General features: G+C 40.6%; 1 protein-coding gene and 1 long non-coding RNA gene across 2 annotated transcripts; one reads left to right on the plus strand and one right to left on the minus strand.

The window, feature by feature from the left end:
* Window positions 1-17,041: 17,041 nt before the first annotated feature.
* LOC133121830 (uncharacterized) lies at window positions 17,042-25,385 on the plus strand. The gene is made up of 3 exons (XR_009708047.1): window positions 17,042-17,174; window positions 23,920-23,978; window positions 25,084-25,385. It is a non-coding gene; the product is annotated as an uncharacterized LOC133121830 (long non-coding RNA).
* A 14-nt stretch (window positions 25,386-25,399) lies between these two features.
* On the minus strand, window positions 25,400-35,846 carry LOC133142296 (uncharacterized; the record flags this gene model as incomplete). Its single annotated transcript, XM_061263440.1, has 2 exons — window positions 25,400-25,778; window positions 34,720-35,846. Coding segments are annotated over 2 exons (1,506 nt in total), but the record flags the coding sequence as incomplete, so codon positions are not given.
* Window positions 35,847-72,089: the final 36,243 nt, after the last annotated feature.

Raw genomic sequence — 72,089 nt, forward strand, 5'->3', positions numbered from 1 at the left:
TTGACCACGTCCTCGCCCACCGTTTTGTACTTTTGCTTCACTGATTGTTTCATGGTTTCGACTCCCGCTTCGCCCACAACTACGCCTCTGCCTGCCGTCCGCCTGTTCATCTGCCCCGCTGACAGCTCTCCTGCTACCGGACCTCCCTGCACGTCTACCGACTACGAGTTTGCCTCTTCCCTCGGCACCGTGCTTTTTGTGTGTTTACTATTTGTTTGGCTGGATCTACGTGTATGGACTTTGCTTGTTTTGACTACGCTCCTGGGATTCATCCCGAATAAAGCCCTGAAGGGTCTTTATATAACTATTGTTTCTGAGTCGTGCATTTTGGGTCCAACCCCCACGCACCCGTCTCATATAGCTAAATATTGTGCTGAGCACTTGTTAGGATCTCAGTAAGGTGAAGCATAGTTAGAGCTACAGTCTTCTGGTGAAGGAAATTGCTTTTGTTCACCAGTGATTGGCTCAATAAAATCAATTATCAAATTTAAATTCAATAGGCTAAGCTCATTAAAATGTTTTTTTTCCAACATTTTTGCATTTAGTCATTTAGCAGACACTTTTAATCCAAGTTTAAATCTTTCATTCCAAATGCCAGTGATGATCAACTGTAATTTCTTGGTGTGTTGACTTGGGGAAAAAAAAATTGACTTGCTGAAACAAAATTGGTTCAGCTGCTTGATCTACTTTTGAAGATGTACAAATCACACTTTCATATTCAAACCAAAATAATGCTTCATCATCATTGTGATCAATAGCTAAAATAAGACTGGTCCTGGTGGCGTGCTGTGTGAGGCACCCGCACATTGCTATCACTTCCCAGAGGAGGTGTCAACAGCTTCTCTCCCAATCACGCCAATAGCGCTGACATCGACAATATGAACCCGTCTCCTCGGCCTGACACCGATGGCTAGCAATCCATAATGACACTTTTGAGGCAGCTGTGAATCAAGTCACACAGCTGAATGAATGGTGCCAGCTGCTATTACTGTCAGTCAGAAAGACCCTGCCGATATAGGCTAACTTTCCTCTTTTTCCATCCCTGGAGCCTGGCCTTGCATTAGCCCTCACCACCATGTGCGTTCTGGGTCCGTATGCTGCTCACTGACTTTGCGTTTTCCCTGGAGGCTGCCCTCGAGTTCAACAAACATTGCCTACCCTGTTAACCTTGGAGATCCCATTCCTGGACATTAAACTGACTGCATAGTATTTGTAGTTTCAACTTGAATCCATTAAATTCAAATATAAATCCAACACAGGATTTATGGATGGATGAAATTAAAGATTTAAAAAATGTATCAAAAAGTTTATGCAGTAATGCATGCAATTAAACAGCCTTGTGTGTGGATACTACTGTCGTTTTGACCTTGAAATATTTGGCTAAAAAATCTTTCACATCTTAAAATCCCCCCTTGAAGTAAAGTTTGCCCTTGGAAACTCGGATTCCCATTAAGAACGTGTTTTAATAGAAGCTAATTGGATGATTTTTCCTAGTCGCTAGTAGCATTGATCAGAATTTTCACTGTCAGGAAGCCAGGTTTCACATCTACACTGAGCTATACAGCGCTTAGCCTCCATGGGTGATAACAGGACATTAAGATGACCAATTGTTCCCAATTGTTGCGCAAGTTGAAACACATTATACACAACCAATCTTTGGATGAATACTACATCAATCACATTATTGTCAGAAAGGTTTATCATGAGTTGAAGCGTGGCTTATACATACAGTATATGTTGGCAATTGTGAATTCCTCAAGGAAAAGTCACTGAAACACCACATTCCCAAATGCCTGCTGACATATTTTTGTGAATACAGAAAAACTGGAGAAAAAAAAGGTGAAAAATAATCAAATTCCAAATTAGACAGATCTGAGTGATAGAACCAGCTTGAATAATGTTCTGAGGGTTCAGGTTTCAACATTTTGCATATAGGGACTGTATATTAACAAGGGCACATCCGGCATGATCTGTGTTACACATATACTGTATATGGCTTCTGTGGGAGCATTGTAGTGCAACTCCAGGTGTCACTGTTGGTCTTTGGTCCCCAACATTTACTTCCAACAATTTGCGAATGCTGGATGGGATATGTGGCATTAACAACAAATGCACAGTTGCAAGTCCAGGAGATGCTGCTGCTTTTCCTAACAGTGGAAAAACATTCATTATTAATAAAGGCCATTTTAGTCCCACAAAGCTGCCTTCATTCTTTAACAGATAGGAGACCCTCACTTACTTCAGTAACTGAAATTATATGAAATATAATTAATACTGAATACACTATTTACTAAAATGAAATGCCTATTTCACAGCTCGATACCGTGACTGCATTTCAAAGCAAAATCAACATTAATTAAAATGTGACAGGTGCCTGAAGGTTGTTTTTGGCATGACGGCCATGCCAAGGAGAATAAAATGACATTTGGATTATTATTACATTTGATGGATTTGTTACTAGCTTAAAATAATGATTGTCATTGCAGTATCCAGGAAATCAGAGCATACTGCAAGATATAAGGACTCCTCTCGGGGACTAAGTCAGATAGCAGTAATCCCATGTATTTCTCTGAAATAATTTAGGACATCATCCTTTCTTTACAGCCATAAGCGTATCCTGAAACTGCCGGCTGATGTGGTGCACAAAATGGTGTCAGTTTTACACAAAGCATTTCTCTCCTGATTTGTTTATGCTTTCATTGTTTGATCCAGGCAGTACAGATACAAACAATGGTTCTTTCACTCAGAGGTGGTCTCTCATTGATTTGTAAGTGGAACATTTACGTAATCTTTGTTTTTATATGTAGTATATCATACATGTGCATAATACACATGAAAGAGACAAATTATCAAATTTCAAATGATCAAATGATTAAATTTGGTCTTAATTTGAATTTCATAATCATTCACAATTTGCATGATAAATGAAGCTATTTCACTTTGAATGCATATGACTGGTCAGTTCAATGGAAAGCTAACATAGTGGATTTTCAATTTGAAATGTGTGGAGATAATTATTTTATGCTCTGCTTGGCTTTCTGTAGTAATTGAGGATATCATCAGAATGAAAGCAACACTCATCTATTAGCTTTTCCCAAGATCTCTCATAAAATGGTCTCATATAAAACTACATTAATCAACTTATTAAGTATTTATGGCCCTCTTTGGAAATAGATCTGGAATGAGGAGATAACAGATTCCATAAATTGTACTTTAACCGGTTCAGAGTTCAAACAAGATTAGTGTGATTTCAGATCAACCGGGCACAAAGCAATTACTCTACAGGGACACGGGGACGGGGCTCATTCCTCTAAAAGACAAAAGTGTCTGTAGAATTAGAAAAATAGAGCTAGTCTGAAACAGATTATCAGCGGTATTACTGCTAATAGCAGAGCCATCCAGTCGTGTATCGTCAGCTGTCACTCCACAAAACGCCAGCAGAGCAGCATAGCTATTGCGCTGGTGGTTAGCATAAATCGCACTGTTGTTCCAGGCAGGCAGGAGGCACCAGACTGACAAGCCGAGTTCCTGTTGTAAGACTGGAAGGAGAATTCTGTGCTAAAATCAAAATAACCCAACTTATCCCTGCCTAAAACCCTGATCCAGGCTCCCAGGGTGGCACTACAGCGAAATGCATATCATCCTGCACAGCTTCTAGCCATTGTCTGCGCTGGAATGGTCTGCACAATTCTGTGGGGTGCATCAAAACAAAATAGAACTCGGGTTTCTGCCAGATGCACCAAATGGGATCCTATAAATGGTGTAGAAATGTAATGTCTTAGTTATTACTTTTTCTGTTTTATTCATTTATATCTCCTCCTGGAAATATTGTACAAATGGGGGAAAAAAACAGTTTTGCGTCAAATTATGAGACTCATTTATTGTTTATTGGCTGAAACTCTTCCAGTTTAATCAATAGATATTTGCCACTATTCATTGTTCAACACCAGCATACCATATTGTTGGGGTGGGTGAGGGGGAGGCATCAGAAGAATATCTGATATTCTTTCACGTTTCCTTTCACATATCAAGGTTATGGCTTGGATGTCCTTGACTTTGCCAAACAATTACATCAAAGAATATATGTCCTTTGCAAACACAAGTTTGAGAATCACTCAAACGAACACAGGGGTCTGCCTGTAGCATAGTGGTTAAGATACATGACTGGGATCCACAGCCCCCAGTTCACAAACCGTGATAATCTGTGCAGCTATGGGGCCCTCAACCCCACCGAGTCCCCCCTAAACTGGATGTTGCTTTGGATAAAAAGCTTTGGAAATGCCTACATTTCCTTGTATTTAAATTTGATTGAATAAGGGCTGCTTGTTCTTTCACCATTTAATAGACAATAGTCAGACATATCATAAGTGAAAAGTATGAAATATAATGCCACTGCACATATTTAGGTTGTCATGCTTTTGTCTCAGTCCTAATCTCCGTACTAGGATCTGCTGACCCTCCTCACTGAACTAAAATAAAATGTAACCCGGCTTTTGTTATAAAACCATACCATGCATAATATACAGTATTTTGTGCACAATAGTATATATATAATCTTGCTAGGAATTCTGTTAATTTACAATATACACTCAGTGATCATTTTATTAGGTAGACCTGGACACCAGCTTGTTAATGCAAATATTTAATCAGCCAATCATGTGGCAGCAACTAAATGCGTAAAAACATGCAGACGTGGTCAAGAGTCAACTATGACCATGGATTGATTGTTGGTGCCAGACAGGGTGGTTTGAGTATCTCAGAAACTGCTGATCTCCTGGGATTGAACACACAACGCATCAAACCTCTTAGTAGATAGGCTACAGCAGCAGAAGTCTAAATAAATCAAATATATAACTAAAATAAATACCTAATAAAGTGCTCACTGAGTGCATATCAGATTCAGTAAAATGACAAAGAAACTATTTCAAAGACACTACAACCAAAGACATACTACCTTGCTATCTTTCTAAAAATCTGAGGACAACAAAAACAACCTCATTCAGAAGAACATTAAACAAAACAACCAGTAATATGCTAATACTGCAGTACAGCCTACATTATATGGTACTTTAGAACCCATCACCACTTGACAAAAAAAGTGCTGATGCTGGCACGCAGTCTCAAAGTCTCAGTTCAATTATACAGATTCAGGGCATATTTCCACCGGAGAACCCCAGGGACGGTCCAAGTACAGCAAGTGTGCTTTTACTATACTACGGGAAGTGGGGTGTGACTCTCACACACTGGGAGTGGTTTTCAACTCATTGAGAATTTCTGGCTCTGAGTTATAATGAGTTGTGGAAGGGGCATTCAGCTGGCCAGAACGTCACATGCTTACAGTACAGTGAGGAATTATAGTCCATATGTACGCAAGGTGCTTTGTTATCAGACTGAAGGGAGTTGCAAGGTCAAGCCAAGAGACTACCATGACAGTCTGAACAACTAAATAGGTCATTTTGGGATACAGTACATAAGGATAAGGACTTGCCCTATTGCCTGAGAGACCAAAAATGCCAATAATTTGGTAAGGTCAAATGGAATTGGCCTAATTCTAATGTTTATGACATCAAGGCCATTATAATTACATTCAAACCAAATGCTCTCATTATGAACTTTGCTAGCCTACAAGTGAGCTTCAAAACACATCATTACCACTGAGACACAGGGATTCAAGTTCCCTGCTGCTGTGAATATGGTATTGACTTCCATTTTTCATTTGAATGTTGTTTACTCAATTGTGGTAACAAGTGGCTTTCACGTCAACATTTTACCCGAGCTCATCTTTCCGTGCTAGTCAGGCTAAGCCCGTGGCATTGAGATTGTAAAAAGAGATATGAAAGAGTGAAATAAACAAACCAGGCACTGCCCAGGGGTCGGCACAACCCCCACACACTCTCCATTCGCCTCTCCTTCTGCTCCATCAAGCCCAGCAGGCATCTTAATCTTCCAGGGGAATAACTTGAATCAGGGTTTGTCTGAGCCACCAGACAACAGTGGCTCTTAGATGTGTCCTTCTCAAGGAGCACCTTCAGGCGGGTGCCTGCCCCCCAGGAGAGTTTATCTCCTGTGAAATGCATTTTTTCTCAGCCAAAAACAACATCAAAGCCTCTTAGCACTTCCGTACATGCTGTTTTTTGATACAAAACGATGTGAACAAAATGAAAAACACAAAAAAAAGTGCCATAACAGTGAGTTACTTGTATCCTTCCTTTTTCTTTTACAGTGAGGTCTGTAGCTATTTGGACACTGACACAATTTCAGGGCTGTAATTCCTACACAGTGGACTCCATATGGATGCACATACCCTGAGAGTATCATTTAGTTTGAGGATATTTACATCAAGTGAATCATGTAGGAATTACACCCTTTAAAATGAGGCCACTGTCTAAATACTTACATGCCTCACCACATTTACAACTGGACAGATATGAAGGCAGTGATTTACAAATGAAATAATACAAAACACATCAAAATACACTTACAAAATACACTATAAATGCTCAGAGGGAAAACTATACTATAAACTATATACTATATACTATAAACTGATAGCTAGCTATTCCCTTTTGCTTCATCTTAAACAATTAGCCCTTGGAGACGCATAACACACAGTTTGTTTTCCCCACCAAGTGATATGATGTACACAATTTGAAATCGGGCCAGAAATAACACAAATAACTAACACGAAAGAAACACGATTTAACGAAATCATTTAGAGGTATACTTCTCATATAAACTGCAAAATTGATTGCACTCTAATTAGTTTAATTAAATAATTAATGTTGTGGGCAAGTTTCTGACAGGCAGATAATGACATAGAAGTATGCTAAAAATAGAAAATATCTATTTCTTTAGCAACAGGTGACTACAACTGTGTAAGTTAAATAAATATAAATAAATAATCGTGCTAGTTATGTGATAATCAATTTACAGGATTTAATTCTCTCTGAATTTATTATTGCAATGGCACTTAGAGAACAGAAATGTTAAAATAGATTGAATAAGCACGTCTACAGTTTATTACAAAGAAAAACACTCTCCTGAGCTAAACCATTCTCACATAAGAATAACTTAATTAACTGAAAAATGAAGAAGAAATAAAATTGAGTGTGCAATATAATTAACATAATTTATCAATATTACTTCATAATATTTTCATATTGAATACTAAAAAGTATTTTGTTCAGTTTACAAACTGCCAAATTTAAAATGTAGGCCACACATGAGACCATTTTACCTGAGATATACTCTGTTGTTAACTTTGAATTGTTGCCAGGAGACCCACAGCCTAATATATAACTGGAGCTAGCATTGGTCAGGGAAAGGACGGTTTCAGTTGGAATAACAGTGCTCATCACACATAGTGACCCCTGCTGGGTTGAGATGCACATTACATGCTTTTCCTCCTACTCATGTGTGGGTGAAAACTTGAAGAATGAAGAAGTTTGCACAGGTGTGGTCCAGTCTGCATTTTGACCAGTGCCAAATGATGATTTCTTAATCAGCATTTCATACATTAGCACCAACTACCACAACTGTTTGCAAGATCCATGTCAGCAAACCAGATTATAATGCTAGCTAAGATATCAACATTTTGAATCAATATTGAGATACTAGGTTGCTGACCTAACCAGATGATGCACCAGTTAATATTCTTATTGATAATTATGGTATGGATTCATTCTGAAGGAGCATTTTGTCAGCTAAAGAATAACTAGTTTGCTATTGGATAACAATCAATACATCGTTGCTTTCACACCAACCCCAATCTAGCCCATGAGCTAGCATGCTGGAAGTACCTAAGCTCATCAAACTGTGACTAATTATGCACCGATTAGCAGACGCCGTTATCCAGAGTCAATTAACTACAATGCAAGCGACACACCAGCGAGCTTATCTTAACCATTGTTCAACGGCTAAATGTAAGTTAATTTATGCAATAATACAAATACAGTATTAATAAGAACACATTATGCATCTGGTTTGATTGAAGTGCACATGCCCTTAAACTGGCATTAATTGAATGCACTTAGAGAGAGACAGGTGTGTAATATGACATAACTTCTTTACTAAATTTTCTCATTCTGATGCTGGCAGATTACAAACTGTTGTGAATTATACTGTTTGTTATGAACTTTAAGAAGGTAATGTTTTCTATTTTCTGTAACACATCTAATGTCTGTGTTTTCAGCATAAGTACAAGCTGTGAAGATAATAATGAATGACTTGACATTGTCTCGTGTTTCCCTGTGCTAAATGCTAAGTTTAACCTTAATGTGTAAGATCTTGCAAGTGTTCTTTGAGCTGAATGTAGGCGCAGTCAAGACAGGTGAGGCTTCAGAATGAGATTGCCCCATTTAATCATTTTAAATCCTCAACCAGCACACTCATTTATCCCGAAGCTCAATGCTCAATGAATCAGTCCGATCCATTAAGAGTTCCTTTTTATTACTAAAGGACATCACAGAGGGCTCAACAGATTCTGTTTAAATGAGTAAATAATGAAAGCTGATGAGAGTAATGTTTTTAATTTAAATTTACATTAACAACTTTAGAAATAATGATAAAACACAATCATCTAACTTTATATGCTTTTTGGATAGCTGTAATGCAAAGCAGGGCAATTAATCAGAGATGTTGTGTCAGACAGAGTGCATCTGCTGGAGCACTATTTTACTTTCATAATCACTGCCCCTTGAATAACTGCCATTCCTAATAAAAGCTGCAGTTAATCAGATGCAAAATAAATTCTGCTTGCTGCCATATCATTGCTATTATCTGGATGTAGTGGCTAACATTCTAAACAGCACGAAAAGTAGCTAACTTTTCTAACTTTGTCATAAGAGCCACTGTATCTATATAATATTAACATAGCTACAGTATATGGCTAGCAACAGCAAACTATTACTGCATCACCTCTTTCTTTCCAGCTAACCAGGTGCAAACCTGCCTTTTAGTGCATCTTGGTCCATTTAAATTTAGAAACGAAATAGCATTTGTTGCTATTTTTGCTATTATATGCTACAGCTAACAAGAAAATGGAACCCAACTGAAAGTCAATTAATGAGGTGTTCAGTCGGCAGTACAGGTTGTATACATCGCAACATGGAATCTAATAGCGTATGCAATTCTGGAGGAACAGGACACCTCACAAAGACTGTGTACACTTCTCTGTGTACACGACAACCCTGGGTGAATTACATATATGTAATTGTTTTGGATTCACATTTTACTCAGCTTTTCTGCCGAAATGCTCTCAAAACGCACAAGCCCCACCTTACGGTTCTCTTGGTTGGTACAATTGCACCAGTCATGATTAATTGAGCACAGAAAAGTATTTGAATCTAAAACAGTTAACAGTTATGTAAGTGTAGGAAGCTTGTTTTTATTTATCATGCAGCCAGACCCTTCCATCTAAATGTGCTTATTTGCCACACACCATTATGGAGTCACCAGAAATGGTCAATTTTGGAAACACTTGTGTTTCTATTTTGGCCACTTCCAGTTTGTAGCCCTGTTACTTAGTACTTTAATGAATCTGACTAGACCTACAGTCTGAAGGCACAGTAGCTTATGCTTTAAATATGTGTGAAGATAATTGCACCTCAGGCACAAAACACTAACTCTAACAAACTCTAACTCCCAATTATTCCCTTCATTAGAGGCCGCTCAAATAATGAGGGTTTTTAAAATAAGTAAGTGCCACAGTGACAACCAATACACTATGTCCTGTAATTACAACAAGACAGTGTACATGAGTAAAGAAGGCAGTAGATGCCGAACACTGGCTTAACATTCAGACGGCGGACAGACAGGTCTATAGTAAGAGTGTATTAACACGGTTTAAATCTCATATTCCTGAAAAATATCTAATTGTGCAATTTAATGTAGCTTTGACTGCTTTAGCAAAACACTAGATTGGTATCATCTAATGCAGGGGTCTCCAATCTTATCCTAAAAGGGCCGGCGTGGGTGCAGGTTTTTGTTTTAACCCAGCAGTAACACACCTGATTATACTAATGAACTAATCGTGGTCTTTAATCAAGACCTAGATGAGTAGAATCAGCTGTCTTAGTCCTGTGCTAAAACAACAACCTGCACACACACCGGCCCTTTCTGGATAAGATTGGAGACCCCTGATCTAATGGAATTTGACCCCCCTAGACTATAGAGATCTTTATAGCAGTGTTTCTTTAAATACTTTTCTTCATCCCTATTTTCTTAAAGACGTTCATTTATCTGCATCGGTCTTAGAACTCTTAGAGTAATGCATTAAATAGGCCTATGCTACTTTATTAATGCAGTCTTAATGTTTTAATGATGATGTAAAACTCTCAGTAAAAAAAGGTAAAAGGTACAAACCCTCTGTCTTTGCCACACAGCCTTTTGTAGGGCCACAAAATGAGAAATTATGTGAACAGGTCTCTAGTTTACACTCACTGTAAAATACTTCCTAAGGAAAGGCCTTTCTTATGATTATTATCATGTAACTCACTACTTCGGCAGTTCCCATTTGTTCTTCCTCTTTTCAAATCACATAACCTTGATACTTTCACTTTTTAGGCCTATTTCATTGACCATTTATGACCAGTGTTTTTTTTTTTTAGATGGTTCAGTCCTTCTTTGATTTGGATCAGCTTGTCAGCCTGTTGCACTGCCCTTGGCAGAGTAGAATGATGTGGCATTGGATACTGAATCTAATGAGGTCTCTGTAGTTCTGTTAGACCTGAGAACTAACTGCAAAACCTGCTCACACCAGTGATCGATCTATTTTCAATCTTCAACCAGAGAATATGGATGGGTTTTAGACAGGATAATCTCCTACTGTATCTGTCCAGGAAAAAAGTCTGCAGTCGGAGTTTGAATATATGGTATGTCCTTCATATCATATATTCCACTATCTGTAGAGTCCCTCAGGGATATATTTGAGGACCAACCTATTTTTAAAAATTGTGCCATTCCATGGTCATATAATTCACATGGCTTCCTCATTACTCTGTTATTCATAAAGCACATGAATGTGTGTTTTGATATAGTTAGTTTCGTTTAGGTTACTAGCTATGTAAGTATGGTATTCATTTTAGATGAATGTGTCTTTAATATTAAGTGCTGTGGATATCCAGAAATTCTCTTCAGCTTAATACATTTAACCCTTGTGTTGTCTTAAGGGTCAAAAATGACCCACCATTATGTTTAACAGCAGAGAAAACCAAGTGACAGGTTTTTTCTTCATGCAAAATAGATTTGAAAAACAGAAATTCAATTAAGCTGCGTTATTTTAGAGGTTTAGTGAAGGTGGGTAATTTTTTTTTTAGGACACGGGAAGTATACAGAATGTTAAGACTGCACAAGCTAAGACATTCGTTCATTCATTATCCAAACCTGCTTATCCTGAACTGGGTCGCTGAAGCCTATCCCAGCATACATTGGGTGAAAGGCAGGAATACACCCTGGACAGGTCGCCAGTCCATTGCAGGGCACACACACCATTCACTCACACACTCATACCTACAGGCAATTTAGACTCTCCAATCAGCCTAACTTGCATGTCTTGGACTGTGGGAGGAAACCCACGCAAACACGGGGAGAACATGCAAACTCCACACAGAGGCCCCAGCCAACCGGGATTCGAACCCAGGACCTCCTTGCTGAGAGACGGCAGTGCTACCCACCGCAGCATCCATGCCGCCCTGAGTTAAGGCATGTTACTATTTAAATGAACACAAAACCTCATCGAATTCAATCTCATATAGATAGCCTACTCCCTGATAAAAAAAAATCAGAGGCGAGAACTAAGATAGATGTTATCTAAATTAATGGCTTTTTCATTAGGATTGCACAAAATGCCCCAGCTAATCCAGAACGCAGACTTGAATCCAGAATGAAGTCTGTTTTGTCATTCAAGGACACTGAAAAAGTCATGAATGCTTTTATCTCCTCCAGTCTCAACTACTCCAGTGCATTTTTCCCATGTCAAATTAGCCATGCTTTATCTCACTTTCAACCAGAACAAAATACCATTTCATTTTTTATCAGAACAGAAAGAAAAACATGCATATTTCCGGCCTGCATTGCTGACTTCTATTTGCTTGGTTTAGGGTAGATTTTTAGGGTAGATTTGAAAGATTCACAGTTATGCCAAACCATGCTCTGACCTGATCACACCTCTCCTGAGTACGCAATTCACTCCATTTTCACATCCATTTCAAATCCAATGTGTTGGAGTAGCATGCCAAAACAGCAGAAATTGTGTCACTATCCAAATATTACGGATAGCAAAGGTTGCGTGTGCCTCCAAAAACCACAGGCCAGCAACTTACTCTCACTGAGCACTTTATTAGGTACTTATTTCTTTACTTATTGGTCTTCTGCTGCTGTAGCCTATCCACTTAGAGCTTTGACACGCTTTGTGTTCAGAGATACTCTTCTGCATACCACTATTGTAATATGTGGTGTTACAAATCCCTCTATGCTGAGAAATGTACTGACCAAATTAAGCCTATAGTGTGCTGGCCCGAGACGTAATGCCCCTAATTAGACTTTATTATCAAGAGATTGTTAACCTCAGATGTGCGCTGTGGGCCTAATGGAAAAAAGGAAAAACAAAAGGGCACGGGACACATCCACCATTTTCACAGGTGACTCACCTTGGTTGGATGATGACCCCCCTATCCTCGCCTCAAAAGAAAATCCGATAGGCTATTAAGTCAGCGTCCTACTATCTGCGGCCATTTCCTGAGTGGTACCTAGCAACGACGTGTGGCAAGCATTAACTGTTCTCCCCTAAGCAGTCGGTCTGACTGTCTTCACCATACCCAAATCTCAGCGTTTTTGCATTCACCCTCCCCGCCATCAATTAGGAGGTCAACCTAAATCACCTGTGGGACAGAGGAGTGTCCCACTGCCTGACGTCACAGCAGCAAGTGCAAGTTTGGCTGGCTCTCGTGGAGCGGCATAATTGGCTCGCTGCTCCAGAGGGAGGGACTTGGCAGGGTTAGTGGATCGCTGTGCACAACAGCACCCCGGGCTCCTCGGAATTACGGTCATGAGCATGAGACGGGACAACTTGAAGAAGGTGTGTTGTTCTCCTTCGGGCCGCCAAGGGACAGAGTGTGGGCAGTGTATCCCCCAGCTAACACCAATTTGATTAGATAGGGTACAATTGGCTACCAAATTGGGAGAAAAAGGGAAAAATCGGAAATAATCGATTAATAATAATAATTATTAATAATAATTAATAATTAATTGTTTTTTGCACCATTCTCTGCATACTCTAGAGACTGTTGTGCATGAAAATCCACGGAGATATGCAGTTTCTGAGATACTCAAACCACCTGGTCTGGCACCAACAATCATTCCATAGTCAAAGTCATTTAGATCACATTTCATCCCCATTCGGACATTTAGTCTGAAAAACAGCTGAACCTCTTGACCATGTCTGCATGCTTGTATGCATTTAGTTGCTGCCCCATGATTTACTGATTAAATATTTGCATTAACAAGCTGGTGTACAGGTTTACCTAATAAAGTGATCACTGAGTGTAGGGTCTTCTGTGTGTCACTTTGATTAAATATAATTGGCGATGTACGTTTTTTCCAGATTATATGCCAATATACTGTACTTCAATACACACAGATTCAAATCTCTAAAGGTATTGTATTGTTGTTCAGCCAGTTTATTGTTCTATGTATTTATGTGTGTGTGCATGTGTGCACGTCCGATCACTCTTCCTAAGGAACATTATAAGTCCAGAATCTCAACCACTGCCCGGAAATCAATTTCTGTAGTCTGTCCCTACTTTAGACAGCAGATGTGAGATAATGGCTATTGATTTAGCATTGATACATTCCTGTAAATGTCTGTTAATTCAATGTCTCAAAGCATATCTCTGCAAACAGCAGACAAAAGAAGAAGTTGTACAGTTCAAATGGATTTGCATTTGGGAATGAAAAATGCCTTGAAAGGCAGAACTGTACCACTAGTTTACAGTGCATTTAATGATAATTTGATGATAATAACATGTTTTTTTTCTGGACAATTCCTAGCAATAGATTTTGGCTATTTTTTGGCTAAGTATTGCAAAAAAAGTGCTGTATGGCTGTAATTTGCTTTAACATTATTTCATATTCCTAGTTCAGTCACTTGCAATGAAACTTCATATTTTTCTGAAGCTGGTTTCATGCAGCATGATTCTTAGACAAAATGGGATTAAATATCTCTTGCAAGTTTCATGAAAAATATAAGTATATCAGTATTCAGCTCCATCAGTTAATATATTTATGATCAGGGCAATGGATTTAAATAACATAAACTCACCGTGTTCCGAACATCAAGTTAGCTCACCTTGTTGTGTGTGTGTGTGTGTGTGTGTGTAAAGTATAATTCCTTCCATTTTCATAAAAACTTGGTACGGGTCACATACGCGATCCATTTCAGCACGCAGTACGGTGGCTTTCGGACCATCCTGAGCTAACGCTATCTTCCAAACACAGGGTGCAGCTATTTGTCATTTTCTCTATAATTATTGGTCCAATTCACATCAATCAAAGTGTTTTAGTGTCTGAGATAGTCAATAAGCAACCATAATCATAAACCACATTCCTCAGGAGAAAAACTACCATTAAGCGGACATTAACTTCTGGTGGAAGCGGCCGCTTCCTCGTGTTCAGTCCGGAACATGGTGAGTTTACGTTAAATCAATTCTCGAGGAGAGATGATGTCGGCACGGAACACGACGGTGTTAACAAAATGCCAACATGGGGCATGCTTTGGACTGATGTCTGTACAGTATTCATTTGAGATGCAAGGCTAAACAGGTGAGCGATGGCCAACGTGACACGTTCCAGAATAACATGTTCTACATTGTTGGGGGGAGGGCCATGGGGGCTTGACAGGGGGACGATAGGGGCTGGGGGCGGGGGGGTTGGGGTGATGAGCCAGGTCAGGACCTGTCTATGTGAACAATCTTTTCCCTTCCTGAGTGTTCCCCATGAGCAGCTCCACCCTGCCCCCAGGTCACTCCAGCCGCGCTCTAGATCATTCTGCATGCCTCACATGAGCACCAGGAATATGGGCAGACAGCATCGATTCACTGGGTGAAGCTATCCCAGGGCCTGAGTTGGAGTCCCTCATGCGGGAGTCCTTGGAAAAAACCGCTCATTATTTAATAGTGCAGAGGTCAGCACTGCAGTGTGTCTCACTTAGTGACAGCAGAATCACAGCGCATGCCCTATTAAAACCTGCCTCCATTGCACAGGGTTAGCAATTCCTGTCTCTGCCAGATGTGTTTTCATAATTAGTTGTGACTTGAATGAAAGTAGTGGCATTTAGCACACATGCCATTTCGTATTTCCTCCATAAAGCAATGCTGAGCATAGCAAATCAGTCTGTAAAACATAGTAAGCTCTTTTCGTATGTGAGTCAGATGTGCTGAATGGAAAACACAGTATGTCTCAGTGAAGAGTGGAGAAGGCCAACAGAAGGCATAATGGTGCAATATTTATTCGTATATTTATTTGTATAGTCGTATATTCGTAGATATATATATATATATATATATATATATATTACATATTGTATGATCTTGTCTCAGAAATGCTAGTAAAAAGGAATACTGCAGCATTTTTTGGGGGGGTTTGCATTAAAAGATCTTTCAGAAAAGGATATCTTCAGACAGAATATGAAAAAGAGGTTGTGAACTGCTGGCTTCCAGTGGGCTGGAGTGCTTGTTGGTGAAGTGGCAGACAACATAGGGCAAGTGCCACAGGCACTGCACTTCCCCTCTCAATGGGAAAGCACAGCTGGGCACATCTCCAGCAGAAACAAAGAACACAGAGCCAAACACCAATCCAAACAGTAGGCCAGCTGCAGGCCTCTCTGACTGGCAGCAGGCCGTGTCGTAGTTTCATAAAATATATGAACCAATGATCTGGAACAATTTTGAGTAGTTCATTTACGTGATTATATATCAGCCGTGTCAAGTACAACAAGCACAAAAAAAGTAATGCGATTAGCTTACATTATTTCCTGTACAAGAACGCTTTTGCCAAATTAACTTATAGATATACTAAAGTTTATGTGTTGCTTGGTGTAGCTGGGGAATTACAGAGGGATTTTAAATAAATTGTCATTTCTATATTATGGGGTATTTTATGTGGAAGAATTACAAGTAAAATTTTTGGGCATATACATTGTCAGTTAGAGAGCTGAGGTATGGACCCAAGTGCAGAGAACCAGACTGAGGCAGAGATGGCATGGCAAAAAGCAGCAAAACTTTACCTGGCACAAAATAATCAAACTCAAACAAACACTAGAAACTAAATAAACAAAGGATCAGGTCAGCAAATAAACTGCACCACAAACTCACAAGCCCTAGCCACAGAAGTCAAAAGAAACTCCAGACTGAACACTGAAACATGAAATAAGAGGGCTATATGTACAAGAGACCAACTAACAAGACACAGCTGAAGAGAAGAAGGAAACTAACAAGACACAGGTGACAAGACTAATAGAATAATTGATACTAACAAGACAGCTTTTGACATGAATGACATAATACATTATTTTTGCATTTGTGACCACACCTCTTCCGTATATGTGCTGGAGTATGCCAGTTTACATAATCAACAAAGTGCCATGGCTCTATTCCTCTGCCTTTTCCTCATAGGGATAATAGTTATGTTTATGTAGGTCAGGGGTGCCCAACCCTCGTCCTGGAGAGCTGCAGGGTGTGCTGACTTTTGTTTTTATCCTCAGAAACAAATTCACACCCAAGAACCAGGTGAGCTGAGTTAACTGTGTAATCAACTGCTTTAATTGATAAATTAACTGCCGAGTGCCGAGTAGTTCTATTTTTTGGCTGTAAAATAGTTTTACCCAGCTAAAGATGACTACACTCATTCCCCTGAGTGGCACCCCAGTCTTACCTCATTTGCTCGGTTTGCAATAACCTTGAAATTGAGGTTTGTCCTGCGTGTTTAGTTTCTAAATTTCAGCTTGATAAATTGTACAGTGAAAGTGCCAGTCTACCGAACTGCATTTCAGCATGGGACCTCACCTAGGTTAGCCTGGTAATGTCTCTGTGTCTCTTTCATGTATTTTCTGAGTTGAGTTTTTATGTGGCCAGCACACTAAGATTCTAGCTGTCCCATCACTGTCTTCCCTTCACTTCCAGGTTATTATTTATTTATTTATTTGGTATCTGTAAGCTCAGAGGCATATATTTTGTCCACTGTGGTTAGCATTGTAAATGTAATAGGGCGACTTGTGTGCTATTGCTGAGTGTTTTTTGTTTGTGCTTCTTCCCCGATCTGCCAAAGGCTGCTGCCATTTTGTAATTGGCTTAATCTCTAATCCTACTAGTCTTTGTGGCAGGCACCCCTGCTTGCTATGACGAGGTGGATGGACACCTCCTCTCACGCCACCCTCTCACAAGTTCCAGAAGGTTCAATTAAGACTTTGGATTTATATAGTGCTTAATGCTCTTTTGCTAGCCTTCATCTTGGCCATTTGAACAGTGCCCATATTTCTGAAGACAAATTACTTTCCCTTTTGTGGTTCTCTTTCTACCAACAAGTCAGTGAGCTGTCAGTCACACTGGGCTGCTTTGCCTTGGTTTTAGAAGAATAATACTCTGCCAGTTATGCCCAAGATTCCCCCTGAAAGTTATAAAAAAAATAGGGGGCCAGTGTGCTGTCTGTCTTCCGCCCACTAATGTTATCAAATGATGATGAGGGCAGTTATACATTGGAAGCGCTGTTTGGCCAAAAGGCTGCACACATCCTATTAGAAAAATGGACTGTTATTCATCTGTTTTGGTGAGGAAACGACTTTCTAAAGCATGCCCGTATGATTGGTGGAAGCTATCCAGAACACATACAAGAATATTGGCCTTCCTTTGCCATCTGGAGTCGGGGCATATCCCATACAGTCACCCCCCTCCCTGGTGTTGCTGTGCCATGCCTGCTGGGTGTAATGGGGGATTTCATCTCATCATGGTGAGTTTACCACCTAGATGCTAATGAGGCCATAATGGGAGGAGATTAAGGGGTGGGGGCGGGGTGCATGATCTTTCAAAATGATATCTGATATATTTTAGTAATTTATATACAGAAGGAAAAGTCCATATATTTCCCTATTTTCATATCAAAAGCTGAAGTTCTGTACAATGTAAAAGCGCTTATGTATTGTGAGTCTTCCAAGTTCTCTGCAACGGAGGCTGCAGGCCCTTGTCAGTCAGCTGACATTTAAAGCTAATATAAATAGCAGTCTGTGTCTCACAACTATTTAAACATCAGTGTGAGATTGTATACGCTTGTGCAGTTCACTGTGCTCATTTCTTTCCTACCCAGAGCACAGATGGATACCTTCACAGATAGATTTTTTTTGCAGGGGACATATTTTTTGCAGTGCACAGAGACACAATTGGTGTTGAAATCCTGGTTCATGAGTGAATATGTTGCCGTAATCATGGCAATGAAAGTGTCAATGTACTTTGCTTTCTTGCTTGCCTTTAAGCCAATTGGCTCTGATGTCTGAAATGGCTTCAACACGATTTCCGTATTTTCTTCCTGAATCCGGGCTTCTTCACATAAAATGAACTTGGGATGAACTTTCTCGGGGAGAATGGGATTATAAACCTATATGAATTGGTACAGCTATGCTAGCTTAATAAACACATAGAAGCCCTGTGCATAATGCGTGTCGCTGCTGTATATATCTGCACACATCTGCTTTTCTCCCCTCATACTACTACAAATGATGCATTTAATTTATATATGGACATTTACGTATATGAAAAATACATGAAATTATGAAGACTATATATTACTTGTGTATGCGGTGGACATGGATAGTGAATCTGGATTTCTGTTTGTAGTTGTTTTCAGCTACAAAGTAATGTCATTGCACTTCTGGGGCCTGTTCCACAAAGCAGGATTACTGACTGACTGACTGACATAAACTAAAAACCAGAGCAGGTCTTTTTACTTCAGTCCATGTTCCAGATACTGTTCCAGATACTAGTGTAATGTAATGATGTACCCATGAGCTTGGTAAACACGATAGAATTGTTCACTGATAGTAATAATGTGGATAATGTTTTAAAAATGTGCATGGATAATATGATCTGAGTACATTTCTCTGGATGAAATAGTGCTAATCACTAGTTAATTTTATTAGCAAGAATGAATGATATAGAGCATAAATATTCGCATTATTTGCAGAGATAAAATGTTATGGTTTAGCGAAAGCGGATGAAAACACAAATGCTGTGAATGAAGACAGTGGTTTTGTATTGTGAAACCGGGAGACATTTCTGTCTCTGCAATGCATGAAATCTCTGTTGACTGAGTTTGATTTGGCGTGAGATTGATGATAAAATTACAAAACAACAAAGGCGATTCTGTATGACAGTAAACACTGTGTAAACACAGCCTGTCAGCTTCTTCAGTATTAATAGTTTGAAATACACAATACAGGTATTCCTCTTAAACAGACATCAAGGTTCTCATGTCTCTTTCAGCAACTCATATATTTTAATTTGCAAACAAATTGTACATCTTAACGTGCAATTCTGCAATTCAAAGATGAGTTTGCACAACCCAACGCAAAGTGCTTAACTCAAATTTATGAAGCAACTGGCTGGGAAAATAGGCTTTCAGAGCAATGAAGACAAATTAAAGATTTTAGTCGAGCTAACAGTCCATCATCTTATGTTTTATTTGTGGGTCTGTCCTCATCTTTCATTTTCAAGTTCAGCCAGACAACTCACAATGAATTAAGCAATATTTATTGAGGTTTAATGTAAATGCTAACTTTGTCAAGTCTCTCATCACTCCCTGTTGTAAGCCAGCCGAAATAGGGAGTGAGTACATACAAATACCCCCTCTCATGGGGGTTTTGAGAGGCAGAGCTCACTGGGGGTGGTGGTGGGAGTATGACTTAGGAATAAGCAGCATAATTAGAGCAAATGCAGCTAGCAAATGCAGCAATAGCATGCAATATCAGCAATGGCAGCGTAGGACAAGCAATGCAGCAGAAGGAGCCAGGCAGCGCTATGGCAGTGCAAAATGAACAAATATAGCCCCTTCATTAGACATAAGGATCATGTTCGTATCATTTGCACATTACAAAATGGATTGCATATTTTCATTTTGTCTTCATGAAGTATTCTGCTTGTATCAGAAATTGCAAACAATGTTGGAAATTGACAATTATTGTCAATAAAAATAACAAGAGCTGATCCTCCCAAAATACACAGTATTATGTCAATAATGACACAGGGCGACATGGCTCAGGCAGTAAGAGCAGTCGTCTGGCAGTCGGAGGGTTGCTGGCTCGATCCCCCGCCCGGGCTGTGTCGAAGTGTCCCTGAGCAAGACACCTAACCCCCAAATGCTCCTGATGAGCTGGTCGGCGCCTTGCATGGCAGCCAATCGCCGTCGGTGTGTGAGTGTGTGTATGAATGGGTGAATGAGAAGCATCAATTGTACAGCGCTTTGGATGAAGGCGCTATATAAATGCCAACCATTTATATCCTGTCTATATAAGTAACAGCAGAGTGGTGGGGTTTTACATAAGTATTATATAAGTATGATCTAATCCATTAATATAACAATATTATAATATCCCACTTAATATTGTTGTAAGGTTGTACTGAAAAAGTATTGATCTCTGCTCAGCCTGGTCTCACAGTAATTCAACAAGTGATGACTGAATGTTCTGACCACTAAAATCGGCCTCTGTGTTCCGAAATCTGAACATTCGCCCCCTAGGGGTTGAAGTTTACAGTACGTTCTAGTTCCTCAACCAAAACTTGTTTATACAAGTGTTTATACACGTGTTTATACAAAATGTTTTTGTGTCTCTATGCTCAGTTAATATTGTTCATGTTACATCTTAATCCCAAGTCTTACCATAACCTCTGTTGCTCCAATTTTTTTGCCATTTGCCCATGGATTATGTGCAAATACATCTATTTTATATCTATTTTATTTCTCCTTGCAATTGCAGAATATCATCGCGGGGGGGCACTTATCCAGAATTCAGTATATGTGAACCGATTTCCAGGGCTTGAAAAATCAGTGCGAGATGATGTTGCTCTGCTGGAATCAAGCATATTTTCAAATATATACTTTTGGACATTCAAAATGGTTGCTCTTGTTTACTACTCCAATAAGCCTGCATCTTACTGGTTGGCTAGCAACTGAGATGCATGCTAAATCAGGAAGTTTATAATGAAAACACACATTTATGTCAACAGTAATTTATCCTACTGGGGTCTTATTACCAGAATGACGTTTTTCACCACAGCCAAAACAAGTTAAATATCCAGAAGCAATATGAAACAAATGCCTTATTAGAAACGAGTCACTGGCTACATTTTACTGACAGTCCTGATCAATCACAGTTGCCTTACAGCTAAACGTTAACTAACCAGCCTGTCTGAACATAATAACATTATGCCTTACTTTATTCTTGTTCTTTATAAAAGTAATAGAAATTTTGTTAAAACACATTTCACTGATTAAAACAGGACCCCAAAATGTTAGAATTTGTTATGTACATCATATCTACAGTCAGAAAAAAAGTTATTTGAGTTCTCTGAACTCAGATTTTCTTGCTGAATCCAGGAAAGCTCTGACTCTATAGCATGAAATATTCTGTTCATCACAATCTATTTGTCACCTTGCTTTTCATAAATATTTTAACAAAGAAGTGGGAAATTAGGGCGAATGCACTGAGTGCTGTGTCGCTGTGAAACGCCAAACAGCCATGGGTGGATGTGGATCAGGTTGTCAAGTGCAAACGCAATAGCAGTATTTATCATCGCCAGATGGATGGTTACACCAATGGACAGGTGTCAACAGCATGATATCATCATTACCAGGTTATAAACCACAGAGAGAGTTCAGATGCAATTTAGAACACAATTATAGCTGATAAAACATTGGAAATAGAATGCCTTCCTGGAGAGAGGAAAATAGGGCACAATGCCTAATTGAGTTAGGAGTTTACTGCAAATTGATTACAAACCACCCCGAAATTAGATTCAGAACTGTCCTCCTCTCATGGGCAAAGTGACATGCAGACAGGGATGTGCTCGACAACAAAACTAAAACTGATTATTACGGGGGTGTGTGGGGGGGGGGGGGGGGTGCTGGGCTGGGCTGGGCAGTTGAACTGTGAGACATTAAGTCAGGCTGACCACAGCGAGGAATAAGGAGAGAAGAAGCGCCGTGCTCATGGGTGGGGTGTTGTTATAAGAGGACTGGAGCCATCCATCACTGAGCAGGTGGCCCTCTGTTTGTTATTTACCTTGAACATGCTGCAGCAGAAAGCCATTGTATTCCCACTCTCATTACCTCCGAATCCCTCATGTGAAACACAGTGCCACACTCAAAGAGGAAAGATGAAAAACAAGAAAAATAGCTCAGAAAAGTATCACCGGGACTGTGTGCATTTCTGATTACTTTCCTTCAGCGCCAGCGTTCTTGAATTCGTAAAATTAGCCGATAAACCCTAATCACATTTCGACAAAGATCTTCTATATGAACCTGCCTATTGAGAAAAATATACAGAGCATGACTATAAAGGAGATATAAAATTGCATATTTGGCTTCGGGGAGAAGGCAAAATGAACACAAAATAAATCTCATCAGGATTACAAAGTAAACAGGTAAGGAGATATGATATAACCACAAACCACGTTGAATACAATCAGAATAAAGAGAATAGAGCGGGCTGATGAGATTGTGCTCTGTCGTTATGGGCTGCTATATGCATGCTGTTCAGTTTTTGTCTTGTATTTTAATTCACTTGATTGGAAATACACACTGGAATGTTTTGCTGAATAATGTGAAAAAAAAACACAAAAAAAACATTTGCAGCGTATCTCTTCGTATTTCCTATTTCCAGCAGAATTTTTTCAACTTAAATTACAATGTAGTTTTGCATTCTATTTATTCACAATAACAATTTTGTATTTCTTCTAGTAGCCTAGCCGGCAGTGCGTGTAATGGTTAAAAATGATATAGTATATGTAAAGTTTTGGCATTCAGCTTTCACCAAGAGAAAGGAATCTGGGCCCAGGAAAATCTCATTTGTTTTTTTGGAACAAAAACCACCCCACCACCTTTTTCAGCATACCAGGAACCACCTGAGATATCATCTGACTTCATTTGTCAGCAGAGATTCTTCTTTGTTACCACCAAGCCAGACCCAAGGGTCTGGAAACGCACACTACCATCTTGCAACACTACAGCTGCCAAAGCAAACCCTCAACACGAACACCTTTCTCCATGACCACAGAAAATTAGCTCCCAAATTGCAGCATTCTTGTTCTAATGGCACCTTCTTAAGTACATTCAGATGAGCTTCTAAGTGGACCTGCCAGATGTCTGGTGTTAGCAGCGCTAACTAAAGCACTCGACGTGTTCTTTCGTGCATGGTGAGTTAGCAGGTATAGGATAGAGTGAAAACCCATGCATAACGCTTATCCAGTGACCCGTAAGGTCAGTGTTCATGTAGGGATAAGTGAAGAATTGGAATTTCCCAGTCTTTACACAACAGGCCAGTATCATGTTAAGTGCTGAAGTGTGTCTGCAGCAGAACTGAATGATCTTCTGGCGCGCTGTTAAGCCGGACACAGGGTAGGAGCTTTCCTTATGATTTCTGCTGTGGATATCTTTCATGCTTGGCAGGAGCATACTAATATTTTCACATGCACCGAGTAGATTTCAATCCACTTCAATTCTTAAGTGTTAAAGCTTATTTATTTTCGTCATGCTCCGGGAGAAGCAAGCTGCCTCTCTGGCTCCCAAAAGAGGGTGATTGTTAACCAAGTGAAAAGATTCATTTGATATAATTACTCGCTGCTGTCACTGAACTCTGAATATATCTTTTCCTATTTTTTACAGCAGTACAACATTTGCAGTGTTTCTTTCTCCATTTACATCGATGATGCAGGGTAGAAAAGGTAAGAAAAACCCCCAGGATTTAGTTTTTGTTCTTGTGAATTCAGATGTATTGGAAATACCCACCAAGCAAACAAGGAATATCAGGCTAATTTTCAATGTGAAAGCCTCTTAATGTACACTAAGTGCTTCAAATTCAGAGGCTTTGTTTGTGTGTAAGGTGTGACACATGCAGCTTATTCAAAACATCTGTACAGGATTTAATTTCACCAACCGCTACCATAAGCTTTGAGGATTCATATTTTTAACATAATGAATTCAAATTCATATGACATAAACACAGTAAAATACCCAGTGACAAGTGTTAACTCAAGCGTCTCAAGAGTACATATGAGTCAAAATGTTCACCACTGAACATTTTACTGTGTATCCTTTCAATTTTATACATTTCTGAGTTTAAACAGTTTGACAAAGTATTCTGTAATATATGAGTTGGTAACATGATACGCACTGAGGGAAAATTCGGAGGCTAATTAAACCTCACTTTCCTTTGCATGCGCCATCCGTCCAATACACAAACACTATTTTTCTTAATAGACTAAATCAATACATGAGGCAAGTGGCAACACTCAATGAATCCATTCACTTGATGTCAAATGGTGAAAGAAGTTATGTTAAAACACAGTGCCATTGATTATCCACTTGCGAATGTGCATTATATGAAATTAATCCACACCAGTTAGCAGAAATGTATTCAGGAAGCCTTTTCAGAATTTCAATCAAGTAAATAGTATAGGGTCCTTGGAAGCAGCACATTAACAACTATTGACAGAAAGCATGCTCTGAACCTGAAACAAAATACAAAATACAAATAATGTTGTACAAATAATGATCAAATAAAAACTGGGGTCAATTATTTGGCCCAATATCTCCATATTGTCTTTGTGTGATGAGAAATGCATCTCTTTCATATCTGTACTTCACTTATCTTCAGAATTGGAACAACATTCAGCCGTCAAAGATTAAATTGGAAGCAGCAGCTAAAATGGGATTTTAGCATGCCTACGGCACTCAAACATTAAATCACCATCGACTGTTGCTGCATCAAATGTGCCTGTTTCAAATGAGAAAATGTATTAAATATTTAATTAAATGCTTCTGTCCCAGTGTCCGAGGAGCCTGGGAGCAGTGTTCTTGGATGGGATCATCAAATCATCAATTCTACTCAAGGAACATAAAACCCGTAATTCTGAACTGGCAACGGTGGGATGTTGGCATCGCGGACCGAATGTCCAGCTCATCGCATTCAGCTCAGATACATAGGCCACAGAGGACCTATGGAACTTGATGTTGTAAGCAGAAAATGTCACAGCACTCCAGCCAACCGCATGTCAAGCCATCAGACGAGTGCTCGCAATGCAAATACTCCCCCATATACCTCTAAAAATTAGTAACGGCTTGTCAATAAAGTCCCCACGCGCACTTAATCGCAAATTGCCTTCCATCTGTCATGGCAGCCTCTCACATCTGGTGCAACAGGGCCGCATCTGCGGCAGGACGCATGCAGAGCCCGCGTGGAGAGCCCGCGTGGAGCCGCGTCGCTCCCTGTGATGTCCCCACCCTCAGAGCTCGAGACGGTGGGATCAGAGCCCCCCTCCCCCCCGTCCTGGTGGGGGGTCTGTGATCCTGGCAGACTGCCTGAGGCTTGACCCCAATCAAGAGAGCGGTCCTGTTCCACCAGAATACAGGTGCGCCGCGTGTCTCTGCTGGACTGCTGGGAGGCTCCATGGTGAGGCCCCTCCCCAGGACCAGGCAGATCATCTATTCTATAGTAGCAGTCCAGGCGAGCAGCAAGAGTTCCACTTCAACAGTGCAGGAGAAATAGAGAGAATATAGACTCATGGGAAATGGTTCCTCAGACATGTCTGCATGTTTATGACCTGCTGGGGAAATCTAAATCTACTATTTATATCTAACTATTTACTAAATGCAGAAAACTCAATGTCTCACCCCCCATCTGAAAAAAACCCCACTCAACTAGATCTTGAAACAGCTGGTAGCTGGTTGACCAGTTCAGACCAGCTCCCCACTCAACATGGTTTGACCAATTCAAGCTATGTTTTGAAAGAGCGGGTAGCTGGTCATTTCAAGCTTGTCATAGCTGGATCTTACAGCGGGACCTGCAAACGGTTGATGCTACAAATTGTCCAAAGCTCAGAACTGTCACAATACAATACTTGACATGGGGCTGCACCTTTTAATGTTTAAATCTTGTCACTGGAATGGTCACAGGAAAGAGAGTAACAGTTTACATGGCCTAGGGGGGTGGTCAAACCGAATGAAAAACAGATTGAGCTAATGCATTTTCTAAAGGGCTCATATGGCGAAACATGGTGGAGCATTCAAAGTATTCCTCAATCAGTTGGTTTACTATTGCAGCCATTGCTCACTTTAGGAATAGATCACTTTCACATTGGTGTTTGCATTTCACTGTATGTTTCTTATTGGCCCCGACAGTTTGTATGTGAAATATATGTAGTACTTCTTGTGTGGGTACTGATGGCACTGCAGTGGTTCAAGACTGGAAACCTGGAAATGCCAAGTTTGGGTATATACAGTAAAGCAGGTATTCTTTCCCCATGACTTATACTACATGATTGTGGGCTAAAGTACCATATCCAGTGTTATTTCAACAGTAATAGAGTACATACAACTGCAATATGTGCATGTATGTATCTTGGCATGAAGGTCCAAGGTTTGTTCAAAAACGGTCCCGAACATGACAGCTGTAGGCAAGCCATTTGCACATTCCTTTGATCTGGTTTGGCGGCTTATAACAACGATTATGGTTCAAAGGAAAATTGTATGAAGCATCCTAATAAAATTAAATATTCTCTTGAGGCCCCTCTCATTGAAATAAAATAGAGCAGAAAACTAAAAAAAAAAAAAACTAAAAGAAAAAAAAGGGACATGAGTAATGGTGTGATCATGCGTAACCAGGACGTTGCCCTCAAATAGAGCGCCAAAGAGAAGCCACCCAAATGTCCTTGCTGAAAATCACAGTTCGCATTGGGTGTGGCAGTCTTAACTCATGCAGGCAGCCTGGTTCTCTACACAGTCACTGAATCCAGGGAGCCCAGCATTACTCAGCAAATGGAATGAAGAGCTGGAAACAAGCCGGCCAATTTTAAGGCTTTCTGCTTTTATTAGATTTATTTATTTATCTTAAATTGTATTACTTAAGTCATAGGCAAGCACTTTGAGGATATTACAAATGTAAAACAGAGAAATAGTACTTGTTATTCACGTTTAAAAGTCAACTGGGCCATTCAATGCAAAATAATATGGGGGTTCTAGCACTGAGCCTTTTTATGCCAGCCTTGTAAAGGGTTGATAATTTCACATAGGCATGTTACAGCTGTCTGACTTCAGAATTAGGAAGGGAATGAAGAGGACAGATATATCAGTGATATACTGTATTGTATGGGAAAACTGACTGGGTGATTCACAGCCTACTTTATGCTGTGAGGAATGCACAGAGGAAGGATTTCACTGCTCCTTCCCAAGTCCAATTAAAGGCTCTTACATTCTTTGAAGGGGGTGGTAAGAAGGTCAGCAAACATCCAATATAACATAATTGATTGACAGGAAGTTTAATTTATATGAGAATCTAATCTAATCCGTCTCAATCAAATGTATTGGCTGTGCGCTGCTAACATTCAGATGCAGGGAAATATTCGCTCATTCCAGATTTCACAGCTTGTGGAGGGCAATGAAAAAGGACAATTTATTACCCTCTGAATACATTTTTCATAGATGCATATTGGTCTAACAAACATGCCACATCATGCAAAGGACCTATCAACTGTCTGTGAAGTTGATTTGATTTTGATATCCAATGATTCTTCATTTAAATGTGGCCATGGCTTTCCTCTTCAAAACTGTCACAATCTATTGCTTTTTGTAGCTTTTAAATTAGCATTTTATAATGCTGCCTATAACCACTTTATAATGCTTTAAATAACATCAGTTGGAAGTTTTATACTGAATTTATTTTGGTTGATGCATGGTCACATCTTTGAGTTTGATATTATTTGTTTGGTTTTTCAGATGCCATTGTCTAAGACAACTATTTTGTAGCAAATACTTTCTAGGTTAGGGCAGGTGAATGTCTTTTTGGGGATCTGAACATCTAGCTTTCCAGTTAATAAGAATAAGAATAAGAATAATGATAGCAATTTGGCTGATGCTCATATCCAAAGCGACTTCCTTGATTAGACTACGCAGGGGACAATCCTCCCTGGAGCATTCTAGGGTTATTACCTTGCTCAAGTTGTGCAGAATTGTTCAAATCTTATTGCGGCTACACCGGGGCTCGAACCACCGACCTTCCAGGTCCCTGTCACATTCCGTAGCCACTAGTTAGAAGGAAATGTTTTCAAGCACGGCTTTATACTGTTTCTGCATGTTCTTGCCACTCTGTTGCTGACTGGAGCCTCCCTGATACTTCACTCTCTGAACACATTTCTTCTTTCAACAATGCACCTGAACCATTTTAGAAGTGTCCTGTCTAGTCCAAATTTATCTCTTAAAACTAAGTAATAGTCACTCTTCACACAAGAGTGACTACTACTACGAAAAGGCAAGTGGCCCATGCAAATAGCTGTGCTGCCTTCCAAGACCTGGAACGTATGCATTTTATAGCCTCAGTGTCCACCTCATTTCTCACTGTATATTTGCCATAAAGTTTGATCGACGCTGAAAATAACAATATTGTTCCCTTTATGGCTCTCTGCGGTGAATAACAATCTACCCACTTATCTACACATTTTTATAATTAATTTGATAATGTCAACATTTACTGTTAACCACTGAATATAACAGGGCATTAATGTTTTGGTGGACTTCTGTGAGCCACAGTTGAGCTATTGAAATTGATTTACAACTGAATTGACCGGGACTATGAATTTATGCTATTTGCAATTATCTCCTTACTATGCATGTTTACTGGGGAGACACCTGACTGAAGAGGGAATCAAGCCATATTGAAGGCATAAAATATGTAATATTATGAATTGATACAAAACGGCTGTAGTCTTTGTAACTCTCTCTGTAGTAGTTACATAGATAATAAAAATGCCCTGAATTTAAAATCAAATTTTTAATTCAATTTGTGGAATATCATCCTTGAAAGTATGTGGGCCCAAAACAAAATGACACCATGATGATCTATAACGAGTCCCCTTCACAAGATTGGAGCTATGACTGTTAAACATGTGCACAGAATCAAAACCAATCAGAGTCCAGAAATCATTAAATTATGTATATAATCAATTAATTAAATCTTACAAAAACAGCATCATCATGCTTCATTTTGGCACAGGTATGCCTAAATAAATATTTTAAAAGGTATAAAATATTTGTTTTAGGCGAGGAACTCACATTCTAACGTCTATTTAACCAGAGGAGACATTCAGTAGATAAAAAAAAGAAATCAGTTCAGAAGCAATATCTACATTTCTTTACCAGACAGCAACTATGACTTTGGGTAGCGAATATTCTATTAGTTGAGACTCTGTAATGATTAATATTGGAGGTAAAGCACTCTATCTTGCCAGCATCTGTAGGTGACAGATTCTAGCCACGACAGAGAGTCATTTATATGCATTAGAAATAATGGTGGGCCTAGATTGGCGCCCGGAGGGAGTTGTGTCCCCACTCCTTCAGACTTAGAAAAGAATTAGCTCACATTATTCCACAGCCATTCGCACTGCTGGTCTGATGGCTCTCCTTCACTAAACGATAACTAGGAGTCGTGCTGCCTCATATGACAACTCAAGTCCAGTGCAGGTGGCCTGGGAGGTGTTTGAATGTCTGTGAGTACTGCAGGATAGGTTACTGGCCCCTCATTGACCTTGCTCATAAGACTCCAGTGTTCTAGGTCACTGCTGTCTTGAGGTATATTTCAGATAAATATGGTAGGTGCAGCCTAAGGCACATTTTCCTCTCTGTGTGGGCAGCAGTCACATGCTATTCCATTTTGTGCAAAAACAAGGACCTCATTCTAAGTAGCCCACAGACCAAATGATGTGGATACATATTGTAACATACATACTGTATATATGTATATAACATATAGTCCCGATTCCTATATTAATTTATTATTCCGAGCAACCAAACGATATAACAAGGCTGAAGCGTGTGTCCAAGCTTTAACTGAAAATGATTCAATGCATTTTTCAATTCAGTTTTATTTGCACAGCAGATTTTACAGAAAACTGTCGCAAATATATTTCACGGGAAGACAATACATTTCTGAAACACCATTGTTGACATATACAGGAAAAGTGTATATATTTAAAAGATGGATACTGCATATTAAGTTTTTAATTCAATATACAGTCTATAGAATAACATTATGAATAGCACTTCTGCATGAAAGCTCTGCCATAATGTCTTCAAATGTCAGAATGTCTCACATTGTTTTGTTGAATACTTAAATTTCACTCTTGCTGGAACCACATCAGATATTGCTGTATGAACCCTGATCAATAGAACTAGGGCAATTTTGCCTGTTAGTGCTAATCAGGGACGTCTTGCCTTACAAAGCATATTGGTCATGTGTTTAAACGTGCCTTTACTATCCACCAACTTTTATTTGAAACAAATTAACCTTCCCGTAAACTTCTGAAGGGTCACTAGTGTCACAGCTTCTCCCGTACTAGGGTATCCTCAAATTAAGCCTTTAAACGGAGAAAATTGATTCAGTAAGATATAGATCGGTGCATTTGAGTCTGTTGTGTGGCCAAGCGGAGATACAAAATAATGATGCTCCTTTTAAAATAATTTTCACCATTTTCATCTCGTCTGAACAGTTTTGAAAATAGATTAAAAAAAGTCAGCAGACCAAGTTGACCGAAGATGTGTGCTATCTTAAGCCCTTCCTACACATAAAAAATCACAGTGTTCTTAACACTATTTCAAGCTGTGCACAGAGTGTTCCTTTCACAAGTTAAATTGGTGCGCTAACTTATGCACACATTGCCCTCCAATAAGATTCAATTTATATAGATTCTAGACACCTTCCTTTTGCCTTTTCAAAGGTGAGAAACAGAATCTTTGAGGCATGGGAGTCTGGATGCACAACAGATCTGTTATGCCATGCTCTTGACTGTGGCATAATTTCGAAAGACTTCCTTTTTCCAAAACAGCCCGCAGCATTGAGAGCTTTAGGAAATGTGTTTTTGTCCTCAAACAACCCTTAAACAATCCGTAGACTTAGTCTGAGAAATAGCAGAACATGCTGAGAATATATTTCCAAAGGTTTTTCAGCAAGAGTTTTGTTCATACATCTAAAAACCTAACTTTTATGTCTATTAATTTCATATCAACCCCAGGAATAGAGTTAGATATAGTATTTCAATTAATGTGTAAGTTTATGTTACGGTAGCCTAGTGGTTAAGGCTAAGGTACATGACTGGAAGGTTGTTGGTTCAAGCCCCGGTATAGCCACAATAAGATATGCACAGCTGTGGGTCCTTGAGTAAGGCCCTTAACCCTGCCTTGCTCCAGTGGGGTTGTCCCCTACTTAGTTTAATCAACTGTATGTCACTTTGGAAAAAAGCATCAGCTAAATAAAAATTAAGCATTATAATCAGCCATAAGTATATGCAATATTTCCAATGCCACTAGCGTACTTGTATCTGGGGACAGCTGTACTTGTATCTGGGGACAGCTGAGATTTTGTATGTGGTATATGGCTGGGCAATGGAAACCTAGGTTCCTAGGTTCGCAATGAGTTTGAATGTCACATTTTAGCCTTTTGGTCCAAATCCTTGATGGCCCATTAGTCAGGCGAGTGCCCTGGATCTAGTGACTGCCGACCGTTTGGAGGTGAAAATGAACCTTTAAATGCCCTGCCAGGTGCGTAAATGCATGTGGCAATATCACGTGGAAATGCCAAAGGAGAAAATGTAATTTTGGTGGGCATGTTGTCTTGATTGTTCTGTTTTCATGTGTTGGCCTGGGGTAGGGGCGGTGTTGGCAGGCAGAAAGGCCACAGCTGCCACTCATTTTCTGTTTCTAGTACACAGGCGAGATCCCCAAACTGCTGGCAACATTCCCTCCAAAGACCAGGCAGACCACACATACTGAGGCTAAATGACTGGCAAAGATCACGGTGTGTTTTGCGAGGGCGTCTATTTCAGGAGACGGCGATTTCCCCGTTCAGCCCTTCCCTATGGGTTTACACTGGCAGAGTTCCCGTTCTGGACGCTTCCCATTTTTGGACACTTGACTTGACACTATCTAAACCGTGAAATATGCAGCAAATTAATTTTTTTTATCTAATTAAAATGTATGGCATTTGTTTCTGAAGTTCTATTTAACATAATTTACAAAGGATACTTCACATAACTTCCATTTTGTTTGACAAATATTTTGCTGATATGCCATTGTGGTTCCTGCCAAATGTAAAATGTACTTGGACCCTTGATACCAGTGTTATAGTGGGCAGCAGTATGAAAAATAGGATTAAAATGAGTCACAGCAGCCAGATCAGAATTTCTGGAATACTGAAAATGGGAAAGCCATGGTTGCTTAGCTTTAACCACCCCATCGCATACAAAATAAAAAGACTAATATTATATGAAGTAATATACTATAATGCAAAATGTTTTACAGGGTAGCATTGTCAATGCAGCTATCTCTACATAATTATGTATTGTATAGGTTTCCAATAAGTAGTTATAAAATAAGTAATCTGATTATTTCTTCTGAATATTTTTCATCATCAGCAAAGAGGCTATGCTGTATGCTGCAAAATACAATAACCTGCATTCCTCCCTGTCGAAATTAGGCTACGTTTAATTGATTAACAGTACAATATTTAGTCATGAATTCTTGCTTATAAGACTATGTACAGGCCCTTCAAATTAATGGTGATAAATACAGCAATAAATATTATGTAAGAGGTTTAGTGTCACCCTGAAAATCTTTGTTGCAAAATAATGTGCAAAGTGTGATTTCTTATAACTTAAAACTTTGAAAATGATTTAATTGTTTACACTATTGGGTAATTTCTATTTTCTACATGAAAAATTGTTATAGGGATGAAATTGAATGATTCCACAATTAAAACAATAATTTAAACCCAGCCAAAAAGGTTTTGTAAGTAAAATCTGCACCATTCTGCCATTGCCAAAGCCATCTATCATAGCAGTCATCCACATTTTTCTGTATTCACACTGCTACAAATCCGCACAGAAACTGTTCAAATACCCCAAAGTATTAATATTGGCTAATAATCTATTCACAAAAGATATGAGTTTCAGTTGATGGAAAGAGAAAGCATGTTGTGCTAGGAAAATATAAATTCTGTGATGGAAAATGACGAAAGTAACCTTGAAGCATTCCTGACAAGACCAGTGTCGTGAGACCGCAGGGACTGGCTGGGAATGGAACTGTCATCGACAATACCTTCACCCACCCTCACTCTATTCCTCAGTTAAAAGGGTTGAGCATCGTGGCTGGAGTGTCCACAAACGAGAATCCTCAAGCACAGATCAGCACTGCTGGGTGAGTACCTCACGCGGTACAAAATGGCTGATTGAGAAGCGGGATTGTGTGGTTCATTATACTGCCAGATGACTGGAAGGATGCAGAGCACTTCACACGAAAGGGTCAAAATCAGGATCAGCTCTGAGGAGACTCAACTCGCCCTGCGCATTCTGGCACGCCGAGCTGCCTTGTTTACCGTCCATTTACCTCACGGCCTACAATCCTCTTTCAAACAGCACTCCTTCATCAGTCATGCAGCTGGAGCATTTAAACTGTGCTGATGGATCCCCTACCTAAGAGACTGCATTTTCTCAGGGATGGCATCGCGGTCAGTTAAACCAAGGATGGTCTTTTGTGGACCTCATTGCAAACAGTGTTGAATGAACGGTTCTGATAGTCACAAGGGGAAAAATATCACTTGACAAATCTGTGTTTTGTGATGTAGAATTATGAAATCGTAGTATGTAGGTATGTGGCACGTGAGCAGGGATACTATTGTTAAATACAATTATTGAGAGTCCAAAACAGAGTGCTACTCCTCCATTGGTGTGTATTCGTTCTGATTTGGATATGTTCAGTGAACGGATATGAAATGGATCAATGTGGAGATGATTCCCTAGCAATAACTTCCGGGTACAGCGGTACCCATTGTTCTATGAGTTATTAGCGAGCTTTAAGCTCTATGGGAATTGGATTTTATCCAATCTCGAGACTGAAAACAATCTACGCAACGCCATCTTGATGGCCAATCAGGGCAAAGATGCGCTTTAGCGACCGAATTTACATACGGTGGCTATATAAGCGACATCGCAGGCCGTCATTCTTTCTTCGAGACAAATTTTCAGCGAAGGAAAGAGACAGGGCCTGTGAAGCTTAAAGCTCGCTAATAACCCATAGAACAATGGGTACCGCTGTACCCGGAAGTTCTATTTCTTTATTAGCTTCACTTTAAGCTCTATGGGAACCCTATAGCCCACGCCCTGTCGTCAACATCAGCCTCCTGATGCAGAACAACAGGCGATGGCAGTGATAGCCAATCAAGAGGGGCTCCCCTCAATAGCCAGCCCTTTTTCATGCATGAAAAAAAGGGGGACTGTATAAACCGAGGAGCCACAACCATCCCCAGCGCTCGGTTCATGTAAACCAGCTACCGAATACCCAAGCCGGGAGATGGCCAATATAAACATGCACGCCTCTAGCCACCGCGTAGAGGCGTTGCACATAATGTGTTTGAGCAGCAGCTACGTCCGATTGGACGCTGAGCTCAGGACTGCATGCGCCACCGACGGTGTCGATGCATCCAGCAGATAGAAACGCACAAAGGCGCATGGGGAACTCCATGACGCCGCTGTACAAATGTCCTGCACACTGACCCCTTTAAAAAGTGCCCGAGAAGCTGCCATGCCTCGAGTAGAGTGGGCGCGAACCTCCGACAGAGGGGGCAAGCCCATACACTCATACGCCCAGTTGATTGCGTCAGTAAGCCAATGGGAAAATCTCTGTGCCGTAACAGGTTTTCCCTTAGCAGCAGCACCATAACAGACAAACAGCTGATCTGCTTGTCGAATAGGCTGCGAACGTCGTACGTATATCGACAGAGCACGCACTGGGCAAAGTTTATGCAGCATAGCATCCTCCTCATCGTCATGGTCCTTCGGGGTAAACGCAGGGTTCGGTCTCAGCACAACTCTGTCAGATCCTGAAAAGGAGAGACAGTCCGGGTGCACAGACAAGGCGCATAAATCGCTTACTCGCTTAGCAGAAACTAGCGCAGTAAGCAGCGCCACCTTAAGGGACAAAGCTCTCCACTCAACGCTCTCCAGTGGTTCGAAAGGAGGGCTACACAAGGCTTTTAGTACCACTGTTAAGTCCCACTGCGGAACACGGGGTGGGGCCACGGGTTTCAGACACCGGACGCCCTGGATAAAACGCTTTACCAGGGGGTGGGCAGCCACCGTAGAGCCACCATAGCCAGTATGGCACGCAGAAATTGCGAAGACATACCCCCTTATCGTGGACAAAGATAACCCCTTATCAAGTAGGCTCTGCACAAAGTTGAGCACTACGGATACAGGGCACACCAGGGGGTCCTGAGAGCGTTCGAGACACCAAGTCTCGAAGGCCTCCCATCTGCCTTTATAAGCCATTGTAGTTGAGATAGCGCGAGCATGCTGTATAGTATTTACAGCTGCCTCGCTCAATCCCATGTTCACGAGCCTGCTCCTAACAGGGGCCAAGCCGTGAGGCGCAGCCTGCTTGGGTGGGGATGAAAAATGGTCCCCGCCCCCTGTGACAGGAGGTCCCGGCGCTGGGGAAGTCGCCACGGGACGCCGGTCAGCAGCAGGGCTACATCGGCCATCCACTGTTTGTGCGGCCAATCTGGCGCGATCAAAATCAGGGGTTTCCTCTCCTCTCTTGCTTTGGCTAGTACCTGCGGTACCAGACCAAAGGTAGGGAAGGCATAAAGGAGGCCCTTGGGCCAGCAATGGGCTAGCGCGTCCACTCCCAGTGGGGGCGAGCCGGTTGCTGTCATCGCAAACCATAATGGGCAATGCGCATTCTGTCGGGAGGCGAATAAATCCACTCTCGCTTTCCCAAAGCGTGACCACACCTCCGCTACCACGAGTGGGTGAAGACACCACTCTAGGGGGGAGGGACCGCCCCGAGACAAGAGGTCTGTGCTGCAGTTCAGCTGCCCCGGGACGTAGAGCGCCCGTAAGGAGCGAACTCGCGGGTATGCCCAAGTCCAGATCCTCACCGCCAGCCGGTGTAGATGTGGACATTTGGTGCCGCCCTGTCGGTTTAGGTAAGCGACTGTCGCTTTGTTGTCGCTTCTGATTAGAACGTGTCTGCCCCGAAGAAGGGGTTCGAAACGTTGTAATACAAGCCATACTGCTGTGATCTCCAGCACATTGATATGAGGCAGAGGAGGGTTCCACAACCCGCTCGCCATCATTCCATTGCAGACCGCCCCCCACCCCTTGGTGGAGGCGTCTGTGTATACAGGGACATGAGTGGAGATAGCGCCCATTGGCACACCGACACTCAGAGTGCTCTCACAACCGACTGCGGAATGCGAAACAGCTTTGCGCGGTCCCTCATTGGATCGAAATGCATTCGCTTGAGCCAGAATTGCACTGGTCTCATGCGTAGCAATCCCAACGGAACCACAGCAATTGCTGCCGCCATTAAACCCAACAGGCGCATAATCGTGATTCCACTGATGCAGCGACCTGGGAGAAATCGGCAAGCGTGGCCTCTCAGGGAAGCAATTCTCTCCTGAGAGAGACGCGCCGTCATTGACAATGAGTTCAGCTGGAGCCCTAGGTACTGAACACACTGGCTCGGGGTGAAAACACTCTTGTCGCGATTGATGGTGAAACCCAATCCTTCGATGTGGGTTATCAGCATCTCTGTGTGTTTCGCAGCCAACTCCCTGGAAGGGGCTAACACAAGCCAGTCGTCCAGATACGTTAAAACACGTATGCCCTGTTGTCGCAACGGGGCGATAGCAGCCCGCGCCACCATTTCGAAGGTGCGGGGTGCCAGGGACAGACCGAATGGGAGTTAGGTAAATTCGTACGCTCTTCCCAGAAAAGCGAAACGAAGGTACTGCCAATGGCGCTGTACAATGTTCACATGGAAGTAAGCGTCTTTTAAATCTACGAGCGTGAACCAGTCCCCTTGGCTGATTGAGCTCATTACGCGCTTGTGCGTTAGCATCTGAAAACGTCGTTTCACCAAATGACGGTTCAGAGCTCGCAGGTCCAGTATTGGTCTCACACCGCCGTCTTTCTTTGGAACGAGGAAATAAAGGGAATAAAACCCTCGCATTTCGTCGTGTTTGGTGACTAGGCGGATCGCGCTTTTTGCCAAGAGAGTCTCTATCTCTTGGGAAAGTGCGCTGTTTAGATGCAGGGGCATATTAGTTTCCCTCACTCCTACAAAAGGAGGAGGGGGGACAGCGAACTGTAACGCGTAGCCCGCTCTGATTACAGTACTGAGCCATGGCGTCAGCTTGCACTTCCGAGTCCAAGCACAAAGGTTGAACGCGGACCTGGTTGAAAGCAGTGCAGACTGTACCACGGGCTTCTGAATCTGCAGAAGCCCGGCTCTTAAGTGGGGGCGGGGTCGAATTCGAGCCAGCGACCTGGTGCTTATCTGTGATAGGCCGACGTAGAGTCCTGGCCGGCTTTGATTCTGAGCCGGCGAGGACTCCAATACTGCCTGAATGTCGGGGAAAAAGGCCCCTTTTGACTGGGAAATCACCAAGCGCTGATGCCAGCTTTGAGGCAGAGGGCAAGGGAAATGTTTGTGTAACAATAGGGGGAGTGTGCTTTGTGACTGTAAGGGCGAAACTCGCTCCCGAGTAGGCACTAGTAAAGTCAGTGATACAGGAGGGGTGTCCGGTCCACTCGACCGGATCGCCTCTATGACACTCTCCCGCGGAGATTCAGGAACGCTTCTGGGCTTTCGATTGAGGCGGGTGAGCCCTGGGTGCAGCAGGGTTGAACGGCTTCGTCCAAGCCTTGCCGCTAGCAATAGTGGTAGCGTCTCTATGGCCACCGGGCTGCTCCTCAATTGAGCGCTGGGCTGACGACACAGGAGCGCGGCGAGTCTTAGACCACGAACGGCGATCCTGGCGTCTTGCATCTGAAGCAAGAGGCAGGTGCTTCTGCAGAGTGGGTCTCTCCTCATCCAGTCGCTTAAACCTCGCTATCGCTTCGGTCACCACTGGACTGAAGAGACCATCGAGAGAGACTGGGGCATCAAGGAGGGGGACCTTGTCCGCTTCAGGGAGTGCCGAGTTCGCTAGCCATAAGTGCCGGAGAGAGGCTACACTCCAGCCCATAATCCGTCCAAAATCCTGTGCCAACACCTGGGTGAGGTGCAGGATTGCGCCCGCGTTCTTCCTCAGCTCGGCAGAAACATCATCTGCGAGGGAGGAAGTAAGGGACTCGATCAAGTTCGTCTGTGCTATCGCTAGGATAGCAAGATTGTTCGTTGCATCGGCGCCTTGGGAACCGCAGATAAACGAACGTTCAGACAAGGCAGCTGATATCTGCCCAGACCGAGTGGGAAGGTTAGGCTTCCTTGCGCTCCACCTTGCTGTGGGGGCGAGGAGATGAGTAGCCAAGGAATCTTCGAGTCGCGGAACCCCCTCCGTCTGAAGCTTTTGTCGGCCCGACACCACCGTGAAAGGCGAAAAAGACACTACCGGGGCTTTCGTAGAGAAAGGCTTGTCCCAGGTTAGCTGCACGTAGTGCTGTACAGACGGGCAGACGGGGGTCGGTTGCACACCGTGTCTCGATGTGTCGTGCCTGTACACTGGAGCCACCAGCTGGTTTACAGGCGCTGCAGGAGGAGGGGGCCAGGGGAGCTCCGCTCTGGTCGCCGCCGCTTTCATCACGACCGGAAAGTCTTTCAACAGGGAGGGGTGGTGCTCCAACTCACCCGTCGCCGTTGGGATAGCGACAGAGCCGGAAGGCTCCAAACTGTCGTCTGGAAGCATCTCCTGATCACTAGAGTGGAGAAGGAGGTCGTGGTCCTCGTCCCCAGAACTGTTAGCGAGGGTTAGGAGTGCCTCTTCCAGATGGGCCGTGTCAGACGGAACCCTGCCATTGAAAATTTGAGAAGAAAGAATGACGGCCTGTGATGTCGCTTATATAGCCACCGTATGTAAATTTGGTCGCTAAAGCGCATCTTTGCCCTGATTGGCCATCAAGATGCCGTTGCGTAGATCGTTTTCAGTCTCGAGATTGGATAAAATCCAATTCCCATAGAGTTTAAAGTGAAGCTAATAAAGAAATAGAACTGCCAGTCCAGGATATTTGTCCAGTTCAACCAACGTCTTGTTTAAACCAAAAAGAGTGGGAAAGTGGAAATGTAAAAAAAAGGAAGGCAGCTAAAAGGTCAGAAATGTTTCAACTAACTGGTCTAACTACACTAGAGCGATGGTGACAGTCCTGTCTCAGGCTGATAATAATCATAGCTGCATAAGTGGTGGTAATAATCATGGCTGCATACATTTATTGGCCAGGAGTACCTATTTGTCTACTGCCACAATCAACAGTGAAGTAGCGGACTGGGCTGATTAGGGAATGTTTTAGCTTTATTTTCAAACAAGTCTAAAGTAGTGTGCTTTATTAATGATTCACTAGAAGTTGATTCTGACATTTGCCTGACATTTTCAAATAAAAAAAATATTTCCCCCAAAAATAGGTAAAAAAAACCTGGTTTCGCACTTACTGGCAATACAAAAGGCATGCAGATTACGCTACATGGGGGGGGGGCATGGCTTTAACAGGGCATTGCTGCAAAAGAGCATGTGTGCTCAGTCAACCAACCCTGTATGAAAAAATAATTGTCACCCCATGAGTTTTTTTGTATAAATTGTGATAAGGTTAGAGAACACATTTGGATGGATTTTTTTCCTTTCCGCATCCAGTTCAGAGCACAGGTTTTTGATGGCATGGCAGTGCAGAACATGTTGTTTTCACTTAACCATTTGTGTGAATTTTGATGTAAAACAACTGGAATAATTGCAAACTTGCCAGGAAGAGGATGCAATTGCACGTTGTCCTCACGGACGGTGAGGAACATGGTGAGGGAGGATAAAGAACCCAAGGATCACAGTTTAAGCATTGCAGAGATTGGTTGCGTCTTGGGCTCAGCGAGTCTGAAAAAGAACCGGGACTGGGCACTGCGGTGGTGCTGGACTGTTGTTTGGTGCAGTTGCACACCGAGGATCCCAGTATGGTCTGCACATGAGGCAGTGGCATAATTGGGCTTCTGCTCTGAGGGTGGGGGAGGGACTCGGCGGGGAGGTTTGCTGCATACGAGCGCCCCTGATTGCCCTGGAATCATGGTCTGGGGTTTGTGTCGATGCGGCTTAAAGAAGGCATGTTGTTCTCTTTCTGCCCGCAGGGGGGTAAGGGTTGTAGCAGTGCTTCCTCTATATACATGGGAGATTGAAATAAACAGGGGACAACCGGCCACATTTTGGCAGAAAATCTGGTTGTCACTGCTCAGAGACTTGGTTAGCAGGACGATGACTCCACACATGCATCAAAATGCACACAGAAATAGTTAAGTGAAAACAACATCCATGTTCTGCAATGGCTATAGCAATAGCGTCTGCCAAATGCCAATAATGTAATGTAATGTCTATCACAGATTTTAAATCCCATCTAAAAAGTTATGCATATAGGAATGGTGAAAAATCTTAGGAATACTGCAGTGTCTTATAAGTGTGCATTACTCTATGGATTATGTTTTATAATTGAAAAGATTGGGGGTGCAACAGCCAGTGTGCCAAGAGTGGATGTTTTATTGGCTTTCTGTGGCAGTAGACATGGTACACACACACACACGGCACCCCCACCCACCCAACCAACACACATTTGACATTTGAATACGCAACCTCACTTTTCACACAGTGTTTGAATACAAAAGCTTCAACACTTCAGAAATGACCTTGAAAGGGATTGTGTGATGATTGGGTTTAATTTTTTTTTTTTTATACAGCGATTTAAAATTTTCCAGCTGTTAGTACAATCAGTGGGAACTCTAATTGCCCATTTAAGAGTCGGTATTTCTCGCACTCACAAACCTGGGGTGCCTTAGTTAATCAAACACGAATTTCACAGATAGAAAACCATTTAAGTGCTTCTCTAATGCATCAAGCACAAAGAAACGTCCACTATAAAATAAAGGAAAGAAAGTAGAAGGATGTATGTGCTCAGCTCACCAAATGTAAAAATAGGAACCAATTACACACTGCATAGTATAGCTTGCATACTTGCACATTACATTAATGGCATTTGGCAGAAGCTCTTATCCAGAGTGATGTACAGTTGATTTGACTAAGCAGGAGACAATCCTCCCCTGGAGCAATGCAGGATTAAGGGCCCACAGGTGTGTGGATCTTATTGTGGCTAAACCGGGGATCGAACCACCCTACTTAGATCCAGTATCGCTAGTAGCTTTACATGGTATATCTCTGAAGCAATTTGTGTTTCTGCAATGTCATTCATTCATTATCCTAACCCGCTTATCCTGAACTAGGGGGCAGGAGCCTATCCCAGCATACATTGGGCGAAAGGCAGGAATACACCCTGGACAGGTCGCCAGTCCATCGTAGGGCACACACACCATTCACTCACACACTCATACCTACGGGCAATTTAGACTCTCCAATCAACCTAACCTGCATGTCTTTGGACTGTGGGAGGAAGCCGGAGTACCCCGAGGAAACCCACGCAGACACGGGGAGAACATGCAAACTCTGCACAGAGAGGCGGAGGTCGAACCCAGGACCTCCTTGCTGTGAGGCGGCAGTGCTACCCACTTACGAAAGTCATATGGTAGCTCAGCACCAAGTTAAGTGTTTTTTTTTCAATACCTGTAACTAGAAAAGAACAGGTGATATGGGATACAAAAGAACAAACGTGTAATTATTGTATTTTACAGATGGAATGTTTGCAGTGGTAGAACTCTCTCTTATGCAGTGTTCACCTGTTAACGGTAAAAAAAGCATAATGTGCGTTAATGCGGAACAGGTGAGTGCAGCTGCAAAAGCTACTGAACAGGGCAGTAAACAGCATGTAAACGTTGCTATGGTGATTTGGTGGGTAGTTTTATTATTTTGAAAAAGCGTTTGGTACTACACAAGCTTGAATGAGGAAGGGCAGGACTCATTAATTTCATATTGCCTGCGCTGGTAAATAGACAGGATGGGACAACAAAAGTGCATGCTGATTTCATATTGCTTCTAAAAAACAACATCCGGTGTGTACCTATGGATGATGGTAAAAGCTGGGAAAGACGGGAAAATTTAGCTTTTGCCGGAAGGTTCCATTGGAGGTTATGGTGTGCGATACTAAACGTGCGGTGAGTTTATCAGTCGCTGCCTCTTTGAAATACATGACATATCTGGTTTGCTATCGACTCCATACCACTGACATCTAAACACAGCATTAGAAATCTCATAAAGCCCTTCTGTATCATGGCTGAAACCATGACCTAAAGTATACCCAAATAATAATCCAGAGCTGATGATACAGTCATATAAAATAAATTACCATGACATGAAGCGATATCCAACTGATAAAAAATAATGTGTACTTAATTCTGTGAAGAATCTTTGAGGTCATGACAAATTTACTTTAGAAAGTGATTTACTTTTGGAAAGTGGTTGCACTTTCCTTGCACTTGCACATTGTATCATTGCGATGGTCTGGATATGCTGGTGACAAATTGGTTAGTTTTTGAATTGAAATTGATTACATCTAACATAAATCACTGCAAGAGGTTGGCCAAGAACCAAAAACTAGGCGAAGTGGAAATAAATTAGAGCCAGTACTTATTCTGTAGTGTTAATATTTTTTTTAAAGTTTTTATTTTCGAATTTTTTCCCTTTTTTCTCTCAATTTGGTAGCCAATTGTACCCCGTCTGATTCAATTAGAGCTAGTATTAGATACACCGCCCACACCCCGTCTCTCGGCGTCACGAAGGAGAGTGACATGCCTTCTTCAAGCCGTCTCGTCTCATGCTCGTTCTTCCGTAAGGCGCCCGAGGTGCTTATTGTTGTGCGGCGATCTACTAACCCTGCCAAGTCCCTCCCTCTGGAGCAGCGAGCCAATTATGCTGAAAACTGGATATTTAGCTTGCTGGTTGATAAACTAACGTATATGCTACAGCACCCTAACTGACTGTTCATTTGAACACTGCATCAGCAAAAAGTAAACCTACTTCATCATTCAATCATTCAATTTCAACTTTGCCAGTTAATTAAGTTACACATGAACAGGCAGTATATTTAAGCTGGATGTATGTTTGGGCTACTAACTATATTTCTAACAACCTTCAAATTATAGGTTTGCAATGTAGTTCTCTATCTCTTTCAAAAGAGATGCAACTCGTCTTGGAATGAACCAATAGTCTATAGATGAGGAGAGCTACACCCTGCCAATTGGCTTTGGTTTTTAAATAACTTGTCTGTGCTGTGATTGCGATTGAATTGTCTGATACAATTTTATTTTTAATCCAAACAAAGTTACAAAAGTTCAGTTTGGTAGAGTGAGAGAAGAGAACCAGGAGCTTAAAATAAGTGCCGGGACACAAGAAAATGTCCTCATAGTCCAAAAAGAAAAACATGCTGGTACTGCAAAGCAGTGAGTACCGGTCCACTTCAACCACTGTATACACTCACTGAGAACTTTATTAGGAATACCTGTACACCTACTTTACATTACATTATGGGCATTTGGCAGACGCTCTTATCCAGAGCGACGTACAGTTGATAAGACTAAGCAGGAGACAATCCCCCCCTGGAGCAATGTAGGGTTAAGGGCCTTGCTCAAGGGCCCAACGGCTGTGCGGATATTATTGTGGCTACACCGGGATTAGAACAACCGACCTTGCATCTCCCAGTCAGTCCCTTGCTGTCCCCTGTACTAACAAAGTACATCTGGGATAGAAGGACGCTTTCCATAGACAGAGATACTTTTTCCATAGACAGAGAATACTTTTAGCATAGACTGAGGGACTTTTTCCAAAGACTGAGGGACTTTTTCCATAGACTGAGGGACTTTTCCATAGATTGAGGGACGATTTCCTTCCATAAATCATGGGCCATTTTCCATATACCCACAGACGTTTTTGTAGACGTTTTACTTAGATAGACAGACGTTTCCCATGAACTGACGGACGATTTCCATGAACTGATGGTCGCTGATGTTGTCTGAGCTCCATGAACTGACAGACATTTTACTGAGATGTCATCTGAGGTCCACCGTATCAGTATTAATCACTCCCTTTCTATCATGTTTTTCAAACCAGTGTTTATCTTGGTACTTTGCACAAATTGTTTTTCTGCTTGGTAATTAAGATAGGAAATGTATTTTTCAGCTCCAGGTTTTTAATATACTTCAGTATTTCTTTTGACTGAACTTAACTTGTTTACTTGCATTTTTTTTAAGTAGTGATTAATAATTACACTGCCAAAATTGAAATATCTCATCCTCTTCATCAGGTATAGAGGTTACTAAATACTGTGTTCCATTTCCCTTAACAATTATAATAAAACAAGCTCTAGAGTGTGATTTTACAGAGAGAAGCAAAATAAAAACTAGCAGCAGAGGGATGCTCATTGAAGGAAAACAGAAGTGCAAATTCCCAGCACAGGTTGTTAGAGATCCTCTGAAAGCAATGGTCAATGCAAGTCAATGTAACATACACAATTATATAGAAATATCAAAATATGGGCTATATGGCTTCAGGCCTGTTTATGCTTTTGAAGTCAGTGTACTTCCTTGTGCGAGAGCTTCTACATCTGCAATTGTGTAATCGCATCTGAAAAGACTGCATGGACTTTTCGTGTGCCTCTGAAACACTGCTTGATTGGTTTTTGGTACAGTATGTGCTAGCCAACTCCTCTTCTGGGTCTTTCAATGCGCCAAGAAACAACATGCAAAGCAGCATTCCGGCATAGTGAATTTAAAAATGTATGTACATGCATGTCCTTGAATCTAAAGGTGCATAATATAGCAAAGGTACGAAACATGTAAATATTTATGGTGAAGCACTGTTATATAAAGGTAATACAGCCTGGAACTGTATGCTTAACTAAACGTGACTGCTATTTGCAGGATATGTTCTGTATGTTCTGCTAACTTCATTAGCCAGTATTTTACAGTTAGTTTTAAGTTATTTTTTCTCACTGCACAAATAACAGTAAAAATATATTATATATTTGATTGATTTACAGATATGCATTACTGTTTTTTGCTTTAAATAATACAATTATTTATGCTGTTTACATTTTTGAATCATCCACAATTAATGCTAGACAAAATACAGAAACACAGTTTCTGAAATAAGCAAAATTCCCTTGGTCTCAGCTTTTAGAGGTGCCAGCTGTAATGGATAATTCAGTGTAAAAAGACATTGTAGGGAAATTCCATGTTGGCTGTAATGTGCATTCAAATCCCATTCAAAAATCCCAGGAACACAATCTACCAATTCTATCTAGATAATCCCGTATCAGAGAAAGAGACCACCTCCGACCAGATTACTTACAGCACATGCAACAGAGGTCACTTATATATGGTCATGACTGGAAGCCAAGACCTGCACCTTAATCATGTTTCAGCCTGATCAATATTGTGGGCTTTGTTACTGCTGTCCATGTTGCTGGGTGCATTAACATGAAAAATGATTGGGTTTATTTACACCTTTCCCTGGCTCTGGGGCTTTAAAGGACAGACTGTGAAAGGCTGGGCTCCTCCCTAGTTTCGTGGAGTTAGCCGCTGTACCAACTCCATAGTGCAAGCTTAGTGAAATTACAAACAGCCGAAATGTAAATAATTGCATTATTTACAGTGAAACGCATGTATTATTTGTTACATATATACGTTCAGTATAGCCTGCTACCATGCATATTACTGTTATTTATATTGTAAAGTTCTGGCAATCCAGTTGTCAGTATTTTACCGTATAATTCACAATTTTATTTTACAGTGTTATTATTGAAGTCAGCCAAGCAATGGCGTGACATCTCAGTGATATTGATGCAACCTCCAAATGAAGAAAAAGGAAAGAGATAAATAAGGTACCTGATCAGGTTTCTGAAAATTGTCACACTGGGAGATAAGAATGTTCTATATTAGTCACTGATACCATCAACCTAGCTGCTCCAAGACAAATACTGTGGCAAGCCTGGTCACACAGGCCAGTGTTTAGGCATCCTTCCAGTCTTTTTGTGTATTGTGGGTACACAAGTCATATCGTACAGTGTAATTGCCAGTTTTAGTGCATCAATTCACTTATCCTTCTTATATCTACAGAAAGGGGTCCTTTACTAGGCATGAAGGTATAATAGATTAATCAAGAGGATCTGGTTTAACCCTTCTGTTGTCTTAAGCATCACTATGTTTAACAGCGGAGAAAACCCCCTAAATTATCTTTTTTCAACTTGAAATTTGATGACAAAGTTTGTGATGAGTGATAAGTTGTTTCTTCATGCAAAATAGATTTGGGGTTTAAAATTAAATGAAGCTGCTTTATTTTAGGGGTTTAGTGAAGGCGGGTCATACAGACAAGGGGTGTATACAGAATGTTAAGATTACACAAGGATTAAGTAGCAAATAAAAATAATGCAGAAATGTATTAGACGATGTAAGACCCATTTCATTCCAAGCCTATAGCCCTCCTCTCTACACTTCTCCTCAACCCTCTCCTCACTCTTATCATTTGTACTTCTCTCTGCACTCTTTCCTGCCTCTTGTCCCACTCCTATGCACATATCATTCTAAGCAGAACAGTCTTTCTGTCTTTTCCTTATCTTTGGCACTGAGGACGTCACACAGATTCCTTCTCCCCGCACCGTCCTTTTCCTCCTCTTTGTTTCTCCTCTGCTTCTCTCCGTCATGTGTCTCTCACTTAACACTTCACACACTGAAAAAAATGGACAGAAAGGGAACTATTCAACCACATGCCCGCTTCCTTATCTCACTCCTGTTACAATTTTATTAATTAACTTCATTACTTGTTTAATTAGGCCCATAACTTAACAAAACAATTTTGAAGAAACATGTTTATTATCAAGCATGCTGCAGTTTTTTTCTCTATTCTTTCGTAGACACTAATTACTTGAAAAACTGGAAACTTGTTGGACAAATTAATTAACACCTCATTTTCAATTTTCCATGCATAGAATTTAATAGATAATGGTCAATCATGTAAAGCGCTTACATAAATACACTTCAGCATTGTAAAAGGCACATGCATCCATGTAGCCTGGGTAACAGGCTGCTGATATTTATACACTCAACCACTGGCTGGGGAAAAAAGAAGAAGTTAACAATAAACTTTAACTTTGAGCTGCCTGCAATATTCATTTTGGATAAACTTCCCTTGCATGAAATAAAAACATAAACATTTTGTTGCGATGAAGCTGATTACTAGCTAGTTGACTCACTGGCTAACTTTAGATATCTAACATTAGACTGGCTGACATGAGACATTTTACCTAATATATTTACTATGAATGCTCACATTGACACAATAATTTGTTTTCATATTTATCTCATCTCCAGAATGTACTTCAAACAATGACATGGCTAGTAAGTCCCCTGCTGTCCCCTGCTAGCATTAGTCAGGTTGCTTTATTCTTCACTTACAATGCACAATGAGGTGTGATGAACTTTGACACTGAGCAGTGAAGGGGCATACATTCTTGATGACAGGCCATTGACCAATAAGTGACCAGTATTTCACTGCCCCAACAATTTTGCCCTATCCTTTGGGTCAGTACAGATTCTGATTGGGTCCCTGGGCTTTAGTGTTGTATTATGGAATCTGAACCTGTAGAACTCACCGTACGATAAAAGCTATGAGAACACAGTTCAATCGGAACCACAACCATTCATTCCCTATATTGCATTTGGAAATTTAATGACAAATTATATCTGTTGATAGTTGATCTGTTAGGAAGTGTTGACGGCAGTCTTGAGTGTCTGGCTGTTCAGCATCTGTGTATAATGTGGCCTAGTGCCTGGATGTTGTTTTTATTGGCAATAACTTTGATGTAGGAAGGTTGGCTGGACCTTCTTTGTGGGATTCTCGCAATCAAAGTCCTGTTCGTTTAGATTTCTCTGATGTCCCAAATCAGGTGTATTTGAGTGATTTGAGAAATTTGCTTTGCTGCAAAGGTATGTCCCATAGCCTTACAGGTAGTGTTTACTCATAACATGGCCTGCCTTTCTGATGGGCCTTGGAATCTGTTCAAAGCAGAGCAGCAGGAATCTGAGAAAGGAAATGTATCCACTTTTTGTATCCTGTTCCCAAAAGGTTCTCTCCACCTTCAAAGCAGCTGTTCAGTTCTAATGGCAAACTTTAACAATTGGGACTCAGTGGTCAGAATAGCTCTCTCCCCAGGAGATAAGGTGTCTGGTGTCACATTCTTAAGTGCAGGCATAGGTCATGAAAACACACACAATATGAGATGGTGAGACTTTCTTGCCTTGGGAAAATGAAAATATGACACAGAAAAATTTGAAATATAGTCCACCAATGGTGCATAAAAGGTATGCCACAGAGGTAGTGCAGTGGAAACTAGCTCCGGCTGACTGGGCTCTACCTGACTAAAACCCACCAGCCTCTTAGCTGACTGAAACTATTTCTGCCCTCCCATTCCTGAGCAGCACTGTGGACTGAGCTACTCAGGAGCTACCTGAGGATGACCCGCCATCTGAAATGCCTCATAACACCATTTTACTAAAAGTAACATTGTTTTCTCTTGTCCTGTGATAGACTGACATTATTGAGCGATAGATCTTTTATGTATTGAGGGTAAAACAGAGTGAGCCGAAGACTGCAATGAGATTGCAGTGTGACAAAAGGGCAATAAAAATCAAGCAAGCATAACCTGTATACCAGTTGAAACCTTTTCATAGTGTAGGATTGTGTGTGTCTTACAATCCCCACTAATACCATGGAGAAAATAATGATACTGCAGGTGGAATGGAAGGGACTATTTTCCAGGATTATTTCCATCTTCCTTTTCATACAGAAAAGGTCCGGGTGAGCTGGCTTAAACCATTTAAAAAACCATGTAATTCTGCATACTCTGCAAGATAGAGTCTCTCCCACTCTCCCTCGCTCCACACACATACACACATACACGCACACACAGACACATACACACGTAACTTTGACTTTGAAGTGAGATGTCGGAGAAGCACAATTATTTTGCTGAGGAGCAGAGGGCTATTAGGCAGAAAGAGCTGCCCCTTGCACAGAGAAAACTTACAGCAAGTTGTCAGGCAAAGTTGGAAGGTCTCATTACATGCGGCATGCTCCCACTAATGAAGCAGGCTGTTGCCAGGCGTAGAGTGTCAATCCAAGATGAAGACCAACACCATCACCTCAGGCAGCACTGTGGCAGTCAGACATGATGTCACAGATGCTGAATTACGGTACACACAATCGAGAGCCTGGAAAAGCAAGCCTGTTCTGTATTCAGTCTAACCCAAATGAGGTTCAACTGACATTTCTGAACAATGCAGTTCACATAATTGGAGCTACCTTAAGTATAACCGCACAATATTATGAGATAAGAAGGGCAAATTTCCAACTTCCATTCGCAATGAAAATGTTTTTGCCGAAAGAAAATGGGAGAAATAAAATGGTGAATGTTTGCTTCAAGTTAATGACGTATGGTGTTAAAGAATGTTTAACACCACACATCACCATGAAGAGTCCATTATTTGACTTGCGTGATCGAATTCAAAATTGTATTCAACATTTAATTTGATGAAATGGAGATGGAGAAGTGCAACTGAAATTGCACTTTTCTGTGAGAGGGTGACCATTCTGTACTCTGCAGGCCACACAATAGTGCAGGATAAACAGCAGAAAGGGCGCCTGTTTTATTATAGGTGAAGGTCTGCTCCTCTTTACAGGACTGGATTCAATCACATTTGTCCTTAAATCTTTGCCAATTAATTTTATAGAATGTTGAATATCCCCCTTGTTTGTGAAGGACAAATTCACTGACATTTATTTAGCAAAAAAGGAAAGGAGAAAGTTCACCCTGCTTTTGTATTTTTGCTGTATTCAAATAGGCAGGAAGCAGAGAGGGTGAAAAAACAAAAGGTTTATTGAGAAAATATTATTAGTTTCAACTCTTGACAAATTTTCTGGGCCCAGTATTTCAAAATGTTTTAATCTAGATCAGAATTATCTGGATTTTGAAATCCCTTCAGTTTGCATATTAGTCCTATTCATCTACAGTAGTACACAATACATGGGCCAAAGTCAATCTTATTTCAGAATTCAGTTTGCATAATTAGACTGTCTTTGACTGTCCAACTAGTCTGGCATTGCATTTTCTGAGGAATAGCTATGATTTTCTTGTTTTGCACCTACCAATTGGGCAATTATTTTAGAATAGATAACAGAATTTCAAATAACATCCCAAAGCATTTACAAGCATTAACATTTCAAGACTTTCATTAGACTACTTTAGGCCAGGGTTCTTCTTAAAATTGGTTATTGTCCATTTAGAATCAATATTGTTTTGGAAGGGTTTGTGTTGATTCATGTGCAATTATTGCATAAAACAATTGGTTACAGATGTGCCATATCTCCCACATGTCCCTACATCAACCTTGAATCCATCTTGAATCCACCTTTTCAGTGGGATCAAGATTATCCTGATTTTCAGTATCAAACCTATCCTAATCTCCACCTTAGAATTTTATTTTGAAATACCCAAAACCAACCATTTGATCTAGATTCTAGATGTGATTGGATTTAAAAATCTATATTCCAATTTTTAGGATCAGGATCACAGCTTCTATTTTTGAAATACTGGGCCCTGGAGTATTGCTTTGAACCACTGTATTTTAATTACAGCTACAGAAATATGACCTAACAGGGGTTTAAACTACAGCATTCATTGGTGGCTCCGAAGAACAAGATATATGATTAGCCCACTAAACTAAAGGGCTAGGGTCTCCAGCCGGGGGAATTGATCATTCAATTTAGGCTTCTCCAGGGATGATGTCACATTCCTTAGCAGGCATTCATATGCCGACTCACATTTCTGAACACTCACCCATTCACTCACTCACTCACTCACTCACGTTCATTCACAGTAAACAGACCATGCAGATGATTATCAGGTCAGTGTAACTGTGGTGGAAGTGCTGTCCTGCAGGCCTCGAGTACATTATAGAGTAATGAAAAATGAAAGCCGAGTGCATGGCTTGGTGGTGCAAAGGGCCGAATTTGGCGGCGTGAATTTGACAAGCACCTCAGGGTGTCTATCTGTTGCCTCAGTTGAGGCTGTCCTGCGCACTGCTCAGTTATGGAACAGGTCATGCATGGAAAGCTGTCAAACCAGTCCGGGCCTTGCACCACGGGCCCTCTACTCAAGAGGTTAGTGCGATTAAGCCGCGACTCACTCAGCCGTAAAGGAGGCGTTTGGCCTACACTTTCTGTATTTTTTTCTTGTCCGACACTCTTTCTCCAAACCAAAGTGAATTGTTATCTCTCATTCGCCTGAGTTGCAGTACGATATTGAACAACCTAGACATGTGTTTATTATATTTAATCTGCATGACTATCAGATGCAAGGTTTAAATCCTGAGAGTTGAATAACAACTGAAGACCGAGCAGCCCTAGAGCGCTAATACTGCTCGAACCCAGGGGAATTAGCTCCGCATCAACACAGCATGAGTTGCGATGTAGCCCAACACCTTTTTGTACCATCGTATATTGTTACAGTCCCAAGAGTATGTTTCCTTGAAAAATTCCCTGCAGTAAAAAGTATCACAGAAAGACGAAGTCATGTAAAATTAAAGTTAATATAACTTATGAAAAACATGGTGGAGCAGTGTTTCCAAGCTCAAGGTTGAGAGCAAGCATTTTTTAATGACAAGAGGGAAATAATAAACATGGGCCACAGCCACCCGATGCATTTAAAGTAATTTAATTTCTTCAAAATCTTCATTGAAAGATTCCACACTGATAATGCACTGTTCGCTTTTGTAAAGAGACAGAGAAGTGTGTTCCTTTTCTATGCATGATCTGTTTGTCCTGCTTTTAAATAAAGTTGTGATATGAGTCATACTGTGATCAGAATATTTTTTGAAAAACAGTATGTCACGACTGCATATTAACAGCTTAGAGACTGAGGAATAACCTTGATAAATGTTGTAACATACATTTTCTTCAAGGATCTTGAAATACATTGACCAACCATTAAATTAACGAATGCCATGTGAGTATGATAGATGCACAAAACCCTATTAAAATGCATAATTACATATTAACCCGTACCGCAATCACGACCATGCATGTGAACTGAATACCTACTGTCTTCTGGTCCGATCTCCTCTTTCTCAGAGTGGAGGACATGTTTAGGCTGTTGTGGGAGAAAAAACATAGTGCAGCACGCATTCTGATTTCTCTCACGCAAAGGTGCGAAGGCAGAATAAATCTGGTGAACCTCATGACACAGTGAATCTTCAGGGGGTCTGTGTCAAGGTGGAGGAGTTTCGTTGGTTGAATAGATAAATACGACAGTTGTGGTGCGGAAAGGTTTTTTGCTTCACGGAGCTGTTACGTTGCTATTTTTGCATATGATAATTGCTTTATTTGCTTACTTATCTGGTGCCCTTATCTAGGGCAAATTCTGCAGTGGCTTACACAGCTTTAATATAATATATTACTATTAATGCAGTTGGATATTTGCCCAGGCAATTTGGGTTAAATACTTTGCTCAAGGGCACACCTGGGATTCAAAATTGCAACCTTCAAATTTGGACTATAAGTCCAGTTACCTAATCACCCCACTGCATTTATAAAAAAAGGAAATTATTCAGTTTAAGCTACTTTGCCTCATCTTCTTATTATTTTGTAACTCTTATGTGTCCTATCTGATAAGAAAGAGCATACACATATGATATTATTTCCAACGGCTCTCCAAATTTAAGCTATAACCACAACAAAAATAAGATCCCTTTCACTCAAACTTACAAATACATTAAACTGTAGCTTGTGTCATCAGATTCTTACAGACAGTTTTGCTATGCTGTATGTTTTTTAGTTTCATAGACAGCACATCCAAACATACTCACTGAGTTCTCCCATACAGCTAACAGTAACTGGAATTTTAGAATATAGACCAGTTTACAACTGAAAGCAGGCCACATACAAGATGTTTTACTTGTAATTACTGTTCGTGGAGGGTAGGTAAGGATCACCCTACTTGTAACAAATTGTTGCTGACATAACAAGCTGTCATTTGTCAGTCACACTGAGTAAATATAGTTCTTATACACCCTATATTACATTTGAGCATTGCAAATAGATTTTCTGGAGGGACCTTATTATTGGTGAATAACTTTCCATTGGTGAAGTGTACTTTCTAACCTTTTGCCAGTACTAATAAATCATTTTTTAATCCCTCAACCAAAAATGCAGAGTCATGATTAAAAGGAAATGTGGTCCCTAATAGGTGCTTTCTGTTGCTCATCAGGGAAGGCCATCAAGGTCTGGGGCCACTCTGATCTTCAGGATAATGATAATATCAGGTAAAATAATGACTTTCCTCACCTTGTAGCCTTGCAGGTAATTTTCTGTAGATTAACTCCTACCCTGAGCACAATTAGAAAGATGGAGGAGGCAGGGTGTGCATTGTGAATCTGAATTAATACGGGAATAGCTAACATTAGGTATAGGCCTCTTGTGCTGGGCTGAGGTTGAGTCATTTGAGATTGAACTGCCATTTGATACATATGATATATTTTTTGAGAACTTTTTAAGGGGTGGGAGTGGGTAGGTGGTTGTGGGCGTTTGGCAATATTAACATTGGATATCTTAGTCATACTATGAAGCACTGACATTTAAGTACACACATTATTATTAGCAAGAAAAACAGCTTCACACAGCATCCATCCATCCATTATATAATCAATTAGTTCCTGGTCCAGTTCTGTAAAGGGGGTCATATCCCAGCATGCATTTGGTGAGAGGCAGGAATACACCCTAGACCGGTTGCCAATCGATCACAGGGCCTACATACCATTCACTGCACCTATGGACAATTGTGGTACTGCTACTTGGACAGGCATCTGATTATTCTCCAAGGGTTCAAGTTTTTATCTATGTGATCACTCTAGGACTTAAATCCATACTTCCCTCTAGGGTTTTCAGCGCACTTGGTTCTGATTTGCACTTTATTGTACGTCGCTCTGGATAAGAGTATAATGACTATAATGCTAAATTACTATAATGGAATGAAACTAATTGGCCAAGGTACCCAGAGGAAACCCACATAAACATGGCCAGAACATGCAAACTCCACATGGAAAGGCCAGGATTTTAACACAGGACCTTGTTGTGATATAAAATATTTATTAATTTATTTATACTGAGACAATTTTGGAAGAGGATTGTCCAGGCACAGCAGTGTAAAATCTTCACCCAGTCACAAGTGAGAAATTCTAGCCAGCATATCAGTGATGAACAGGTCTCCTGGTGATAAGACCAGTCCTATCAGTGAAACACATTGGTCAGCACCATGTTGGGCGATGTTGACAGCTCTCACCCTGCAGCCACAGAAAACACTGATTATCTGTCCTCTGAGAAACATAGCAGATCCATCTGGCCTTCCAATACCACACACAACCATGGGACCAATACGCCTCTGAGGGGCACATTTCTGTATGTGATATACAAGCAACAATGCCATTACCTCTCCTCTGAGCTGAACTAAATGACCGAGGCCTTATAAACACTCAGCATGAGTGCTATTGGGATACAGTATGTACTTGAATGTCACATTCCTGAATAAAAGTGTGGTCATATTGTGAGAGGTCACTTAAGTGCTGAGGATCGGAATGCTTTCTCAAAGAGCCCAAATTAGTATGTTCAGAATTAAGCCAAGTCGACATCAAACAGCCGACTTCAGACGAGACGGGATGGGAGAAAGCTCAGAATGTCCAAATTAAAATCTCAGAACATCCGAGTACGGCAGTCCACATCAAAGTGCCAAGTAAACAAATAAACAGATGTTTCCATAACAACGACTCTGTTTGCTTGACTGTTTATGTTTCTTCTCGTGACCTTTGTATTACATTACATTACATTATTGGCATTTGGCAGACGCTCTTATCCAGAGCGACGTACAGTTGATTAGACTAAGCAGGAGACAATCCTCCCCTGGAGCAATGCAGGGTTAAGGGCCTTGCTCAAGGGCCCAACGGCTGTGCGGATCTTATTGTGGCTACACGGGATTAGAACCACCAACCTTGCATGTCTCAGTCATTTACCTTAACTACTACGCTACAGGCCGCCCTGTATGGGTATTTTGTTTATCTAGGTAACATTATCGTTGTATTGTCTATATTTATTGTTTGGTACCATGTTTTTTTTTTAGCAACGTAACATTAGCTAAAATAAATCTAGCTTCGTAAATTGTGTCTGACACTGACACCAATGCTGTTGCGACACTACTGCTCGTTCTCCTAGTGAATTGCTTTGTGACTGGTTAAGATAATGTTTAATCTATTACGTTGCCCTATGTTCTAAAACCAGGGATGGGAATTGACATTGTTGGTTTCAGAAACGTTAGGCAACAAGAGCAGACATCTTAAAACAAACCCCCTGCTAAACTTTCTTCAAAAAACATTCTAAAACCACCCAGTCTTGTCTCAACTCAAGTCGGCTGTTTGATGTACACTGGGCTTTGAACTTTCATCTAAATTCATAGGCCTGTGATCAACCAACATGTGTCCATTAACTATGACCAACAATTAAATGCAATAATTATTTTATCCTTCTTCACAAAGGCAATTGGTGTGTAAACTAAAGCTTTTGGAGAAATGTTGAGGACAAAAGTTGACGACAAATTTTGCTTGCACCATCATATTTAGCCATTATTTTACCAAAATGCCTGAAGGCCATCTGTGCATTAGAATAATACATGCACCAATCGTATTATAATAATCAGTATGAGTATCAGCAACACTCTATGTGGTACAAAAAGTAAAACAATGCAAATTCATGCAAGCAATGGATAGTGTGAAATTCCCCCTGTTCCAATTTTATTATGGTATCTGCAAAGAAAAATAAATAAAGGGCTCGTTGAAAATTACATTCAATAATATTTTTTCTGCAAGAACACCCTTTGGTAAACCAGATGTTTCTAACAAATAGAAAAACAAACCATGCAAAACCTGTGTGTTTGCAAATATGCTTTTGAACCTTTATTTTAATTGTTATGTTTTAGCATAATCATTAAGTTAATTTCTTCTACATATGAACATTTAATCACCAGAATTTGCAATTTACCATTTCACTTGATTTGAAACGTAACTCCAGGAATATATCTCCTGAAATTTCAGGCAAACAATCCAAATTTGGATGTTCCTGGTGGTTTTGCATCACTGGTTCACAAATGTAATTACTGCTCTGATACACAAAAGGCCTCTCCTATGGGGACCCTCTCAGTCTGATCACTGTGAACACATCACCTGTGAAATGTTTTGGGAAGGCAGAACATCACATCATCCGCAATAAAAGAAAATGAAAACATTGAGATGCTACCATCCAGTGATTCAGCAGCAGGGTATTTATGTCCTCAAAGCTTTAAAGATCTCAACAAACTAAACATAACATTTGTAATGGGGCATTTTCCAGTTATCGCATTAAGGTGATACAGTATTTAGCCTGATGACCACCAATACATGTGACCAATGTGACCATGTGACCAATACAAACACCAGTGAGCTTCAACAATATTATACATCCTGTGAATGCATATTCTGAAGATTACCCTTCGATTGATCTGGCTAAGTATTAATATTCATATGTTATGCAGTATTTTGTTCAAGCCCTTCATATCCTAGCTCTCTTCCCTCCTTGATCTTTTTAATAAATCTTTTCTGATTTGATAAATCGTGCGTTTGGCGCTTCTCATTGGCCTCCACTGGCTTCCTATTGCCGCACGCATCCGATTCAAGGCCCTAGTGTTGGCATTTCAGGCTGCTAAGGGGACTGCCCCACATTACATACAATCCCCGATCACTCCCTACTCCCCAGCTAGACCACTCCGGTCTGCCAGCTCTGGTCGCCTTACGGTTCCCTCTCTACGGGCACCTGGCGGTCGAGCTGCACGTTCACGCCTGTTTTCCGTTCTGGTTCCTCAGTGGTGGAATGACTTGCCTACCACTGTCAGGACAGCAGAATCCCTCCCCCTATTTCGACGCAGACTCAAAACACACCTCTTCAAACTCTACCTTAGTCCTCCCTCCTGATTTACCCCGCCCCCCCCTTCTGATACCCCTATCCCTGTCTAACCCCCCCCCAAAAAAAAAAAAAAAAATAAACAAAAAAAAAAAATTGCACTTATGATGACGACTATATGTTTAGAACAGCAGTCCAGGTGTATTTTCCTAGTTCTGGATGTGATGCTTTGACTTGTGGTAGAACCTATGCACTTGTAAGTCGCTTTGGATTAAAAGCGTCTGCCAAATGACTAAAATGTAAAAATGTAATGTAAATGGAGTGATCCTCTGACAGTGAGATCCCATTTCCTGCTCAATATTCCTCCGTCTGCTCGTCTTAGCGGCATGTCAAATAGGTACTAGCATTCATACCAAGGGTAATAGAAATATAATCTTATGTTAAGTAGAAACCCCTTGGGGTCCATGTTTTAATTTGTGCAGGATTCATAATGTGATCTTCTCAATTGGACATTGTCTGAAATAATTAGATTTTCAAATGAAAGATTTAAGAAACATGTGATAGCCTAATTAAACAGACTGCAGTGTAAGCCTAAAGATTCAAGAATAAATATTGAGAACATTACTCAGAGACACTTTAACATTATGACTGCCTGTATTCATGCACTGTATATGTGTTTTTAAACCAATTATTATGTTTGTCATGTTGTTTTGTGCTGTAAATAACAAGTCACATATCAAACACTTCAACAGGGTAACTTATTCCGATTCAATTGTGTCATGTCAGGTTTTTGCCATTTTAATAAGAATGACAACTGCATAGAGTGGCACCTTTCTGTGCAACTGAACCAGAAAATAATGTTTGAAAATCTGTCATTAGCAGTTACCAGCATGATATCAGCTATATCTAGCCAGTTTCATTTATTCTGATTGACTAATGATACCTTTGACCTGTCGGAAGTTTAGCTAAATGTGATATTATTTCTGTTCCATCTTTGCTGGGTGTATGTTGCCATGGTGGTAATTTCATGCACAATCCATATAAGGCTTTGCAATCTGAGGAGTAAGGGTAGTCATGTGGCGTTGGGGAACTGGGTGATTGATATGAAATTATAGAATGTCTTTAGAGAGCAATAGAAAACGGTTTCAATCAGTCAATTTAAACAGGAACAAGCAGGTCCAGCATAAATGGCTGCCTGAGGCAAAATAAGGAAAAGTGATTACATGAAAGGGCTCCACAAACATGTCAGTCTACAAAGTCAAGGATAGCACACATAAGCTCTTACAAAGCATTCATACCACTCACATTGTATTCTGTTTTCTTGATAAAGCATGCTCATTCAGTATGCATGCTAGAAATAGATTAAATTGCATGATCGCAGAAACTGAAATATCTATATATTTTTCTGGGGATTACCTATTAAAGCAATTACACATACAATTATCAACCATGTATCCAGTGCTTTTGTGCTGCCTTTTAAGTCATCTCACAAATGTATTGCTATGGAAGTATATAGGCTGTCAAAAGGTTTACATTTTTGCACATCAAAAACTTTTCCCAGCATTCATTTACTAACTTATTATTTGTGCAAACTGCTTGCTAAGTTATGTAGCCTGGCAAAACCCAATATGTCAAAAACACAAAATACAAGACTCTCCTGATCTGATTCGCTGCTCTTTTGTCAGATAAGGAATACAGATGCAGTGGCCAATCGAAGTGCTGAAAGTGATTACTACAACCAGAGGTTCACTCATTTTGCAATCCCAATAATCTCAGCAATCTGCCAAATGGTGAAATCCATTGAGAATAAAATCTCTGCCCAACTACTCTTGAAGTGAATGGACTAGTAGTCACTGATGAGTCACATATGGCGCAACTGTTCAACCATCACTTTGTGAATGTAGGTCAATACATCTGATTCTGCTGCTCCCACCCCAGGCCATAACATCCCCCTCCCATTGCTAGTGGCTCCACTCCTATGTTATCTTTACTACCAATCTCTGAAAGAGAGTTCCTCCATGAGCTCCTTACCCTAGATCCCACTCAACCGTTGCAGATGACCTTGATCCATTCTTTTTAAAGACTGCTGCCCACATACTCACTGATCCAGTTATTCACCAGTTACATTTATCACCAAAGTTTTCCCTGTAAAAAGGAAATACTGGGGTAAAGGTTACCCTAATTACTACAGTCCCATCTCACTCCTGCCCTGTCTGGCGAAAGTAATGGAAAACATTTGTCAACACACAAATTGTATACAATTTGGACACTCTCATGTCTGCTGCGCAATTAAGTTTCTGAACTAAATACAGGTGACCCACAGCAATTATGAAGCTGTTGAATGATACCAATTCTGCCCTTGACCACAGAGAGCTATGCGTGCCATCCTTTATTGATCTGGCTAAAGCCTTGGATTTCTACTGGACTTGAGTTTCTCTCAGCAAACCTGACATGGTTCTCCAGCTATTTTCATTCCTGAAAGCAGTGCATCATCTATTCTTACCAAACTTTTATTTATCTCTTAAGCGATGTGCCATGGTTCTAATGCTCCATCTATATAAATTACATTGCACAATCTACCAACATTAATCTCTACGCAGATGACACCATACCGTCCTGCTTCTACCAGTTGCTACACATATCCCTCACCAAGCTTCAGTCACTCTTCTTCAATACACAGAAAGCATTAACTGATGCTCACCTCAACAACACTAATGCATTCTCTTCCACAAAAACACACTTTGGACAGTATCTCTGAAATCGCCAGCCTGGATTACTTCACCCGAGAACATATATCTTGGACTCTAGTTGGACTCTTCTCTCAAATTTCTAAACCACATCAACACCCTACAGATTAAAGGCCCGATTCCGATTCCTTTACCACTACTAAGCATCAATCTCCACACCTCTAAACTTACTCTTTTCAGGATATCTGTACTCCCCATTTTCAGACATTATTTACGGGACTCCCTGAAACACCTTGCAGGGCAAACTCAATGTGCTATATCACTTTGCCATCCACTTTATTACCACACAGACACACACGCACATGTATGCGCACAGACACACACACACACACACACACACACACACACACACACAGACGCAGACATGCACGCACACACGATGTGCTACATCACTCCACTATCTACTTTATTACCAATGCCCCTATCACTACACACCACTGCACCCTACACTCCCTTGTTGATTGGCTGTCCCTCCTCAACAGAAGACTCATTGGCACTAGCTCCTGTACAAATCCCTCGTACACATCAGACCCCCCTACCTCCTCCATCATTCCCACCATTCCCATAACTCCTGTAACCCTAGATCCACCAATTTCATCACCCCGGACACCCCCAAAGCCTTGTGACCTTTCGTGGTAACATTTCTCCACTGCCCACGAGTGGAATATCCTACAATCTACTCACAAACTCCCCAACCTCAACACACCCATAAAGTCCCTTTTATGGGACACGTTTACTGAAAAACGCACCTGCTAGCCCCTCTCCCCTCGTCACTGCTGCTGCCTACCATGTTCTATGTGTACTGATTCAATGTGATTTCTTTCTGTGAGTGCCCTGTTTTTTATCCTAACGTGCTGTCTGCAGCTGGTTTTGAAGCACATTTTGTATGAATTTTATGAACTCCTTGAACCTGTGCTTTTTGGCACAATCACTTTTACCTGGTTAACAAAGGTTAAATAAAAATGAATATTTATATTATATGAATACATATTTTTGAAAACATTTAGATGATTTAGCACATGTATCACGAATGGTAATGCCTTTTAAATGGCAAAATAATATAAAGCACTATCATCTTTCAAATTCATGTATTGTACTTGGAAAATGATGCATTGTGTTTTTCTTCAGTCAGGAAAATACACAGATGTCAACAATAGTTTGCTTTTTTTGCATTCACACATTCAAGACCTTGTTTTATTGTTGCCTATCGATGTCTGCTGTCACAATAGAAGCAGGCTTTACATTTGTTTTTCATTTGCTTTGTAAAAACACAGTCCAGTTACAGGCTATCAGATCCTGTGCACACTAACATATGTATGCATACACATACATGCAATGCAAGCACAGAATTTGTATAATCTGTCTGTATACACTCAGTGAGTACTTTATTTGGTATTTATTAGACTTGTGTGTGGTTATTTGCATTACTGTCACCTTCCTTTCAGCTTTGACCAGTCTGGCCATTCTCCTCTGACCTCTCTCATTAACAAGGCATTTTTGCCTGCAGAACTGCTGCTTACTGGATGTTTTTTGTCTTTTGCACCATTCTCTACAAACTCTAGAGACTGCTGTGCGTGAAAATCCCAGGAGATCAACAGTGTCTGTGATACTCAAACCACTCTGTCTGCCACCAACAATCATTCCATGGTCAAAGTCACTTATATCACATTTATTCCACATTCTGACATTTGGTCTGACAAACAGCTGAACCTCTTGGCCATGTATGTGTGCTTTTTATGCATTTAGTTGCTGCCACATGATTGACTGATTAGATATTTGCATTCACAAGCTCACTGAGTCTAATGATCCATCTCTGATTTAACAGCCATATGGAAGATGATATAATAGAATTATAGTGTATGTATAAGTTTATTTTGGTGGCCCTGGTCTGGTACAGTTCTTCCAATATGTTTGTGAGCATACAGTACAAAACAGCACAAAAACCCAATTGGAACATGAGAGAAAAGACAGCAGCCTCGAAAAAACTCGCAGTAAAGAAGCACAATAGAATTGTGTGAGATGAGACTTCAAAGCAGGCTTTCTTTAATGTGAGACCCCATGCTCCACAGAATGCCAAAGAGACTAATGTTGGTCAACAAACAGAATACCTATTTCATGATTGTCAATATGCAACACAGATAAAGAAATGAGACACGCTGCCCTTGGGAAGACAGAGCCTTCTTTCTCCATCCTCCTCATTCTGCAGCAGTGACAGAGTTGCGCGCAACCAGCACAAGCATGTCATTGTTCAAATTAAACGTTCAATAGCAAAGAGAGTAGTCGTTTTTCCTTATTCGCTTGTATTCAATTCTGAGTTCTGCTCGCATTATTCTGGTTTGACTAAGATTATTTGGATTGCCTGCCTTTACTTTTTTTTAAATGAAGCCACATTGTCCAATTTTGACTTGAAGAATAGTTGGGCACATCCATTTGTATTCCACTTGTGATGGTTAGCCTAGAAATGCAACAGCTGAATGGGCTGCTTTATTGTATCTCCACACAAAAGCTAACCGCAGTCCCGCATTCAGCCTTTTTTAAGAGAACAGAAGACTCAGGCAATGCTACAGACATGCCTCATGCAGCATACAAGAAATATAGGATTTGTATACAGAATATAGAAGTACAATCTGTATCAGTATATGACCTGTTTCGTGAGATGAAATCCATTTTAACAATTCCGAGCAGGCTTACATATGATCCATTACTCAATGATTAATCAGTGCACATGGTGTCTCAAATTGTGTGTTAGTTAGTTAGAGTGATAAATAAATAACACTGCCAAGATAAGCAAAGCAATGTCAGAAAGGTTTATAAAAAATATAGATATATATATTTATTTTTTAAATTTTATTAGGTCATCATTGTTGTGAAATGGTGGGTTTGTGTCTTATGTACAATGACTGGTGACCATTCCACAGACGACCATCTTAAATATACTGTACATGTGCATCTATCAACTATTATTCTAGATATATTATTTAGATCAGGGGTCGGCAACCCTGGTCCTGGAGAGCCGCAGGGTGTGCTGGCTTTCGTTGTTGCTTGGCATTAATTGATCAATGAAAGCCGTTGATTACACAGTTAACTCACCTCACCTGGTTTCTTGGGTCTGAGTAGCTTGCTTATTTTAAGGTGGAGACGAAAGCCAGCACACCCTGCGGCTCTCCAGGACCAGGGTTGCCGACCCCTGATTTAGATCTATCATTTATTATATATTTATTAGCACAGTTATTTATTTTTTCTATTATTATATGTCTATTCCTAAGTCTGAATGTCTGTTCTTGTAGCTTAGATCTTACTTGGACCTAATTGCTAGTAATCAATCTTTTCAACATGCTGACACACATGCAGTCATCCTATGTTGCAAGGGCATGCATGAACACTCAACCTACCATGAACACAATAAGGTTAATAAATAAATAAATGTAGCGAAGTAAACATAAAATATTACTGCTAGATATAAAACATAATCAGGACAGGTGCTTCGACACTCATTATGAGCGCAAAGACTCTTTTATGAATGGAGAAGTTATTATTGATTTTTCCTCCAGCTCACGCCTCAGTGAAATACTGAAGGAAGGTGAGCATTACTGGGCAGTCTCCCACTGCATTGAGCTCTGTTATGTCCGGACTCCTTGGTGTGCTCAGTCAGAGTGTACTTTTCCCTGCCGCCGAGGCCACTAATCTGAAGCTCTGACAGGGGCTCTGCTCGCGCGGGCAGATTTGTGGAACAAATGCCTAATTGTGTGCAAAAAAAACAACATTGCTTTTCAACCAAGTCCATAAACCGAGGGACCTTACAAAGGAGGCTCACTTATCAACAAGACTGAGCCCAGTATGGGAGGGAGAGAGAGAGAGAGAGAGAGAGAGTGAAAGAGAGAGAGAGGGAGAGAGAAAGAGAGAGAGGGAGAGAGAAAGAGAGAGAGAGGGAGGGAGAGAGAGAAAGAGAGAGAGAGAGGGTTCTCAGAGTGCTCTGCATTCCTCAATATTGTTTCATTTGAGTCTTATTTATCTGTACGCAGCAAATGGTTTACACAAGGTGGAAGACAGCTGCTAGATGAGGGTATTGATGCACATTGTTTCCCTGGTTCAGCACTGAACATTGGAGCGTAATGATCTTGTGCGCCTTTAATTTGGAGTCATTTGACCTCTGAATGAGCTCCTGTTATTTTGCCACGGTATTGTTTGCAGGAAACGCGGGTCAGGATATGCCAATGTGAATATAAAGCCACCCAAATACAGTGCCTTAGGAAAGTATTCACCCCAGCAATTCTTTTTACTTTGATACATTTTATCATTACTCCTTCTATGAGTGAAATATGTTTCGCCTTCATCAACACAAGATTGGATTTTTATTCAACATTCTTCTAAAAAATGACAACATTTCCATTTCTCATGTACAAAGATATTCACCCCCTGAGAATCAATATTCTATATACAGGCCATTATGTCTCTGACTGTTGTCTGGTATGTCATAACATTTGCAGATTTAGATTTTGATGTTTTGGAAGATAGATTGAAAGTGTCTGTGGACAGATATTTTCAGGGAATATCACATTTAATTGGATTTAAGTCTGGGCTTTCAGTCATTCCTCACAGATTATAGGCCATTAATTTGTCTTTTTTGCTGTATGCCTTCAATCATTGTACAATTGGAACATGAATCCTTGCCTTAAAAAAGATCTCTTGTTGAATGAAACGGGCTCCCTAGGACTTGCCGTATTTGGCTCTATCCATCTTGCCCTTGAGGTCAACAAGCTTCCCAGTCGCTGCAAAAAAGCAATCCCATAGCACCTGCTGCCACCATTGTAGAGATGGTCTTTTCTGGGTAATGGGCCTTGTGTCATTTCCGTCGAGCTTAGCACTTTGCTTTCACGCTGAAACCTTCTTCGCAGAAAGCATGAGGGTGTGTTGCATGGCTTCTAGCGAACGCCAGACGTGACTTAATGTCGGCCTTTCTCAGAAGTGGCTTTCATCGAGGCATCCCACCGAAAGAAGCTAATTCTGTGAAGTGCTGAAGAGACTGTTGATCTCTGGACAGTTTCTCCCATTTAAGCCAAGCAAACCCTGCAGCTCGATCAATGCTGTAGCTGGCCTTTTTGTCAGTTCTCCGACAGTTGCCCTTCTTGTCTGGTCTCTCAGCTTTGTTGGATGATATGCTCTTTTTAGTGTATGGGCTGTGTCATATTTTGCCCCATTTTATTACAATGGACTTGCAGATGCTCTTATGAAAATGAAAAGCTTTGTATATCCTTCTCTAGTGTTAAGCTTTGTAAGACTGGGATGTAGTATCGACAGCTCTAATGTCGGTAGTGTCAGTAGTCTTCCAGCCTCACATAACTCTCACAATTAATCTTTGAAGCTGTTTTTCTCAAAAACATGGTTTGGTGGCACTCAAAATGAAACAGGACACAATTCCATTGATATCTGGAGTAGTAGAGATGACTTTGCTATCATTAGAAAACTTAATTCCCCTCTTTCGATTAGTTTCTAAAACTCAAAATATGTCTTGTGGTCAATACAACTGATTTTGATAGAGCAGGTCACATATGTAACAACCCACTGAATACGTATGTACAAATGTACAACAAGAAATGGGCAACAACTCTTTTTTCACTTCAGTAAGTATGTATGTGTAACAGGAATTTTTTTACTATATATATATATAACAACAAGTTTTTCACTTACACAAGTACCCACTCACAAATAATAATAATAATAATAATAATAATAATAATAATAATACTCTCACTCTTCAATATTGTAGTTCAATATTGAAATGTAAAAAATAACTGGAAGTAGGCTGGACTGAATATTATATGAAGTTACTTATATCGGAGTAGAAACAAACCCTTTAAATATTTAAACAATTTTAATATATTTTAATTAGACTTTGCAAGACGTCAAAATAAGAAATAATCAATGGGATTTGAAATATTCCGTGCTCAATAGAAATCCAGAATTTTAGGATTTTTTGGAAGTTCTGGGAAGTCACTGTATTTAGGTTCTCAGATAAGGAGATCTCCACTTAGTTTTTTCTCTTCTCAGATTTGATACATTGGCATTGAGGACATGAGTTGTAACATCTTAACGCAACTGGCAAATGCAATGTTTGGGTGCTACTTCTGACGCTAGTGGTTGTGAATCTTGGCAAGCTGCTTTTTTAAATACAGAAATTCAGAGGACACAAATGGGACATGGTAGGAAGTGGGCGGACATCTTACCTACTGTATGCAGGAAATAGAGGTGACAGTTCTACTCCACAAAACTGTCTGCAAGACTTCAAACAAATATTATCATTTAAATTTAAGTGATTGAAATACCCCTGCAGTCATGTCCCTTTTTACTCTCAAGTGTACACTGTAATCCGTCTATTTTTTAAACAGCACATTTTAGCATTTTTGAGTTCAAGGTTGCAAAGACGACTGCCTTTAATCCTTCACTGTAACTTTGCAAAATTAAAATCTATCCTGCAGTGTGCATAAAGAAGGATCCTTACCTAAATGACTTCACAGGCTCTGAGATAGAACACCTTTAATAAAACATAAATAAATAAAACTAATGCCTCATTGTCTCGGATGGCTTCCTCAGAGTCAATGGAAAACTTAAATGTCACGTCCGTTCCCTTTTTCCTCATTTCCCTATGTTCTGTGTGCTTTTCTGTGTTCTCACCCTGGTCCTTGTTTTCCCTCTTTCCCTATTAAGTGTCTCCGCCTTCCACTCCTTATATGTATTTACTTTCTGTCATTTGTCTCAACTGTTTCACATTGTCCCTCATCAGTCTTGTACTTAAGCCTGCCTGTGTCTGTCTGTCTTGGCTAGTTTGTCTTGATTGTGTTCTGAGTTATTCTCGTTCACTCTGCTCTAGTATCTGCTTCCCAGGCTCTGCTCTAGTCTCTGCTCTGCTCTCTACTCTAGTCTCTGCTCTAGTCTCTGCTCTGCTCTCTGCTCTAGTCTCTGCTCTGCTCTAGTCTCTGCTCTGCTCTCTGCTCTAGTCTCTGCTCTGCTCTAGTCTCTGCTCTACTCTAGTCTCTGCTGTAGTCTCTGCTCTACTCTAGTCTCTGCTCTAGTCTCTGCTCTACTCTAGTCTCTGCTCTAGTCTAGTCTCTGCTCTACTCTAGTCTCTGCTCTAGTCTCTGCTTCCCGGGTTCTACTCTAGTCTCTGCTCTAGTCTCTGCTCTGCTCTACTCTAGTCTCTGCTGTAGTCTCTGCTCTACTCTAGTCTCTGCTCTAGTCTCTGCTCTACTCTAGTCTCTGCTCTAGTCTCTACTCTAGTCTAGTCTCTGCTCTACTCTAGTCTCTGCTCTAGTCTAGTCTCTGCTCTACTCTAGTCTCTGCTCTAGTCTCTGCTTCCCGGGTTCTGCTCTAGTCTCTGCTCTAGTCTCTGCTCTACTCTAGTCTCTGCTCTAGTCTCTGCTCTACTCTAGTCTCTGCTCTAGTCTCTGCTCTACTCTAGTCTCTGCTCTAGTCTCTGCTTCCCGGGTTCTGCTGTAGTCTCTGCTCTAGTCTCTGCTCTACTCTTGTCTCTGCTCTAGTCTCTGCTCTGCTCTAGTCTCTGCTCTAGTCTCTGCTTCCCATGCTCTGCTCTAGTCTCTGCTTCCCGGGTTCTGCTGTAGTCTCTGCTGTAGTCTCTGCTTCCCGGTCTTTAGTCTGCCTTTCCTCTTTGGTTTGTTTTCTCCTGTTATGTTTGTTTTTGGATTATTCTTTCAGCCTGCCTGTTTCAACTCTCTTTGTTTACCCTGTGTATCTGCCCCCTGTTTTCCCTCTGTCTACCTGTTATCGGACTTTTCCTGTTTCTTGGATTCGGATTCTTGGATTATATTTTGTACTGTTGCTTGTTTGGACTGCCTCCCCGGTTTTGGACGTTGTCTGTCATGCTATTACTTATCTGCTCATCCCTGTTGTACCTGTTTGCTGGATTTCTACGACTGCCTCTCTTTATTAAAGCCTGCCATTACACTTGAGTCTGCGCATGGTTCTTCTGTCCCGAAGCCTGACATAAAAGTGTAGAAAGTGCACCAGAAGTCCAATTTAAAGTATAGCCTCCCATTTGGATCTTGTAAAGTATGCATGTCATATGGAACATCAAATGAAAAACATACTGTAAATACAATAGGGCATGGGCCGTTATATTGCATTGGTGGGTTTTGGTACACGGTGCAATAAAGCTAACTCTGATTTGAAGAGTAATTAAAAGACTTCTCTCTGGTTGAAATTACTTTCTACCAAATCTCTGGATAGAATACATATTCATTCTAATGTCAGAAACATGTCACCATGCTTTACTGTAGTTGTAGAGGGAGGGGTAGGAAAGTTATCGAGAGTACCTTCCAATACCATGTAGGCTTGTGCATTACCAAAGGACAGAAAAAGGTTTTGCAAGGTAAAGAAATGCTGACACCTAATATATTTACACGACCAATGTATAAGCAATTAATTCACATCACTTGCCAAGGAAGAAATTACATTATGTGAAACCTGGCAACTGGCTTCAAGTACGCGAGATTTTACCTTGATTGTACCAATTATTCAACCACATGCTTGTGTGACCTCTGTTGATATCATCATTAATCAAGGCCAGGCAGCTGACTTGAGAATGCTTGCTGTCCAGTTGATGATTTCGTATTCGTCATGCCGCAGAGTTTGGTATGGCATTTAATAATCAAATAATCTCCAACGGCTTCATTCTAGTATCCACACTGGATGTGTCCCTATATTAGCATCTATAATGCTGGTATTATGTATGCAAATAGCTTGCAGTCTTGCAGCCTGCACAGTCATGTGACTGCAATGGTAGAATGGCTTACTTGTTGGAGGAATTTAAGTGTATAGTGCTATGATAAACAATTCTAAGCTGGCTTTGGTCGTATGCAACTGATTATTTTTAACATAAAGAATAAAGTTCAGTTGAACAGGCAGGTGAAAGTGACTTTGAGTGCTGTCTCTTGCGTGGCTTCAGAGAGAAACTCATGCAAACAGGTAGAGTCTGCAGGAACATGGGAAGAATAATCATGAAAATATTAAGCCTCTATTTCAAAGTGAGCATTTACAGGAGCAAGTTTTGCACACCTTGCCCTAGGGCATGTCAACAGCCACTTGCTAGTGGTTTGAGCACTGAATACTGTTGACATGTTATGCACTGACCATAATAACTCTCGCATAGGATTAGACAAGAATAAAGTTGAGCTGCTGTATTTCATAAATAGCTACAATAATGGCATGTTTCCCAATTCCGATATCTATCTAGTTTGCTAGCAATATGTATATATTTTAACGATTTAGGCACTGTTCGCGGGTGCGGAGTTTTTTGTTGCATTCATTCCTTTTTTCAGCCTGCGATTTTCAATCACTATGGTAACAGCATATACCGCTTGAAAGCATTAAAACTCATGGTTCTATCTGTATAAGCCATTTTAACATGCCATTGCTTTATAGACCGTTCCTTACTTTGTAACATGTGGGTGGTAATACAAGTCCTAAATACTACAAGAAATAAGGTAATATGCATGCGGACATATCTCTACATTTAGGAAATCCTAAATACTAAATACTACAAGAAATAAGGTAATATGCATGCATATGTGGACCAAAAGCATTATAGTTTCTTATTCTAAAAATGTGCTAACTCAGAGAAATGTTGACCATGACCATTGTTTACTTGGGATTTATCTGGAGGAATTATCATTCATCATTTCGCCATTGTGTACTTCTACAAGTACTTGTCCATAGAAATGCTATTACCTACTTTTTGTATAGGCTCTCTTGAACACGATGAGCCCAAGTACAACCATCTATGATTAGTATTTGTAATTTAGTTGCAGAGAAAATGTATTACCCCATTCATGTATAAAAACAATTCAGTATAACTTCAGCTGATCAAAGAACCGACTACAAGCATGTTATTGAAGTGATGACTAAAAATTATGAATGTGTTTGACTTGTTGATTGGGTTTGGTATTTGGACCTCAATGAATATATTAGTATACAAGAAGGTATTATTGTGATTATTGTACTTAACTGGAAAACAAACCCCAAAGGGTTACCTTTCAGAAGAGACCAGGATTATGCCTGTAGTCAAAAGGATTCAAGAATAGTAACTATTTTATTTTGGGTATGTCATTCTTAAGCTTGTGTCAAGAAAAGGGGTGATACTTAAGGGGTTAACTCATTAAACAACTGAGTTCTAATCACCATGACACAAAACAGCCACACTCCCCAAGATAAATCAAATTTGCCAAAGTGTGTGTTGAATTTTACTCTATGAAGGAATGCTTTTCAGTATCACAAAACTTATGTTAACCATGACCCAAGTGGAGTTTTACTTTTTAAATCTAGAAGTCATTGGACAGCTCGATTTGCTAGATTTAAATAAATGACTCAATCTAAACCTATAGTTCTGCCTATTTTTCAAATAAAGCTACATTTACCTCAGTCTTGATGTCAATGCATTTTGAATGTTGAGTGCTTATACTGGAAGCAAGTATGCTGTTCAAAGCTTTTTTGTGATATAACTGGTGCAAGTAACCCATTATTGCATGTCCCTGTGGGAGTCTGTTGAAACACAGAACAAAGTAGTGTGCACAGAGATAAAAAGCCCTATTAGATATTTTACCAGTTAAGAACTTACTGAGAAAATTAGGCCTTTAGAAATGTAATTATTTATTTACCGGAACCATTCATAATATTGTGTGCATTTACTTATCATAGTAACACAATAATTTACTTTACTACTTTAGAAATAAAGAAACCAACATATTCCAGTAAGTATTCCAGCAAGTATTTTTTTCTTTCAAACTGAGATAATTGAGAGAGGCAGTGATGAAAAGCATTTATACATTCTTAGTCGGGCTGTTAAAGACGGTGGCCAAGAACTGCTATAAAATGAACAAATGTGAAAAAACAACAACACATTTCAAAACAAGCAAACAACTCTGGAAACACAATGACATATAAAACAAATGAACCCCCCCCATGAAACACAATAAGAATTCACAGGTCAAATTGACAACTTGGAAAACATGACATTTCACAAAGCAAATTGACAAAACCTGAAACACAATGACATTTCACAAAACACAGCAAAAGAGAAACTGATAAAGTTAAGTACAAACATTGTTGTTGCCGATTGGATGTCGACAATGTCACCCTTTTTTGTGCAATGCAGGCTACCAAACTCTTTCATTGCCCACGTGTTCAAGTACCCTGCTCTCTTAAACCATGTTTGTGGAATGCTATCTGATTGTCCTCTATCCTGCCTCCCTATGCTGGCTTTATTAATGTATGGCTTGGGAGGAAGAACAGCTCACACCGTCCAATGACACATACATATGTTTCTTGAAGGTGCAGGTTGCAACTGCCTGTATTTAACAATTATTCATCTACAAGTATCACCTCTATTGTTAGAAGCAGAAGGGAGGTATACAATAGAGGTATACAATAACTTAGCTTGTGTATCTCTTCATATTCGTGTTTGGTCTCTTTAGAAAGAGACTAAAATCATGAATCTTTTGATGACAATATCATACTGCTCAGTCCTGCTTCTAACAACAAACAGGAACTTAAATACATTTACATTTTCATCAGTGATTTCAGGAAGATTCAGTTGCCTTCAGGTCTTTGCACTTTCATTTCAGTTTTGTGGCACTTTTGGGAGACACATGCTTGGGTTTGGCACTTTCTTTCATTATTTTCGTGTGTGACTGTCCATGTCTTTCATGTTTTTTGTTTAAGGTAATTGGCCCTTGCCTTTAGACTTAGACATAGATTTTTATGTTGTAACTTAATAAAATCTTAATTTAATGTTAATACATGTAGGATAAGTGAAGGGTTTTAACAGTTGATGCTCTTGTGTTTAGTATTCAGAGTGCCGAATATTAAAGGAGGGTGTTGACTTAAAATTGCTGGATTCAGAAATTAACCGTATTTCACCTTGAAATTCCCTTCCCCGACACCTCCGACTAAAATTTTAATAAAGCCCAGTAAAATTGTCATATCTTAAATTACCTATATAAATGTTAAAACTGATGGGATAAAAATACTTTTCCAGCATTTCCTCTCAACCTCCACTTGGGATGTGTCATCAAGAAAATCAAAGAGATATTCCATGT

Source organism: Conger conger, chromosome 1, assembly GCF_963514075.1.
Source record: "Conger conger chromosome 1, fConCon1.1, whole genome shotgun sequence".
Classification (NCBI taxonomy): Eukaryota; Metazoa; Chordata; class Actinopteri; order Anguilliformes; family Congridae; genus Conger; species Conger conger.